The 72089-nt window shown below is 41.7% G+C and overlaps 2 protein-coding genes across 6 annotated transcripts in view; one reads left to right on the top strand and one right to left on the bottom strand.

Annotated features, from left to right (window-relative positions):
• Positions 1-14381: 14381 nt before the first annotated feature.
• Positions 14382-45632, top strand: LOC101766914. 3 transcript variants are annotated; one of them, XR_001163948.2, is made up of 15 exons: positions 14382-14552; positions 15515-15687; positions 15797-16055; positions 25567-25786; positions 26270-26424; positions 26514-26731; positions 26910-27299; positions 27897-27977; positions 28090-28166; positions 41858-41912; positions 42532-43041; positions 43144-43275; positions 43372-43514; positions 44753-44983; positions 45127-45632. XR_001163948.2 is itself a non-coding variant. In XM_004965078.4 (15 exons), exons 2-15 carry the CDS (start codon positions 15517-15519, stop codon positions 45242-45244), a joined length of 2598 nt encoding a protein of 865 aa, XP_004965135.1. In that variant the 5' UTR covers positions 14383-14552; positions 15515-15516; the 3' UTR covers positions 45245-45632. The 3 variants fall into 3 exon arrangements, 2 of the variants coding, with proteins under 2 accessions (XP_022681953.1, XP_004965135.1); XM_004965078.4 differs by having other exon boundaries at positions 14383-14552; positions 44915-44983; XM_022826218.1 differs by lacking the exon at positions 44753-44983.
• A 19396-nt stretch (positions 45633-65028) lies between these two features.
• Positions 65029-72089, bottom strand: part of LOC101765952 — a 13726-nt gene continuing 6665 nt past the window's right edge. The window contains exons 8-16 of one of the 3 annotated variants that reach the window (XM_004965076.3): positions 71423-71503; positions 71247-71314; positions 69342-69396; positions 67985-68500; positions 67747-67878; positions 67508-67650; positions 65854-65922; positions 65572-65697; positions 65029-65234 (exon numbers count right to left, since the gene is read on the bottom strand). In XM_004965076.3, the coding sequence (XP_004965133.1) occupies positions 65601-65697; positions 65854-65922; positions 67508-67650; positions 67747-67878; positions 67985-68500; positions 69342-69396; positions 71247-71314; positions 71423-71503 (1161 nt within the window). In that variant the 3' untranslated portion in view covers positions 65029-65234; positions 65572-65600. Of the gene's footprint in view, positions 65235-65418; positions 65698-65853; positions 65923-67507; positions 67651-67746; positions 67879-67984; positions 68501-69341; positions 69397-71246; positions 71315-71422; positions 71504-72089 lie in introns of those variants that run through there. The other 2 variants (XM_004965075.3, XM_004965077.4) reach the window with 2 other exon arrangements.

Here is a 72089-nt window from a genome sequence, read left to right as displayed (position 1 = left end):
ACGGCTGAGGGGAGGGGACAAAGAAACCCCGTCGTCGGTGCCCAGCCGTGGATGCGGTCCACGTGAACCACGTTTTGTGGTTCACGATTACCGAACACCCGAGCCGCGCCATGGACCGAGCCCAAATGGTAGCCACACCAGCGCCGCATGAGCTGCCACCTTAGCCTTGGCGCCTGCCTATAGCTGTGACAGCCTCGGACAAAAATCTCTCCAGTTAATCTTAATCCGCGTCCTTGATCTCTATCTCACCCTTCCCGAGTTTAAGTACTCAACCTCCAGTTCGGTCCTGACCCCTGAGACCCGACCCCTCTCCGCTGGCCTCCAGTTCCGACCCCGCCGACCCCAACTCACCGCCGGATCCTTCTAAGTCTTCCCCCAACACCTCCCTTCAATCTGACCGGTGGACCCACGAGATCTTTTCCCCCAGATCTTCCGCGACAGGCACACTCGAGTTGCATGCCCGCTTCAGAGTTCCCCCGCCGCGTGGCTCAACTCCTCCGACGCCCACCGCTCCGCCTCGTCTTCGGCCCGCGACCGAATGGATTCTCGCGCCCTCCTCCCCAATCGCAGCGGAAGCCCCTCTGCAACCTTTCTGCAGCACCTCGCCGCCCGCGCTCATCATCACATCGCCAGATCCCGGCCGCAGAGCCCGATGTCGCCCGTCTTTTCCGTCACCTCGCCACAGTCGTGCCGCTCGGTCTTCGCTACACGACGATTCCTCCTCCGTCAACCCCGACCACAGCAGCAACAGCTCCTTTTCCGCCCTGTCAAAAGCCGCCCGACAATCTGTTGCTCCGCGCTCGCCCGCGCGCCCGCAGCCGCCTGTCTTCTCACCTGTGCGCCCTCGATCCTAGCGCCGTTTTCCCGGTTACTTCCATCAGCTCCACCGCACGACGATGCCCGCCTCCGCCAAATCTCAACCACCGGCAAACCCGCGCCTGCGCCGCCCTAACACCGGTACCCAATGACCGCCGGCGTCATCCCCGAAGTTCTGCTCCACCGCCCTCGTCGCTCAATCGCCGCCCGGGCAGAGCACTCCATTGCTTCTTCCCCAGCCTTCGCGCCGCTCCCCTTCTCATTCCCGCGCCACTATAAAAGGGAATGCGCAAGCCCCGCCGGAGTTCCCCTTGCCCTAGCTGCCATCTCTCTTGCTCCCTGTTCGAGCTCACAGCGCCACCACACTAAGTCCCTGAGGAACTCTCCTCTCCGCTCCCCACCGCTTTCCCCAATCCACCCAGCCGCTTGCTCCTCCGTGCTGCGTAAGAGCTTACTTGTGATCCACAAGAAGCACCGCCGCCGCCGGAGCACCGCCGGACATCTCCGCCGCAAGTCTTAGTGTTCCAGTTCCTCCGCCCGAACATGCTCTTTCCCGACCCCAAGCTTTCCTTGTAAGATGAAGGTAAGCTGCTGACCCCTTGTCCGCCTCGTCCAACCCTTCTGTTCGTCCGACCCTTTGTCCGCCTCGTCCGACCCTTCTGTTCGTCCGACCCCTTTTCTGCCTCGTCCGACCCTTCTGTTCGTCCGACCCCATGTCCGCCTCGTCCGACCCCTTTTCCGCTTCGCCCGTCTCCTCTAATCCGCCCGACCCCGGTTCCGTCTCGCCCGACCCTGCCTATTCTGCCGACCCTTGTCCGCTTCGCCCGACCCCTCTTATCCGCCCGACCCCGGTTCCGTCTCGCCCGACCCTATCTGTTCGCCGACCCCTTTCTCCGCCTCGCCCGAGGGCTCGGCTATATCTTTTCCTTTGAACCGAGGGTGTATGTGTAAAACTTGGGGACCTTTCAGCGTTGAGTCTGAGGACCCCTAACACACCAAATCCTCTAGATGAAGGGTCAGATCATAAGTTCCCTTCCTCCGACCCTTACCTCTTGATCTTCACCAACTCCCTTGAACCTCCCCACCCTCCTGTAACTTGTCGCAAGTTTCTGGGCTCAGACTTGCAAGTGTTGCTATTGAAATAACCGTCTAAATGCTAACTCTTGCATTGCATTTCGTGTAGAGCTGCGTCTCGCCGACGGCTACTATGAGCTGCACCCGGTGCCAGAAGACGACGGTGTAGCCGAGCTCCTGCCCCCAGAAGCCGAAGCTGCCCCAGAAGTCGAGCAGTTCTCTTCCTCTTTGCTCGAAGGCAAGCCCCGGATGCATGAAACTCCTATGTTTTTCCAAACTTGCGCATGTCTTCTGCATCTTGTTTGTGCATTTACGTATAGGAGTTGTTTGCAACCCTAGATATATATAACTTAGATCCCTTGATCTGAACACTAGCTGTTGGACCGAGTAGCTGCTTTGCTTAAATAGGAAGCGGTAAAAGTCAAGTGATTTCCTGTCACTCGCGAGTTGTAGGAGTTGGTTGTCTTCCTCCTGTCACAACTGTAAGGACGATGGACGGGGCATGGTTTTGGGTAACTCTTTGGTGGTCGGTTGATAGCCCCGTCTGTCTATGAAACTTGCTAAGGCCCGACAGTGGTGGTGTTCGTGATCAAGTGTTTGAAAGTACTAACCTCATACTTAGTATGGGATGAGGAAGCCTCCGGATTGAACCTAGACGTGAGCGGTCGCCCCATTGGTCTTGGAATGGAGTTTCCCCTGCTAGCTATCGCACGTGGTGGCAAGCGTGGTCACAGAACGGCAGAGGCCGGGTCTGTGGAACCTTGCACCAAAGGAAATGGGCCCGACACGGGTTAGGGGATTGATGGGGAAGGCCAACACAGGAAGCGACCTCCGTGGTGCGCGGATGTCGTGAGGTTAGGTTCCCCATGCATGGTTAAAGAACTCGAATCGATTCGTCTGACTCTCACAGTTTGAGACTGTTTGATCGCTATGCTACCCTAAGTAAGAAAGAAATATGATGATGACATGGTCTTGATGATATATATACCTTTTGGTTGGTTCTATGTTTGCTTAGAGTAAGTTGCTAACTTAGACCGGATAATGAACTTAGAACCTGAGCTAAAACTTGAAAATAGGGATCTACATAGTGTTTTTGGCAAACAAACCCCCCAGCCAAAGAGCCTTGCATGTCTAGAAAAGGTGGAGTAGCTTTACTCCTGTTGGTTAAGTCTTGTTGAGCTTAGTAGCTCAGCCTTGTTGTGGCTTTCCTTTTTCAGGTGAAGTTGCTGCTCCCGAGTCTTCCCCTGTTGGCACTTGGCCGCCCCAACTCCCTCCGGGTTGGACGGTCGAGTGGGATCCCTCCTCGGACGGCGAGGAGAGGGATCTCTGACGTCTTGGCTAGCCTCACCAAGGACGTCCGACCCCTGCGTTTAGCTTCCGCTTGCTGTTTTACCTTATGTTGTTTTCTTTTGAACCTTGTAAAACTCTGATGTTTGTTTTATAACCAAACTAAATGGTTAAGTTGTTGAACTTGGTGCACTTGTTGTATTCGCTGGAACCGCTCACCTTCGTGTGGGTTTGCTAAATAGTCCTGTTCAAGTGGTTAAATCGGATGAAATCGGACGGCACTTCGTGTTTACTCGGGTTAGGCATGAGCATCACGTATCATGCGGCTGAACCATGTTTAATCAAGTAGATCCGAAGTGGATCCGCCACAATAGCCCCCCTTAAAGCCGCCTAAAGATCACATGTGGTTGCTGATTCAGCAGCCGCGTGGCTAACGCGTGTGCGCCACCTAGATGCTATAGCTAGCCAACCTATAGCTACCCTATAGCTACCAAGGTGCCACGTCAGCACGCGGAACCCACTGACCTGTGGGCCCGTTGACCAGTCAACATAGGCTGTTGACTTTGACCCGTTGACTATTGACCCGTTGACCAAGTCAGCGCTGACATCATCCGGGCCCACTGATGACATCAGCAAGACACGTGGCGCACTCTTGTGCTGCCACGTGTCACCCCTATGATTTTTCTTATTTTTGCGAAATATTTGAAAATTCAAAAACTGATTTAAACTTCAAAAATTCATATCTAATTCATCTTAACTCCAAAAATTATGAAATCAGTTTCATAATTTTTATAAAATCATGAAGCACATGATAGACTAGTCCTTGTTCTTATTTGGGTCTTCTATGGATCTATTTTGGATTTTCTTTGCAATAGACCCTAGGTAATTATGGTAATCGCGGAATTAGGACTTGCTGGAGACTCGGAGCTGAAACCAGAGCCAGAGCCGTTCGAGGACCACTTCAAGGAGGAAAGCAACTCCAGGTTCACACCTATTCGATTTGAGTACCCATTAGGCATTGCTAACTAGTATGCTAGCTTTATTTGTAGGTACGATGATGATGAATCATGCATAGCCTACTTTATGCCTTGAATCCTTGTTCGACCTACTACCATATTACTTATATATGATCTGTGTGATGCTTGCATGTGTATGGGATATTGTGATTAGGATTCTTGGCGTGTGTGGGGTTAAAACCGGCAGGAGAAGGTTTTTTGAGATACTTGACAAGGGTGAGCTTTACACAACCCAATCTTCGGATTGGGGGCTTGGGGTCCATTCTCGGACGTTCCCTATTTGGTACTTGTTGCGAGTACATGGTTAAGGAGCATAGGAGTTGGGGGTGATACCTGTTATCGGTACCGTTGCGGACCACGTTGTGGAGTCGCTTTTGGGAGTTAGGAGCTCACCCTAGTCTGAAACTGAGTGGGTCGCCATGCTTCACGGGAATATGTTAAACGTGCACGCCACTCGCCGAATTATGGGTCTAGGCCCTGGTCAAGACTGGCAAGTGCGGTACCATACCTGTCGTAGGATAGAGTATCAGTGTAGGGGGAGTGGTGTTGACCTTTTGCCCCATGATTTTCTCTTGCCCCCGATTGGCCCCGGTGGGAGTGCTTCATAGTTCCGTGGTGGTCCACTGCGGGGATCGCATCCGAGCTCGGATGCAGGATGGTATCATAACTCCCAGGTTCCTCGCTAGGTAGGGTAATGTTGAGTCGGCTAATCACCGGTTGTCTCACTTCGAGATTGGTCCAGGTGTACACACTCTGCAGAATTAAAACTATACGTATAGCCGCGTCCTTGGTCATGGACAACCCTGTGTCGCGAGGACTCTCCATTGTTTTGGGATATCTCTACCTCCCCCTTAGAGCTACTTGTGTGTGATGTGAGCCGTATCTGCAGTCGGGAAGAGGGGAAGTTGCTCCCTTTCTCTTTAGGATCCGACTGTAGTTGTTGAGAGGCAAAGGGAGGAAATCTTCGCCTCGATCCTAGTTTGGAGATAGGATGTTGGTGATAGGGACCCTGTCGAGGTAGGTGTACCCGATGTGTGGAGAGATTGGGATGGTGGATTTGGAGTTTTATTCTTTGTGCTTGCTGCTGCATAGGAAACCCGAGCCTATTCCTTAACTACTAGTTGAATACTAGTATTGGGCCACTTAAAACTTGTATCGGATGGTGACATGGACATGTTCCATTCCTTGGAGATAGTTTGTGAGTGTGCAAGTATGGACTTGGAGTGAAAGTCCGATCACGAAGAATTCATGAAGGAAGGGTCTCGTTGCTTCGCTCAAGGATGCCTGTGGTAAAGATCAAAGATGAAGTCTTGAAGGCCTAGCTACCGTTGCGTATGAGTTTTGCTTGTCGTTTAGCCCAAGGGGAATGTACAGTATTTGTATTCCGAGTTGATTCAGATGTAAATATTCAATATTATACTCTAATTTCGCTGTATGAAAATAATATTACACTGAAATGAGTTTTATACATGATCTATATATAAAGGTAGGAGTCGGATTCTCAGAAAATCCGGTTCGTTTCAACCAGCCCTTTGTAAAATCGTAGTAAGTATAAGTAATCTCATGTGCCTGAAGAAACCGCTGGCCTCCGAAAGCCTCTGTTTACTGTATTGTTTTACTGTGCACGCCAGGTGGCATGGGTGTCGTCCGTGCCTCAGAAGAAATCCACGCGTTTCTCTCCCAACGCGCCGCTTGCGTCTTCTCCCAATTCCGGCCACCATGGTCACACCAGTCTCCCGCGCAGCCGCACCATCGCTGCCTTTCCCTCCCTCTGTCGCTGCTGCCGTTGTCGGAAGTACGCACGGGCGCATCAGTAGCATCGGTGGAGCTCTTCTCCCTCCAGGCCTCCCCTCCCCTCTCTTCTTCAGTCCTCAGCATGGGCTCGCTGCGATAGTAGAGGCGACGAAACCCGGCGTGGCCACCGTCGGATCCATTGTGTCTCTGGCCGGATTTGGCGTCCTGTCGCGACCACATGCCCACAGGAGCTTGCAGTGGTCTGCTGTTGGCCGTGGGCACAGTGAGTGCACGGGCCGACGAACGCCCTTGCCTGACCCCGTCCGCTCCTCGCTTTCACTGCCCACCTCCCGTCCCCCATTGCTGCTTGCCCGATGGATTTCGCAGGTGCACCCACCTGCATACCGTGAGGTCACGCAAGGCACACCGACCTGAAGCTGAAGGAAATTCATGGTGTTTTGTAATAGCCCAAGAATGGCCAGTTTCGGCCTAGACTAGATGTAAACACCTTTGACGCAACTGTGATTCATACTCGAAGTACACCAGATCCTGCTTTAGTCTTCATGGTAACATGTTTCTCTGTCTTCCAGGCATCATCTGCATTAAGCAATAATGCTACTACATGTCCTAAGTCCTAACATGTATAGTAATGTTAATTTTACTTAGTTTCCATGGTGAACCTGCTATGACACCAATTGCAAATTCTCATCTAACTCTACAGTTTTTCTTTGAGGCAAAGTATAACTCTAGAGGTCATGGAATATCTAAATCATCAGGTTGATTCTTTTTGGAGACAGAGGGATGTCTACAGTTTCTCAGGACTCAGGCTACCTCTGTGTGCAATAAATTTCGAAGAAAACAATGTTGAGGTTAATTGCAGACTCATAGTTAGCCTGATTTTCTTTTACTCGTTAGCTAACAGAAAAGCTGCATATTCCTTCAGATTTTGTACATAATTTTGTTGGCTTCTCACCTTGAGGCAGAAGAAGATTAAAATTTCAATTTATGTTCCATGCCACATCCTGCTTGGATTTGGTTAGTTGCAGAACTATCTTTGCGTATTTCCTAATGACTGATTTGTTCATTGTAGCTGGGGCATATGATCACAAGGTTGGATTGCAGTATTTCAGATGACTTTAACTGGGGGCCTATTCAGAATATCTCACCAAAAGCCTCTCATTCTCTTGCAGATTTTGCTTCGTGGGCTGTGGACAGGTCGTATAGTTTCTGATTTGAGATAGTTTGTCGCAGTTTCTTTTAGGTTCAAATCGAACTACTGATGTACGGGAACGATAGGTATTTTATTTTGTCATATGTTAATATTTGAGTTTAATAATACTGTACCGCACCTGCTGTTTATGACAACAAAAGAAAATAAGTATCATTCCATGTTGAATACAACTCAAAGCTGTCTTTACTTCCAAAAAAAACAACCTAAAGCTGTTTATTGCTGCCTACTGTTCTTTTACTGTGTGCAACTTAGTACCCTTAGGGCAGTCCCAATGGGACATTGATGATAGTTTCTATCCCTCTTAATTGTCATGCCAACTAAGCAATTTGCTGATGTGGCAGTAGATTTATTATGGAGAGAGAGAAACCATTTCTTAGAGAGGAAACTAAGTCCTCACGCGCACCAATGAGCCAAGAAACCAGCGAATCTGCATTGGGGAGACCCAAGCAGTTTCTTCTTACTTATTGCCGGATCCTTTGCGCTTGCACCGCTGCTACCCATCACTCGAGCTCCTTTACATGATGCACAGAGGATCTGATACTAGAAGGGAGAATGATTGGTTGGATTTTTGTTTAGACTCTAGATAAAAAAGTTGCATTGTGAAGGATAATTTCTTGATACAATATCCTAGACTATGGAAGCTAGGTTGGTTTCTCCCATTGAGATTGCCCTTATGCGGGCGCGGCATAGCGCGCCTGCCATCTAGTCCCAAGTTCCCAACTACTCGGTAGTCGGGTCAATCAGTTCATCAACCGTACATACTATACATTATTGCTCCTTGGAGTTACTGGTGTCTGGTCCATTCACCTGGGCCTTGTTTAGTTGGCAAAATTTGGAGGTGCCAAATTACTGTTATAGTACTGTAGCACACTGTAGCATTTCGTTTGTATTTGTAAATTATTGTCCAAACATTGACTAATTAGGCTCAAAAGATTCGTCTCGCAAAGTACAACAAAACTGTGCAATTAGTTTTTAATTTCATATACAATATTTAGTACTCCATGCATGTACCGTAAGTTTGATGTGATGGGAAATCTTCTTTTTGCATAGTGCCAAAGTTGAAAGTTGGGAGTGAACTAAACAAGGGCCTGGTAGCCATGACCCATGGGTCCTCCCATATTCTCACTGTGTTCCCCCCTCCCAATCCTCCAAATAATGCCACGTTGACATTCAGTCCCCTGAGTATGCTTCTCCATGTGTAAGACATATTCCCGCATTTACTGCTCCACAAAGACAGGTAGGCCTACATACCCCTCATTTACTGTCTCCCGCTGAATCTGAAGTATTTGCATCACTTCCTCCCAGTTCAACTTGTATTCATACTGATTACTGAGCGTAATCGCGGACTTATCCTTATTTACCATTTGGCCAGAGCACTCATAAAGCTGTAGAATACTTTGTAGCTGTTGTGCATCCCCCGTCTGCAGGAAATTGGCAATACGCCTAGTACTTGAAAAATACTAATATAAAAATATCCGACAGTCAATATTAATTGTATAATATTGAAAACTTCACATGTGGTATGGGTAGTATATATGAGTAGCATAAGTAGTATAAGGATATCACGGTAAAAACACAAATTTCATCATTATAATATTTTTTTGACACTAGCATAAAGTTTAAAAGACTATTCTATTTGAAATATCATATTTTACAATGTAATAATTACTCCCTCCGCAAAGAGTGCACTTCTAGAATTTTTAAGACATATTAGTATCCACAATAAATGACATGGATACCCCTAATTAAAACATTAAATCAACATGAACCAAATCTTGGAAAGAGAAAAAAAGTTAGAAATTTAAACGTTCATGCACCTTGGAAAGGTAAAATGCGTCTTGGAAAACAAAAAAAAATTCAATTAAACGACGAATGCACCTTGGTAATAGAAAAATTTAGGCAATTAAATGTAGTTGTCCAAAAGCTACAAGACCACTCTCTCGTGGGACAAATTTTGAACACTAAAAGAGCACTCTTTGCGGATAGAGGGAGTACTAAATTATCCATAATAATAAACGGTTAAATCTTATATATAATATATACCACTAAATAGTAGTATTGTGTACCATAAAAGAACTCTTGCAAAAATTCCGCAAGTTCAAAGGAGGAGCTAGGAGCTAGAGCTATAGTAGAACTACCTATATAATTTAGAGGAAGAATCCAGGATTAGCTAATGGCTGACGGATTGCATGTAGTATGGGCGGGGCCACTGGCTAGCGATTGTTCATCGCTATCCACTTGCAGCGAACAAACGCCCCCGTATATTGTTCATCTTCCTCCTCTCGTCTTTCTTCTTCCTCCTGCAGCTAGAGTGTAACACCCTAATTTTCAACTTTTGCAATTTAATAAATTTTTTTAGAAATTAAATGCATGTGTCTAAGGATTTTAGGGTTGCATTTAATTTTCTTAGGCATTTAAATATTTTTCAACAAAATAAATTTGTGTTCAAAAAAATAAATTAATAAACTATAGGAGTTCATTGTTGCATTCATACCGGTGCATTATTTTTGGTTGCTTGAATTCAAATTTGTGTTTGAATTTATTTGTTTGAATCTTTTTGGACAATAGAAAAACCATCTTCTTTTCTCTCTCTCTTTTTTCTCTGTTCGGTCCACCTTCCTCTTTCAGCCCAACTCGGCCTAGCGCCCCGCTCCTCCTCCACCCGCTACAGCACGTCGCTTGCAGCAGCCCAGCTCCCATGCCGGCATGTTTCCGCCTCTGCCCAACGCTCCCTACCGGTCGCTCCCGCAACGCGCCCGCGCTCCTCCCTTCCACCGTTGATGACCGGGACCCGCCCATCATCCCCTACCTCCACCTTCTTCACGCTGGACTCGGACCCGAGTTCGAGCTGCAACCGTCGCCCTCCGCGTTGCTCCATTTGGCCCGCACACCAAGGGTGCCCCTCCCGAGCTATAAAAGCAGACGCCGCCGCACCCCAAAGACCCCACCAAACCCTAGCGCCCCACCTCAAGCTCCCAAATGCCGCCGCCACCCGAGCCGAGAGCAAGCGCCACTCGCCGTCTCCATTCCCTGCCGTTGTCTCCTTCCCGTCGATGATGACACCACCGAGCAACGCAACGAGGTGAGGAGGCCACCAGTGAAGTCCTCGTGCTCTTCCGCGTTTTCTTTCGCAAGAAGGAGCTCGCCGGAGTTGCGTCCCCGCCGCTGCGCCGTCTCACCAAGCTGCGCATCGTCGTCGCCGCACAATCCTCCATGACAACACCATAGATTGGTTTGCCATGCTCTTCTCTTTCTCCTGGTCCAATTCCCACCAAAAAACCGAGGCCGGACGCTCAAGATCGAGTCATTTCTAGCGAGTCGCTAACACTACAGCATGCTGCTGGGTTTAGTTCCAGATGACCGCAGCCCTTAGATCTAGATCTAACGGCTCGGATCGGATCTGACCCGGTCAATACCGATCAAGCCCCACGCTTTGTCGTGCTTTTTGCTAAAGAGTCCCTAGGTTTTCTAGTTTTTGCACCTGAGGCCTAGTGTAGTTCAAAAGTAATTAGATCTAGGTCCTTTTTCTTTTGTTTTAGCCCTTGAGCTTTTGCAAAATAGTGCCCGCCATCCTAGCCTTGCTCTTTTGCGCATTAAACCTTCGGTTTATACGCGTATTTATGTTTTAGCCCTCGGTTTCTTCAAGTTTAGCCTCTGGAAGTCTAGTTTTCTCGCAGATTTGCCCTTACACCTTGTTTAGTGCATATATTTAGCGTCTTAGGATCCGTTTTAAGTGTTTCTTGCATCTATGAGTTCATCTTAACGCTTAGATTAGTTTTATGACCTTGTTTTTCCTCTGTTGTTACTGTTTGATGTATTGTTTTCTTATTTTTATTCCTTTGCTTGCTTGTATGTGCTCGTGTCATGCGTTTAGAAGGACCGCAGCTCGAGGGATTCGAAGGTCAAGACTTTGAAGACTACGAGCAGCCGGAGCAAGTCTAATAAGGCAAGTCGTGCCCTTGGTCACAACTTGATCCTATGAAACTTTTACTTTGATGTTCAATAACACTTATGCTATGCATGTTAAGTTCCTAAGCATGATGGGTCCTAATTAATAAGTGACTAGTTTTATTCCTTATACCTTGATCAACTTGGGTTTACATAATGTTGGGTAGTACATGCTTAGTTGCTCAACTTGGTTATGGTGGTTATAATGAACTCAATGATTAATCTTGTTTTATTTATTCTATACCTTTCATTAATACAAGATCACCATGCTTAATTAGAACATGGAGCAACCACCTAGGAAAACAGTACAACTACAAGAACTATATGGCTCTGGTCTTGGATAATTAATTAGAGACTTAGTTTGGAGTAATCTTACCAAAAGGGTAAGAGGGGGACTGAGTCGTTATAACCTAGTCCTCTTGGGAAGTGAGTTTGCTGAGACACTATGCCCACTAGGGAGGTTTATGCGCGCCAGACACCGAAATCTTAGCGGGTTACTTGCTATCTTTTGAGATCCACCCTACAATATGGGGTCAAAAAGCCAAAAAAAAATATGTGATTCATTTTTAGCCCTTATAAAAAGAAAACGGATTCTTGAACCACTTATTAGGAAATCTTTATAAAAGTCTTGTAGCGTCCCTATGCAATCACACCTCGAAAGTGTGGTATTGTGCCTGACCCTCATAGCATGGTCGGGTCTAAAGTTCTTTTGAACTTTTACACGACTTGTGGGTAAAGATGTGCAACCTCTACAGAGTGTAAAATTGATCGATTAGCCGTGCTCACAGTCAAGAGCAGCCTGAACCCTCACATGATTAAATTATCGGAAAATTAAATTGTTGTTATTTATTTATGTTATCTTTATTTATGTTCATGTTTAACGTGGGTGGTATAAACTTATACTTAATAAATTAAATGCTAATAAAGCTTGACCAACCAATTAAAATGCTGAATTGCTACTAAACCTTAGCCTATCCTTGATTGGTGTTACACTACGCATTCCTCACTCTTGCTAAGTACCAACCATAAGTATACTCACCCTTGCTAAAATGCTACTTAGAACTGTTCAACTTTGAGGAGGTTCTTCAAGATTATGAGGAGTTCTAGGTGTACGTGTTCTTCCAGCCAACTGCCTGTGGAGTCACCGTTTTCGTTGAAGATCCACTGCGATAATAAATACTCTTTTCGGCTATTCGGTTTAAAAGACTATAAGTCATGTAATTATTATATACTCTCTATACGTCGTGACATTGTCTTTGTTATTCACTAAAGTCGTCGTATGTGTGTAATTTGATCATAGCACACATGTGATTCATGCATCTGGTTTTGCCTTTAAAACCGGGTGTGACACAGAGCTCCAACCTGACCTCCCACCACCACTGCCCCACGGACCGCCTCCCCTACGCCCGACGACACCACCACCGACGCCACGGTGGCCCACCTCGCTCCCGCCGGCTGCTTTCACCACCCGCGGCCGGTGGCGACCTCGCTGCTAACCGACCCAACCACCAACCACCCGCGCCACCACCTCCAGCCTGCCCTTCTGAACCACTCCAGCCTCCTTTGCCCCTGCCACCAACATAGGCCATCGGTTGTCTTTCCCCGCCCCGGCCGGCGCCACCCTCGCTGCCGGACAACCCACCACCACCGCCGGCTACTGCAGCCCCAGGCCCTCCCTCTAAGGTCGCCAGCCATGGATCCACCCAGCAACCCCCAACCCTAATCCTAACCCGACGGCGGTCCAATTTCAGCAATCTTCTGCAGCAAGGACGTCGTTCGCTGCTACCTGGTAGCTCCGCGCGCGTCATCTAAGGATTTTGTAGTATAGGCGTGTGATTGCTGAACCAATAATAAATTGGCCGGAGATACTTACCAAAGCATTTATGGTCGTTGAAAAATTTCCAGTACGTGGTCAACAGAACATTAAGGACGGAGTACCGCTGCTCTGAATTAGGTTATTGTATTCACGTTGTATTCGTTAATGGGTATGCATGCATTTTAAGATTTGACCATCAGCACAATGCCCCTGCGTAGCAGTAGTACTGTTCCTCACCGAGGTATTCTTAATTTAATTTACCACACCGGTTGGTTTTGAGGAGAGAAAGGAGAGGTGAAAGACAGAGATGAATAGAATTGTAAGAATTCATTACCGACCTTTACGGAAAGAAATGATAGGTGGTAGAGTGAAGTTTTTAAGTAAATAATATTATGTTGAACGGCAGTATAGATACTTTTTATAGAAATAAGGAGTGCCCTAATATTCAAGAGATTAAGGGGGTGTTTGGGAGGAGGGTCACATCAAATGTTTAGACACTAATTAGGAGTATTAAACCTAGACTAATTACAAAACTAATTACACAACCCCTAGGCTAAATCGCGAGACGAATCTATTAAGCTCAATTAGTCCATGATTTGATAATGTGGTGCTACAGTAACCATTCACTAATGATGGATTAATTAGGCTTAATAGATTCGTCTCGCGATTTAGCCTAGGGGTTCTGCAATTAGTTTTGTAATTAGCTTATATTTAGCCCTACTAATTAGTATCCGAACATCCGATGTGACAGGGCTAAAGTTTAGTCACCTCCTCCCAACGCGGTTCTGCCCTTGTTTAGGGCCTTGTTTAGTTGTCAAAATTGGGAGTGCCAAAATTACGGTTCCAGCACTGTAGCACACTGTAGCGTTTCGTTTGTATTTGTGAATTATTGTCCAAACATTGACTAATTAGGCTCAAAAGATTCGTCTCGCAAAGTACAACAAAACTGTGCAATTAGTTTTTAATTTCATCTACATTTAGTACTCCCAACTCCCAACTTTAGCACTATGCAAAAAGAAGATTCCCCATCACATCAAACTTGCGGTACATGCACACAGTACTAAATGTAGATGAAATTAAAAACTAATTGCACAGTTTTGTTGTACTTTGCGAGACGAATCTTTTGAGCCTAATTAGTCAATGTTTGGATAATAATTCATAAATACAAACGAAACGCTATAGTGTGCTACAGTGCTGCAACAGTAATTTGGCACCTCCAAACTTTGGCAACTAAACAAGCCTATATTGTTCGAAATTCGAGCTGGGCGCTCGAGTCTCGTGCCAACGTTTCCTTTTCCCTAGAAAGTGCTTCCCGCAAAGTTCCCTCTTCGTTTTCGGAAAATTCATCCTGGGCCCGCCCGCACTCATGCACCCTCGTAAAGGTAGGGAAAAAGTAATTGAATGTCATAAAAAATCGCTTGCCAGCGCACCTGCCTCACCCACCTCTAGCCGCTATACATTGACACAATACCTGCGCGTCTACTGTAACCTCTTCCCGAGCGGATCAGCTCGACCTCTCCAGTCGCGTCAACGCCCCTCCGAGCGCGAGCAGCGGAGCTCGTCCTCTCCGGATCCAGTCGGCAGTTGTATCAACGCCCCGCCCCCCGGCGATTCTGCTCCTAGCCAGCAGGTTCGACTCTCATCTTACAGACTTATTAGTACACTGTTGGGTTGGAGCACATCTCAGAGTTCCATTCCAGTCGAAGTCCGGACTACGCCGGAGGTGCGTGCTGGACGAGATTTATATAGCATCCCGGTTAGATTACGACCCATTTCAAAGATCAAACTCTCAGATGTTGGAGCTCCTACCCGAGCTCTCATCGGGTCGCTCCACAAACTGCCGCATCTCGCGCCCTGGTTCGGAAACATCCCAAGGCCAAACGCCCCGCCGACTGCCTCCCACAGAGCACAGCAGCAGAATGCCCCCATCTCCGGCCATACAATCAAGTAGAGAAAGGAAGAGAAGACACCGAACCACCAGATCCACGCTACCGTCGCCTTTTGCCGCTCGCCCGCGGCGTGGCTTGCTGCAGCCTGGGGTGGCGGCCGCGCGCTTCCGCCTGTAGGGTTCGCCCGCCCCAGCTGCTGCTTTGCTCCTACAGGGCCCCGCCCTGGCCTCCGTTGCCAGGCTTGTCGTCACTCGTCACTGCCTGCTTGCTAGAGTAGGAGACAGAGACACGAAGGAGGGAGGGAGAGGATACTGGGAGACGGGAATGAGAAGAGAGAAAGCGACTGAGCTGAGAGCTAGTGGCTTGCCGCTAGCTGCTGCTTTTTATTGTACATAAAATTTATTGATCATTTGCTTTTGTATTTTCTTATCAGTTTGGCATGTATTTTCTTTAAATCATATTCTTTTAATTTGTGTTGATTACTTATGAACAAGATGTGTAGACTGTCTTTGAAAATAACTAATTAAAATATGTGTTAAAGTAGCTATTAAAAGTAATTAATGCAACTATAGTCATTCCATAAATAGTAGTCACAAATATTACTATTTACATCTAAAATGGTTAATTTGTTAGTTACAAGACATTCAAAAAAAACAAGTGCGTACTTCCTTCTTTAAACAAAAGAAAGCTTCTATGTAAACAGGAATGCACAGTGGAGCTTCTACCTTTGATGACTACAGGAAGCAGCTACAGATTGTACTGCAGGATCCTAGTGAAGAACCCGTGCCTCTGTCACTGGATTATTTGAAAGCCATCACAGATGGTTTTTCTTCTGATCGACTAGTTGGCAGGGGTGGGTTTGGAGAGGTTTACAGGGTAAAGTCTTCTCTTTTTCTCCACCAGTTGTTTAAATTTTCTTCCAGGAATTTCAGTTTCAAATGTAAGCAGCAGGTAATAATGGAAGGCTCACGTACATGTTCTCCAGGGAGTTCTCGGGAGGGAGAAGTTTATTGCTATCAAGAAACTTTATGCTGAACATGTGGTTGATGACAGCAAATACAAAGCTGAGTTCAATTCTCTAATGAGGATACGGCACCCAAATATAGTGCAACTTATTGGTTACTGTGCCGAGACAAAGTTTGAAGCGATGCCGCGAAACGGGGAACATATTCTTGCAGAAGTACGTCAACGTTTGCTCTGTTTCGAGTACATAAGCAACGGAAGTCTTCGTGACTATGTTCTAGGTATGATTAGTAAATATAGTATATAGTTCCTGTTTATCTAGTATTCTTTACACAATCAACCAATTTATTTACTGTAATATCACTACCATAAAAACGTTTTTAGGAGCGGTTGAAACCGTATTGATAGAGGTGGCTCCCGCAATCGCCTCTAATTTTCGTAGCTAAAAATAAGCAATTTGCAGGGACAGTTGGCGAGCCGCTCCGTAAAGTCCATTTCTAGACGGGTGAGCTTAGAAACCGATTTTAAAAACAAAAAATAAGCAAAACAAAAAAAATACAAAGAAGCAATAAGAAAAGAAAAGAGAACATTCGTCCGCCAGCTGCACCTATCACGCCCCCAAGCCACCTGGCACATCATCCAACAATGCCCCTGAGCTGCACTGGTATGTATCCTGGACCACGGGACTGTACAGGAGCACCGGACCTTGTTGGAACCTCCCCTTTGTAGCGTGCAGTGGGTTGGGATCGGACCAAATTGGAAATGGTTAACACCTCTCAATTAGAGCAGTGTCCCAAGCTCATCTGTGATTCTCAGCTCATCGTGCAATACATCCATGAGGGATCTTCCACTATGAGAGCCCCCTCCTCCTCCTCCACGCCAGCCCCCCCTCCTCCCTCACCAGCGTCAACCTCATCCTGCACCATGCAAGCCCTTAGCTCCTGCTCCCCTTGCTGGTTCCAATCCCAGAGTAGGCCTTCAGCTTCAAGATTTGGGATATCTGTGGTGTCCCGGTTTGCTATGATGGTACTGGTTCTTCCTCGGTGTTCTTTCTGTTAGTTTCCTTTAACCGTTTCAGATTCAGGTTTTCACCGGAAGTAGTTGAATCCTGTCTTCGCTCTGTCTTGGGAGGTACCTCGAAAAACTTCTCTATGTTACAGTTGGATGATCAGGTTTTTCGGTTTGGAGTTTCGTGCAAACGTGTTGGGTTTGAGTTGAAAACCTTTTCCTGTAAATTTTTTAAATTGACTTTTCACCTTTGTAATGACTCGGGCTTTCAAGCTGCTCTTGATTTCTCCAAAGTGGATTCTGGTTGTTCTTTTGACTAGACTGAGGTGAATCATAAGAAGAAAAAGATCTCATATGCAGACGCAGTTCGATCTAATCGGACTCTATTATCTTGTGGCAATAGAACTTCCTTGGGTTCTTAGTAGGTCTCTCATTCGATTCATTCTGGCTTCTCTGGTTCTTGTTCAAATGGCAAAGTTCATAATCTGGATCATAATGCTTGGCACAAACGTCCAAGAATATCGATATTTAAAAGGATTTCATATCCCCGCCGTTCAGTTTTTGAGCGGCTAAATTTTCGAGCAAAGGTTCCTCCTTAAGAATTTCAAAATCTGAATGGTCAGCAGTCTGCTTTGAATCGTGGGTCAAAAGGCCCATACGTCTCGCAACCCAGTACTGTTGTTGCAGGTCTTAATAATGTCTGTAAAAGGTGTTTATCTCCCAACCACCCTAGGATCTCTTGTCAAAACCAGATCAAATGCTGGCATGGTAAAAAAGAGGGACATGTTTTGAAGACCCGCCATCTTTTTATCGGATCCCAAGATTCTGCAGTAAATTGTGGTCGAACTTTTGCTTGCCTATTTTCCTTGTCTATTAACTCGGCTGATTGGAAGGATAAAGAGGTCCAAAAGTGGTTCAAGCAGCCCACTACAATGACTAGTGGACCACAACGATGCAATTATCAGGGGTGCACTCTACCACTGAGCTAACAGCGCATCCTAATTCGCATGGGCTACCGGTTGTCGCTAGTTTCCAAGATTTTGCTTTTTCCGTTCTGGGCATTAAGGAGGGACACGTCCCTTTGACTTCCTCGGAGCCTCCACCACAGCAAGAAAACTCTAGTGTGGAGGAAGCACAATTGCCCTGTGTGCCAGAATCCCCTCCCCCTTCTGAAGCAGTCGGCAATCCCACCGCTAGCACCAATCCACCAAGAATGGCTTTCCTCGACGTCGACCCTAACCCCATGATGCTGCCAGGATTCTTAAGGATGATCATGCAAGGAAGGGAGCCGTACACATCCGTATGGTGACCTCGAGGGTAGTGCCAAGAAATGAAGACCTCACCATCATCACCGTCACCCTACTTCTTGATGATGAGGTACCTTTCGCTGAGACTAGGGATGTCATTTTGGGTCTTCTTGTGGAAGAGTATGGTTTGCAAGTAAGGGATGTCCAGAGGTGCCCTTTTCGTCGTGGTCAGGCCTATGTTCGTCTAGCGCGTATTTAGTTCGTTAATCACAATAGGGGTCCCAATGCTACAAGGGTTACCTTTAATAGAGAATGCTGGCTAATGTTGATTGGTTACCCTCTGGATTATAGCTCCAATGCAGAAATAGGGGATACTATAAAATCCTTTAGCAGGTTACTGTTCTGGCAAAGAGACAATGTTCTTGCTAGAATCATTATTAAGGCTAGTGTAACTGATTTGATAGATGTTCCATACTATATTATCATTTTCTAAGGGAGATGACTTTGAAAGAGTTTCCCTGACTGTCTTGTGTGAGATTCTCCAGCAAAATCTTCTTGGGGGCATGCCACAGGATGAGGATATTCCTCCTAGGGGGCTAATGGAAATTTTGTGTTCCCTGGATTGGGAATTTGTCAGCCTGGTCAGGATCAAGGACCCTACTGGCCCCAACCCCAGCATTTGGACCACAATTTGGAAGATAGTTAGAATGTCAATGTTGGCAATGATGATTCTCCAGAACAAAATCCTAACTTACTGCCTGTCCAGCAGCTAGTTGGACACCTTGACATTCCTATTGGACAAGCATAAGATAATCAGGATCAAGATCAGATTATGGAAGAAGCTCATCCTGCTGACCAAGTTAACATAGAGGACAATGCACAAATCAGTATCTCAGTTCAGTGAACTTCTTCTATTTACTCATCATCTGATGTCACAGGGCCAGAACTCCCTAACGTGAACCTTGATGCCCCAATTGATGACAGTGGTCAGTTCCTTGAGGAGCTTTTTTCAAAGGTTGTCATTGGTCTTCAAGCCTAGCATCCTAATTTTCTTGTCCCTGAGGTACTGATGAATGGACTGATGAATGATGAGGAATTGGAAAAAGCTGCTCCTATTGCACCTGCACTTCAGCCTATCATGAACTTTCAAGCAGCAAATGCCCAGCCTGCTTCCACCATCAATTTGAATTTAAATCTAAATGTGGGCCTCGCCAGATTGGTCGACAGACCGCTTGTGGATCCTAGGCTGGCAAATATCTTTGGGAGAATGACCAAGCCCAGCAAACCTAGCCCTGATCTCTTTAGACTATGGTCCAAGATCTTCTCTCCTGTTGGCAATCCAAAGTTGGTGGTGCAGATCCCTAAAGATTAGGCCCCTTTGTTCTTAATCATCCTGATGTCACCTAACAGCTTTGACTGGGCTAGATCCTTCCTGTCCTCCTAGACTTGGAAGGTGTTGCTTGACTGTTGCCAGAATGGAGATATAATGCCTTTTGCCCTACCCCTACATGTCCTGATCATGACAAGATCACTTGTGTAAACTCTTCTGCTGATAATGGAATTGGTCAATCCTACAAGTTGGAATTCACTGCAACCAATGCAGCTTCAAGGGGCCAAGCTGAGCAGAACTCCCAGCCACATTCCGAAGCTGCTTCCCCTCTAGTTGAAAATGCATTCAGAAGAAGTCCTAGAATCAGAGGACGCAATGATGGTTTTAAGCAAGGCAGCTGTGCAAGTAAAGGGTGTCTTGCCTGCTCTACAAACCCACTAGCTATTCCTTTAAGCATTATTAAGAAAATTGGTGAATCAGCATGTATGATCCCTCCTGAAAAGTTGACTGATAAAGCTCTAAAACGTAAACCTAAGTCCTTTAAATTCATTGGTGAAAAGAGGCCTGCATCCAAGGCACCATGCAAGACTTCTTCAGGCAAGCTGGAAAAGGGCAAGAAGAAGAAGGTAAACCAAAACAAGGATGATGATGATGAGGAGGAACCACAGAAGAAGACCAAGAACAGAGAGGGATCTTATCCCTCTCTACCTTCCCAGCCAATGGAGGTGGCTGCAGATTTTGTGCCTATTGGTTGATGGTTTATTTCAGCTTTTTCAGCTTATTTTGTTGATTAAAAACTCTATGTCAAATTCTTTAATGGTCCTGTGTGGTTGGCTCATCTTCTGTTTAATTACTGGTTTAATATTGGACGCTCTCGGTTATGTTAGAGACTGGTCTCATTCTCTTAGTTATGGCTTTGGATGCTATCCATGCAAAGGATTTATTTCTCTTACTGAGTTTTCCAAATGAATTGCCCTAATAACAAATAAGCATGGTGCATTCTAAGTTGGAACACACGGGGTATTAATTCAGAAGGCAAATAGGATGCCATCAAAAGCAAAATTGTTGAATCCAAATGTGATATTATATGCTTACAAGAAATCAAAAGAGAATTCTTTGATGCTCAATATATCAAGAAATTCTGCCCCCCCTTTTCCGGATAGTTTTGAGTTCCCTTCCCTCAGTGGGATTGTCTAGTGGTAGTATTATAATATGGAATGGATCCAAGTTCATTGGCTCTCTTGCTTTTCAAAATGATTATACACAATCTGTTGAGTTATTTGTCGTCTCACTGGAGAACACTGGATCCGAACCAACATTTATGCTTCGTGTATGCCAGAAGGAAAAGTGAATTTCCTCAATTGATTCAGAAACATTGACATGCCTAAGGAGGTCTATTGGCTAATCATAGGAGATTTCAATTTAATTCGATCACCAGAAAGTAAATTTAAGCTAGGAGGGAACATTCAGGAGATGTTTGCCTTCAATGAAGCCATTAGTAGACTTAGACTAGTAGAAATTCCCCTTAAAGGTTGTAGATACACTTGGACAAATAAACAATAAAATCCCCTTCCGAAACATTTGGATTTGTTTTTCTCCTCAAATTCCTGGACGACTCTCCTCCCAAACACATGAGCCTCTGCCTTGTCCAGGGACCCATCTAATCACACACCTTGCCTTATATCTACATGCACAAATGTGTCAAGACCCCATGTGTTCAAATTTGAAAATTATTGGCTGGAACATAATCATTTTGGAGATATTCGACATCATGGTTGGAGTCTACCCACCATGCAAACTGACAAGGCAAAGGTTGTAGGTGCTAAATTCAAAAACCTAAGGAGAGTATTGAAAGCTTGGAAGAACCAGCTCCCAAATCTGGCAAAAACCATTCAAAACTGTAAGGATGTTGTCATCCTCCTTCTTGACACCCTTGAAGAATCTAGGGATATCACTCTAGAAGAATGGAACTTTAGAGCTACTGTTATTGACCAGCTAAAATCACTTCTCAGCCAACAGCGAATTTATTAGAAGCAAAGAGGTACAATCAAGTAGGTCAAATTTGGAGATGAGTGCACTGAGTTTTTCCATGCAAATGCCTCCATCAAGCATAATAAAAATACCATCACCATGCTAAGGGATGATTTAGGGAGGGAATTGTTTGAGCATGAGGCAAAAGCACAGCTTATCTGGTTGGCATTTAAGGAAAGGTTGGGCATCTCAGAATTCTCTAGTATAAACATAGACCTGGCTTCTCTTTTACATCCAGCTCAGAATCTTGAGAGGCTACAAGGGGAATTCACAAGGGAATAAATTAATAAGGTTATAATGGATTTGCCAAATCACAAGTCTCTAGGTCCGGATGGCTTCAGTGGAGAGTTTCTCAAGAAATGTTAGCCTATTATTGCCCAAGACTTCTATGATCTCTGTGATGGACTTTTTGAAGGAACATTCTGCTTGAAAAGTATTAATGCCTCCTATATTACTTTGGTACCTAAAAAGGATTGTCCCTTATTTATTGGATACTTCATACCTATTTCCCTCCTTAACTCTTCCATAAAGCTTCTAACCAACCTTTTGGCAGAAAGGCTTTGGCAGATCATTCTCACCCTAGTACATGCTAACCAATATGGGTTCATCAGATCCAGGACTATTCACAATTGTCTAGCATGGGCTTTTGAATACATCCACCTGTGTAAATCTACCAAGGAGGTGGTCATTCTGAAATTGAATTTTGAAAAGACGTTTGACAAAATAGAATATCAAGCTATACTAGAAATCCTCCAAAATAAGGGCTTTGGTCCTGGATGGCTGGGTGGGATCAAAGACATCCTAGGGTCTGGCACTTCCTCAGTGCTCCTAAATGGTGTCACTGGTAAGGTTTTCTGTTGCAAAAGAGGCGTCAGGCAAGGTGACCCTCTATCTCCACTACTATTTGTCCTAGCAGCAGATCTTCTACAGTCCATGGTCAATCAAGCAAAGTCCCAAGGCTTAATTAATCTCCCCATCCCTGAGAGAGTAGGTTCAGACTTCCCAATTGTACAATATGCAGATGATACCCTTCTAATAATGGAAGCTTGTCCCAGACAATTGTTAGTCCTAAAAGATCTCCTAATCTCCTTTGCAGCAACAACTGGCCTAAAAGTGAATTACAACAAGTTAGTGATGGTGCCAATAAACATCTCTGAAGAAAGGCTGCCATCACTCTCCAACACCTTCAACTGCCAAAAGGGTAGCCTGCCTTTTACGTACTTGGGTCTTCCATTGGGTACAACCAAGCCAAATATTTAGTACTTCTTGCCCTTAGTTCAGAGAATTGAGAGAAGACTGACTTGCACATCTGCATTCCTCACCCAAGGTGGCAAACTTCAAATAGTCAACTCTGTTCTCTCCTCTTCAGTAGTATTCTACTGTTGCAGTCTGAAGTTGCACAAGGGGGTTATTAAGCAATTAGACAAATACAGAAAATATTGCCTCTGGAAGGGATCTGATCTCAATGCTAAGCAACCACCAAAAGCAGCATGGCCAATGGTGTATCTGCCCAAGAAAGGAGGATTGGGTGTTATCAACCTGTCTGCTCACAATGACTATCTACTGATGAAATTCCTACACAAATTCTATTCAAAAGCTGATATTCCTTGGGTGCATCTAGTACGGGATAACTATTACTCAAATGGTCACTTACATGGCCAACAAAACAAGGGCTCCTTCTGTGGAGAGACATAGTCAAGCTCGTGGTCCCTTATACAGGAATTGCTTCAGCATCTTTGCATGGTGGTTCCTTAGTTCTACTATGGCAGGATATGTGGAATGGTCACATCTTACAGTAATACCCTGAACTTTTCTCCTTTGCTAAGAACCCCAATGTCACTTAAAGAAATGCAGTGAGTAGTGCCCACTTTTCATGTAACTTCCATCTACCTCTTTCAATCCAAGCTCACCAACAGTTCTTGGAACTGCAAGCTTTTTTGACAACTCACAGTAACTGTCTGGATCTGACTAATGGAACTACATATGGGGGAATGCAATTTTCTCAACATCAAAATTTTATAAATCACTGATTGGTTATAGAACCACACACCCAGCTTTCTGTTGGATATGAGGTCTAAATGTCAGATGAAACATAAAGTCTTCTTTGATTACTACTCAAACATCATGTGAGCACAAGGGACCTCTTGAGGTGCAAAAGGATGGCCCTAAAATCTTATACTTATGACATGTGCATCTTGCAAAGACCTGAAACTAGTGCCCATCTCTTCTTGCGATGTAATTTCACTAAAGCATGCTGGGCATCAATTGGCATCTCGGTGGTAACTACAATATCGGTATTACAAATCTTCTCTCGTATAAAGCAGCAGCCGGGAGTTCCCTTCTTCATGGAGATCATCATCCTAATGGCTTGGAGCATTTGGACAACAGGAAGTGATGTGATATTCAATGATATTGACCCCTCTATGAATGCTTGTAAAAGGAAATTTGTCTCTAAATTTTCCCTTGTTCTCCTAAGCACTAAACCTAGTCTAGTTCCTGCCATGGAGTCCTGGCTTAACTCCCTGTAATTTTCTATCTTTGTTGAACTTATTTGTATCTTAGTTCCCTTATTTTAAATATATAAATCAGTAGGGGCTCTGCCCCTCCTGTTCCTTCTAAAAAATTTGAGCAGGGTCCACCAAGATGCTATTCTGCACCCACCTATGCCCACTTAGTTGGTAAGCGAAGGATAATACTACCTTTCCCCACATGCACGTGAGGCGGGGAGGGGGGAGTGCCACCCTAGACGGTGCCCGTGCATCCACGGTGAAAAACGAGCCCAATGCTATCCACGGTGGCTGCCACAAGTAGATCTGCCCCAGCCAATGGAGAGGGCAATGATGTCGTGGGGTGGCAGGGGAGGAAGATATGTCGGGTGGTGCTGGTGTGATGGAACATCAGCTGGTGTTGGTGGAGTCAAAGTTGCAGACATCGAGGGTGCCAGCGAACACGGAGGTGAAGACATCCTGCAGTGGAGGCAGAGGTAGGGACGTCGACCGGTGGCTTTGGTGGAGGGGATGTTTGGCGGTGGTGGTGTGGGCCGAGGCAACCTCGCCTGGGGCAGGGGCAGTGACGAAACATAATTGATTGATAATGTTTGGTGGGATGGGAACAGGATAGGAGATGGATGCCATACTTGGATTTGGGCTACCTTAACCGGTCTCTTTGTCTAACGGTAGGTCCATTGTTCTACCGCGTTTTCCTTTTTCTTTACAGTGCGCGCGCGCACGTGTGACACCGCGAAGAAGACACCTTAGAAACGTCTAGGCTCACCTAAACTCTAGGAGAATCCTTTATAAAAAAACTCTAGGAGAAGGATTACCGTCTAGAGAGCACCTATTGCCTTTTTGTAACCTTGAATTGGAGTTGCTCGTTGGTTGGAGGGGGTGGGTCCAAGCTATTTTTGGTGGTGTCCTATTGATCCTAGGTTAAAGTAGAGTCAGTGTATTTTTCAATATGAATCCAGTGGCCTTAGTTTTTATGTTATGACAAGGAAAAAGTTCAAATTACTCTCCTCAAGTATAAGCAAAGTCTGAATAAGCCTCCAAATTATTTTGTGGTCCAGCTTACCCCCAAAACTACGCCATTTGGTCCAATTTACCCCTTAACACAATTATCTTTTGTGTTTTTCCATGCACATGTGGAGTCTTAAAGTTAAAATTTTGCAGTGTGATAACATACATCATAACAAATGTTAGAAAAATACATCAAATTTTTCACCATTATTTTGATAAGATATGATATTTAATAATAAAATAATTTTTAGGATACAAAATAATATAAAAAATAATGATGAAAAATTCATAACATATTTTATTTGACATACATTGTGATGCCTGTTACCACCCTGCAAATTTTAAATTGAAATTCAACTTGTGCATAGAGAAATAAAAAAAAGATAAATCGTTCTAAGCATTTTGCATTGGGTAAATTAAACTAAATAGCATAATTGAACCAATAAATAGTTCAGGGGTTATGCAGACTTCGGCTGTATAAGAACATATATTAATATAAAATAATTATTTGTCGAAGGTTTGGCTTACCAAAATAAAATACGCCTACTAATTTTGGAGACAATATATCATTCTTTCACCCATCCACGCACACATGTTGGTCCCAATATGCCACAAAGTGTGACCATTAGAACCTTTTCTGTTTATCTATATTTTTCCACAGATCTGGATCTTGGCTGGGATAAGAGATATGCAATAATGGAAGGAATTTGCAAAGGTTTAGATTTCCTTCATGAGGAATGCAATATTACCCATATGGATCTTAAACCTGAAAATATACTGCTGGATGACGATATGGTTCCAAAAATTACGGATTTTGGTTTGTCGAGGCTCAGGGATGTAGGAAAATCTCAAATTTTTACTCATAACCTTACGGGAACACTGTAAGCTACTCTCTCCATTTTAAATTGTAGGTAATTTTACCTTTCTATATACATATTTCTTACTGTGTATCTAAATATAATATAGACATAGATACATAGAAAAAGAAACACTACAAGAATCTGCAGTTTATCTGAGAGTTCTGATCGGAGTAGCCGACGGGGCTTCTTTCTTTATTAGTTTTCTGCTCCCATGGCCGACGGTGTTTAGTGTAGCACATCAATTTACCGAGCGTAAATGATGATTTTCCTACTAGTTATCACCGACCAACATTTCCAGACAACAGAGGACAAAAAGAACATGTAACCGTTGGCCACTTCACATAAATCTGTCAGCACCTTTAACTCGTGTAGCGAAAAGACCAAATGATCACAATTTAGGATGGAGACGGAGGGAGTAAGCCTCATGCAACAATACCAATGTTTCTGCTATCTTCATTGTCAGATTATCCTTGAACTATTTAATAACTTTAAAGTTTGCTGCAGTGGATACATGCCACCAGAATACCTACTCGAGGGCAAAATATCTCATAAGACAGATATATACAGTTTGGGTGTTATAATGTGTGAGATAATCACAGGCGAAAAGGTGCCCATTGGCGGGAGTAGTAACAGCTCCATGAGTATGGAATTCACACGGAGTAAGAGCGAGACTAAGCAAAAGCCATTGCATACCAACCGTCATTTATTATTAGGAATAGGCTCTATTCTCACCTATGCAAATGTGCAGGAGCTTGCGGAAGATGGATGAAAATATTTGAGAAGTCACTGAATGATGCGTCACTAAAGGAAATATATATCAAACAAGTAAAACAGCTGCTCGACATAGCCCTAAAATGTGTGGACCATGACAGGACGAAAAGGCCTGGTTCATCGGAAATACTTAAAGTTTTTTACCCTAATCCAGCGGAAAGAAGCTCGTGTGAATTAAACAGCAACTATGGACAGGTATAACTAACCTCTCTCGTTATCATGCTGCGAGCTCTCGTCAAACATTATTTCATAGTAGAAGCATGCGGAAGAACATGCCTGAATAATTGCGTCCACTTTCATCCAAGTAGTGCACAAATACCTTATGAATTTTGTTATCAACTGACTTGATGGCCCTCTTCATATATAATTGCAGGTCATCGAACTCCTCAGTGTGCATCCGCTGCAGCTTGATTTCTCTTTGCCTGAGCCCAAAAAGTTACATCACAGCTCATGCTCGCTGCACCTAACCAACAACATAGATGCACCTGTGGTCTTCAGGCTCTTGCCATCAGAGACTCTATCAGCACATTTCTTGCCGCAATCTGGTGTGGTGCCGGCGAAGTGCCAGTACACACTCGCTGTCGTAATGCTTCACCAGCAAAATCCACGGTTCGGCAACGACGACTTTTTCACTCTCGAAAGCACCAAAGAGAGGTATCAGGGCCTACGGATCGTCGACCCAGGAGCATTGATTACGAAAGCCAGAGAAAGGGGTCTTAAGGTGCACGAGGTGAAAATAGCTGCTGTCTGTGCACATACTGATGTGAGTTCATTCTGCTTCTCCCCGAATGAAAATATACAGAATGCCTCCCCATAAACAAAAATAAATGTTGTTTTGAACATTCGGACAGTTCAATCTTCAAAACATCAACTACAAATTTATGTAATATAATAGATTATAAAATACAAATCATACACACACATACATATGTATAGTATAGGCAAGGAAATTAAAGTGCAGATGGAAGTGGATGACTAGCCTCCTCAAGACCTTTTGAAGCTAGTCATCTTTATTAGATCCAGAAATTATTGGAGTTAGAGCTGTAGGCACATTGAAGATGTTTGGTCGAGTAATTTTGTTACATTGTTTAAGATTTGAACATATATTTAAAAAAATCTTGTTTTATTTTACAAACTCAAAGCCTCTATGGACCTCAAGAGCTGGACATTGGATTCCATGCCTCCCCACATAATAACTAGCATTGAGGCCACCTATAGAAAGTCGCTACACCAAATTCCTATTTCACCACCAATTCCATGAGCACTGCCTGAACTAGTTTGAAGATATATTTAGTTGAGATATTTAAAAAACGTATACTACAGTAGTTATGTTAGTAAGGTATTATTTTTTATTTTACAGCCGCCAATAGGTCCTAATTTAAAACCAGAGTTGGCCCGACCAGTTTCCTGGGACCGACAAGACGTAACGCCTGAACTCATGGTGCGTGATTTTCATCAGATTGTCCCCAATTAAGTTTGTCATATACTAGTTCCATTTCAGAAATATATGTTAGTTTATTGGTCTACTCTGGTTTGTTTCTTCATTTTATCAGATAATGCCCGTGGAAAGGTATCCTCATAGTTTTGGGGAGGAACCGGTAGCCATATGTGTGCATCCAACAGAGCCATGGTGAGTGGAGTGTTTTACTTTTGGCAGAAGCTAAATTTCAAGCATTTTTTTAACGAAAGGGCACGAGAGTGTGCCTATTTCATTGATAAAGAGGGGTACAGCTGGGTAACCGGACAAAAAGAGAAAAAGAAGCGAAGAAAACAAGATATAAAGGTAAAATTATGTATACGCAAGAAGGCCCGCCAGGTCTCTCGCACCCGCTGCTACATATCATGCGAGCGTGTAGACCTTCAATCATTGTTTTAGCTAGGTAAAATTTCAAGCATTGTTTTAGCTTGCTCACAACACAGTCGGCCTTCAATCAGTTTAATCGTGTCATGCATGCACATATCATGCGAGCGTGTGTGAGGTGCGGTTGTGGTGCATGTGTCTGAGTGCACGTATATCTTCGCTTGCCCCTCACCGTTGGTCCTATACGGAAAGCAGAAAGCATACATGCAGCTTGCGGTGGTAATAGATCATGATCCTTATGTCTTTTTGCAATCCAACATGGTACTACTTAATATTAGTTCCAAAACACATAGAATTTTATCTTGACCTTTATTGAGTCCGATCCTTGAAATTGTTAGGTTAAATTATTAGGTTCTTTACCACTACTACCTCACTAGTGGATGATCGACTATTAATACTGGTCGGGAAACCTCCTTTAGTACCGTTTTCCGACCGGTACCGCTACATTGGTATTAAAAGTGGCATTCTTTAGTATTGGGTACAATATCTAGTACTAAACGTACCTATTAGTACCCATTAGTAACACCAACTAGTACTAAATTGCATTTTTTTCTTTTCTGTTTATTTGTTTTATTTTGTATTAGTATTTGTATCCCTTTGCATATACTAGTGTTATACATCAATATATATTGCTCTAGCATATTAAATACTGCATATTATATATATACAATCTATATGCATTTCAAATATTATATATAGGTTAAAATATTACATATATATATTTAGTGTTCTGCTATAACGCACCTGGAATGCACCCACCCTATTTGCAACTGTTTTAGTCATGCTGTTGCAGCTGGCTCGATCCGAGTTGCAACCGGCTCGGTCCGAGTTGCAACTGATTTGTGTCCAGTTGCAACCAGCTCGATCTAACTTGTAACTAGTTCGGTTCAGTTGCAATTAGTTTCATCGAGTTGCAATGTTGGAAAAAGCCAACATTCATCAGAAGCCAAAAACACAGAATACAATGTTGGAAAATAATTATACCTAATCAAGAGATTGGCTTTAGCCAAAGATGGATTAGACTGGATTAAGTGGCTGTTGCTGCTATGCGTGTCAGTTATGCCAAGTAACATAGAGGTAGAACAAATTGTGAGTAGCATGTGCCATGCTGATTAATCAACCAGTGAGAACAATCTGATGTCACTGGATTTCACCTGTCTAGGAAAATTTAGTGTGATAACTTGCTTGTAATCCAGTTGACCAGTGCAACAGAAGTATTCGAGGGGGATTAATTTTACCAATTAGACGTCAGATTAAGTGAATAGTTGAATTTCTACAAGTATCCTAGTAATTATCAATTATTTCTAGCAATTTCTATTTTTTCTATAAAAAATTCTGAAGTCTCTAAATGATTGAAAATAAAAACAATTATTCTAAAAATTATTAGGAATTAATGAATTAACAGGCATCATCAACGTTTTAACAAGTTTTCTATATTTTCTAGCTATTTTTCTATATTTCCTAACAATTCTTCAACCCACTAACAATTTTACAATTTTCCTCTCTTTCCTATTGCTAACGTCAGCGGTCTCATGGCTTACATCATTTGTCTCACCTGGTACTAATTGTTAACCTTTAGTACTATCACACCCAGTTTTAAGGACAAAACCGAGTGCTTTGAATACATGTGTGTCAGGATCAAGTTACACACATGTATGATATAAGTGAATAACAAAGACAGTTTCATAATAAATAAAGAGAGTAATTAACCATTATTACATGACCGAAAGTCTCAATCGAACACAAGCCTAACTTATTACGCAGCGGACTCCGAAGACGATGACTACACCACAAGTAGTTGACTGAAGAACCGTACGCCTAGAACTCCTCAAAGTCGTCAATATATTCCACTAGATTATCTTGGTCTAAACAGCGGTTTTGCAAGGGTGAATACACTTATGGTTAGTACTCAACAAGTCGTGGGGAACAGTGTATGTAAGGCAAATCAAGGTATGGCTAAGGCTTAATCAGGATCAGCTTTTAATTAGGTTGGTCAAATTTTATTAGCAATTAACTAAGTATAAGTTTATACCATCCAAAATTAAATAAGAACATAAATAAAGTAAACAACATATGCATGAATAAAATAACAACGATTTAAGTCCATCTTTTGATAGTATTATCATGTGAGGGTCCAGGCTGCTCTTAATCGTGAGCACGGCTGATCGATCAGTTTTACACTCTGCAGAGGTCGCACATCTTTACCCACAAGTCGCGTAAAAGTTCAAAAGAACTTTGGACCCAACCATGCGGTGTTTGCAAGGCACCATACCACACTTCCGAGGTGTGATTGCATAGGGATGCTACAAGGCCTTTACAAAGATTCGCTACTAAGTGATAACCCGCTAAGGTGTCAGGTCAAAGCAGAGCATAACAGTCCCCTAGTGGGTACAGTGTCTTAGCAAAGTCCACATCCCAAGAGAGCGAGTGCTATACCCCATAAATGCCTCCCCTCTTGCCCTTTTGGTAAGGTTACCCTAGACTAGAGTTTCTAATTATTTAGCAAAGACCAGAGTCATTTAGTCCTGTGGTACCACTGTTTTCCTGGGTGGTTCTCCATGTTCCGATTAAACATTTATGATATGAAAGGTATAACAAAAGTAAAGCAAGATTAATCATTGAATTCAGTTAAACCACCATATCCCAGGTAAGCAATAAGCATGAGCTACCCAACATAAAAGTAAACCCAGTTGGTCAAGGCTAAGGTGAATAAAATCTAGACGAACCTTAATTGGGACCCATCAAGATTACAACTATTATGTGCATAGCAATCTTGTATTGAACATGAAAGTAAAGGTGAATAGTACTGAAAGAAGTCATCAAGGACACAACTTGCCTTCTTAGCCTTACTCTTGCTGTTCGTACTCCTCGAAAGCTTGATCTTCAAATCCCTCGAACTGCGGACCGTTTACACGTGTCACACGAGCACATACAAGCAAACAAAGGCATAATAAGAAAAACAGTACACCAATCATAACAAACATAGGAAACAAGCTTAGAAAACAAATCTACGCTTTAAAACGATTAAAGAACGCGAAAACAGAGTTAAGATGCAAAAGATATGATTAAAACAAGTTTCAGGGGCTTTTCTGCGAGAAAAAGAAAACTTCCACGGCTAAACTATGAAAAATCGAGGACTTTTACGTAATTACACATATAAACCGAAGGTTTAACGTGCAAAAACACGAAACAGGACAGCGAATTAATTTTATAAAAACTTAGGGGTTGAAACGAAAGAAAATAGGACCAAAATGCAATTACTTTTGAACTAGATTGGATTGCGGGTTGATTTATGGAAAAGGCGAGGGCTTAAATGCAAAAGAAGCAACGCGCAGCTGAATTCGAACCGTTACGGGTTGATTTATGGATCTGCTCAGGACAGGCGAGATCGCGCGGCTGGGCTTGAGTCGAGCCAGAGAAGTGTCTCGGCTCGGCTCACGGCTTCAAGCCGAAGGAAACGAATCTAGCCGTCGAAACGAGATCGGGCGGGCAACAAAGCCCGTGCTGACGCCAGCAGCGGCGAGCGGTGGCAATGGCGGAACAGCGGCGACACTCTGCCGGAGTCCAGCGAAAACGCGCGTCCGGCCACGACTAGGCGCGCGGAGACAAGCAAAAGAGAGCGGCGGGTGCGGCGATCTCGTCTTGGTTGTTGACAGAGGCCAAGGGCGATGGCTCACCTTGTGGCGGCGGCGAGCTCGCGAAGAAAGGAAGGTGGAAGGAGGGGCTAACCGGCAGGCCCTACCTGTCGGCGACTGAGGGAAAAGGGACGTGCGGCGCTAGCTGGGCCAGTGGAAAGAAAATGGGCCGGAGGGAGGTGGGCGGTGCTGGGCTGCGCAAGGAGAAAAAGGAGCGGGCCGAAAGGGAGCTGGCGGTTGGGCTGAAGGAGAGGGGAAAAGGATGCAGCCCAAAAGAAGAGAAGAAAGAAAGAATAAGAAGAAGCAGAAGAAAAGATTTTAAACTAAAATTTGAATTTGAAAATTTTAAACTTGATTCAAACACAAGCAACCAAATTTTTTGCACCACCATGAATGCACAATAAACTCCTATGGTGAATTAATTTAATTTGAGAAAATGCAAATTTAAATGCCTAGAAATTTAAATAAACCTTAATTGAGCAATTTTAAGTGAATTTGAATTCTTTTAAATTTTAGGTGTTACAAGTACCAGGTAAAACCACCCCTCCTGTTATTAAGGGGGATGGCGGGAGGGGAAACTGCCCCCTTAGTACGAGTGCCCAATTGTTTCGTTCCCAGCATATTACATTTTTTTCTTAGTTTCAAAATTTATATTATTTTAATTATTGCGTAATAAATCAAATAACATTCATAAAATTGCAAAAAGGTTGATTAGCTTAAGTGTTGATTATATCTACACTATAAATATATTAGATATAGTTAAATATTAAATATAGTAAAATTTATAGCTTTTACTTAGTAATAGGATATAAATCATCATAATGCTTATGTTAATAAAAAAATAGAAAAAAATAAATGTTTTAACCATGAAAAAATTTAGAAAAATAGTAACTATTAGTTTAATTATTATTTTTATCATGCTTCTAACATGTAGTTGTTTAATGAGCTAATTTACTCAGTGCTATCAAAATTGACTTCCCTCGGTACCATAGAATTCTACGAAACTTTTTTCAGTACCATTGAATTTAAGATTTATCCCCTCAATGTCATTTCATCCATATTCCATTCATGCGCTGTTAAGTATGGTTGGAAAAAACAATTTTGCCCCTCATAAGTCATGACCCCACCTGTAAGTACTCTCTGTTTTCTGTCTCTCGGGCCCATGCTTTCTAGCACAAAGGGAGTGCAGCAGCTACGAAGGACAGAGGGCCTTAGCGGCGGGCGCCGAGCAGGCGTTGCCCCGGGAGGTCCGCAGGCCGCAGCCACCAAGAACCGGGCTCATGGGCCGCCGTGGCATGAAAGGAAGTGCCGACCGCTGCTGCAGACGTCGAGGGCGTGCCCAGCGAAGATGACGTCGACGGAGTAGTCCGGGAACGGGAGTCCTGAGCTTTTTGTGATAACGAAATTCGCATCCGATCTTTACCAATTGTCAGAACAATGCAACAAGCAGCAGAAGCTAAAGAACAAACTGAATTCCAAGATTGGTAAAGATTCTCTTGAGTGCTCTATTTACAAACCATGAGAAAAAACAATAAATCAGTAACAGGCCGGTGTAGACATGTACAGCAACAGGACCAGGGTTAACATTTTTGACGAAATTTCGTCGGAATTTCCAGAATTTCGTGTTTTTCGATGATGGGTGGAAAAAATAATTTCGGTCAAAATATTTCGGAAATTTTGAATTACGTTCTTGTTATATGGCATACAAGAACCTGGTGGTGCAGTGGAAGAGCTCTTCCCCTCACCACAAGAGGAGATTTGAAAAATTCTATGGCATACAAGGATTGTGTCTAAATTAAATTTTTTAATACCTATGATGCTTCAAAAATTGAAATGTTTAATATTTTAATGATGCAAAAATTGAGCTCAATATTAGATGCAGTTAAATTAACATTTTCAACATACAATAAATTGGTGCTTGTTTAATATGGTCCAAACTATATGAATACTATCGTTAATCCAAAGAAATGACAACTTCGTCATTTAGAAATCGAATAAAATATAAAATACATTACATATCACCACAATACATTACTTTGTCACTTGATCATAAACTACAATAGAATTGTTCTAATACATTGCACATCATCATCATTTAATAGAACATTAATAACCTTCTTATGAAGGAATGTCCCTTGGTTATGATCGTGAAGTAAGTAGGGAGCAACATCTTTGGCTAATAGGATGCTTGGGTCAACCTCGACTCAAAACAAAGAAAGGTCATCAAATTAATCATAATCCTTTGACTTGTTAGTCTTGTCCACAATTCCATGATTTTTCTTTCCCCTACAAGAAATATATGGTGCTTTGGCTCATCGTGTAACTTAGCACCGTTCTATGACATGTCTTACACATAGAAAAGTCAAGTCACGTTATTGGCTAGGACGAATGGTTCGTCTCTATATCTAATCTTGTTGAGGTCCACTATTGTCATCCCATAACGGTCTATTGTTACGCCTCCTCTAGTAAGCTTCACCCATTGGTACTAAAAGAGAGGGACCTTTAAAGGTACATAGTTGAGTTCCCATATCTACTCTATGACATCATAGTATCTATCTTTTTTCCATTATTATCTATTGCAACTATATGGACACCACTATTTTGATTGGTGCTCTTTTGGTCTTGGCTCTTATGTAAAATGTGTACCCATTTATCTCGTGCCCTTGAAATATCAAGATTGAGACAGATGGTCCCGTAGCCAACCATGATAGTTGTTCATCAATCATGTCATTACCTAGGAATCATTGTCGCAACCAAGAGGCGGAAGTATCTATGTAATAACATGTAATCCACGCTTCATACTTTCCTAGGTACGTGGACCGTCCAAAGTTCTTGTGCTCCTCCACATACGTATGGAGCCACTAATGGTGATTGTTGCAGAACCGTGAAGTGTGCTTTACGGAATGAAGTGTCATCGATGTTCATATTAGTTTTCTTCTCTAGTGTGCTCTTTCCCTTAAGTCTCCCCTCATAGCGTGATACAAGGACCTCAATCGGATTAAGTTCATCAATGTAGTAAATACAAAACTTAATGGCCTCTTCTATTCTATATCCCTTGGCGATGCTTCATTCGGACGGGCATGATTACGAACGTACTTATTTAGGACTGCCATGAACCTCTCGAAAGGGAACATATTATGTAGGAATATAGGACCGAGAACAAAAATCTCTTCAACAAGGTGAACTAGGAGGTGGGTCATAGTATTAAAGAAGGAAGGTGGAAAGACCATCTCAAAACTGACAAGACACTAGACCATGTCATTATGTACCTTTATTAGATTGTTCGGATGGACTGCCTTCTACGAACTTGTACTAAGGACTGCACATGGCTTGATGATCGTCGACCTCACATTCTCTAGTAGAATACCCCTTAGTGCAACGGGCAGCAATTGTTTCATCAATACATGGCAGACATGGGACTTTAGATTTTGTGAATTTGTTCTCTTTCATATTTATTATTCCCTATATATTTGAGTAGTACTCGATTGGGACCTTGATACTATCCAAACAAGCAAACATGCTTTTCCTCTCTTCGTTGTTGAGAGTGTAGCTAGTAGGACATAAGTAATGTTGTCATTTCTCTCTTTCCTAGGTGTAGGCCATCGCATTGTTTCATACATTTTAGGTCCTGCCGTGCTTTCGATGTATCTTTTATCTTCCCATATGTACTTAGGAAGCCTAGCAGGTTCATGCAAAGATTCTTCATCAGGTGCATCACGTCGATTGAGTTGCGAATATCTAGAACTTCCCACTAAGGTAGCTCCCCAACTGGAGTGTGTTGGGGAGGTTGCGGCCTTTCCTATTACCTTTGTACATTTTATACGATGTCCTTCCTTAATGAAATGACACGCAGTTGTCCTATGTTGTTCAAGAAAAAAAATGGTAGCCCCCAAAATATAGACTTCTTCTTCCACATTGGTGCATGTCCATTATCATCATTCAGAACAGGTTGGTTACTAGGGCCCTTTCCAAATACTACCATCACTTCCTTTATCATATAAAATACATGTTTCCCATTACGGTACAAAGGCTTAGTATGATGGTTTGGCTCCCCTTTAAAATGGATGCCTTTTCTTCTCCACGGGTGGTTGGCAGGAAGAAATCGACGATGGTCCCATATACAAGACCTTGTTGTAGTGCTCCAAATACATTCTGTCAATAGCATCTAAACAGTGGGTGCATGCCCAATATCCCTTGTTTTGCTTGTCCTAGCAGGTTACTAAGTGCAAGCCAGTCATTCATGGTTACGAATAGCAATGCTCGTGGGTCAAAACTCTCATGTTTGTCTTTATCCCACACACGTACACCTTCCTTCCATAGGAGTAAAAGTTCCTCAACCAACAGTCTTAGGTACACATCAATGTTATTACCAAGTTGTTTTGGTTCTTGGATAAACACCAACATCATAATAAACTTCCACGTCATGCACAACCAAGGAGGAAGGTTGAAGATACATAGGGTCACAAGCCAAGTGTTATGACCACTACTTATCTCATCGAATAGATTCATTCCATTCGTGCTTAGAGGCTTCTTAGTTGCTAGCCTTTGGGAGCTAGACCACGTACGCCTCCGCCAAGGATGTGCTGCCAAAAATCAATGCCACAAGTGTGGTGCCAAATACACTTGCAAAAAGCTGTGGTAGCTAAGACATATAAACAACCAAGCAGGGGCCTCAACTAGTGTGGCTGCCAAACTTGTGGTGTGGCAAATTGTGGCTGGCAACTAAGCAATCCCTTAAACCAAACCTTATGTTCCTTGCATCCTTTTCAAAGTCTGAGAATTCTCTATCAAATTTTCTCTACTGGGATCCATCAGCAGGGTGTCTCAGCATCTCATCTTGCTTACATTCTTCTTTGTGCCATCATATCAACTTAGCATGCACATTGTTTTTGAACAAATGCTTCAAACTTGGTATTATAAAGAAATAAACACATCACCTTTGTGGGAACTCTCTTCTCGGGATGCTACCCTCAACATCACAAGGGTCATCTCACCTGATCTTATAATGCAGCGCGCCACACATAGGACAAGTATCCAATTTCTTATATTCCTCTAAGTGATAGAGGATACAATCATTAGGACATGCATAGATCTTCCATACCTCCAATCCCAGAGGGCAAACAACATGTTTCTACTTTGTACATTGTGACGCTAATTCATTACCTTAGAGAATCATGTTCTTTATGATTTTCAATAACTCCTCAAATCCTTTATTGGACACTCAATTTGTTGCCTTCCATTGCAGCAATTCAAGTGTGCTACCAAACTTTTTGTGCACCTATTTGCAATCTGGGCGCAACAATGTTTTGTGATCCTCTAACATACGCTCGAACTTCTTTGCCTTCTTCACACTTTCGCAGTCTTTCTGTGCATCTCGCAATGCCTGACCTAGATCATCTATAGGGCCTTCTTCTGCAACCTCTTCTTCGTACTCACCCATTGCAGTATCTGCAAAGGCATTGCCTTGAGTCCAGTCCGAAATGTTGTTATCATCATCATCCTCCATAATAACTCCTCTTTCCCTATGGTTGTCCAAACAAAATAGTTAGGCATGAAACCAAAACTATATATGTGAGCGTGAAGTCTTTTTGGAAGAGTAATCCTTCTTCTTTTTGCAAATTTTTCATGCACAACAAATGAAACATCACGGCGGCTTGTTGGTCTATGCCACTTTGAAAAAACCATGTAGGCCATAAATGTACTCCATCGAGTGTTTGTTTGCGTTGTACATCCATTGCTAGTCCATTTGCATTGTATGCACAAAAATATTATTTAATACATGTAAATTGTGCCACTTATATAATAAATTCATTATTTTTTGTTCATAGAAATATATTTATTTATCATCTACACTATTATGCTACAACAAATACATTTCTCATCCTCATTCCCTTTAAAAAAACCCAATTCCTCTCAATTTCCAAAATGCAACTAAAGTAAGTAATTCATTATTTTTTCATATAAATATATATATTATTACCTAAATAATTATAATAACAAAATATCCCCCATTCCCTTCCTAAAGGCACAAGAGTAAAAGCTACAAAAATCAATACTTCAACTACCACAAGAATTAGAGCTCCTAAAAAATCCTTAGCAAAGACTCTCCATTTGAAACAACCACAAATTTATCAATTTCTAAAGCAAGAAATGCACCATATATATATGAAACATAAAAGATTGGAGGGTCAAGTTGATAACCTTTGGAGTCTTTTAGATGAGCAAATCTCCACAAAATTTGTGGGGAATTTCGGTAGCACCTTCCCTAGGGCCAAGTAGCCATGAACAGGGAGCTCATCTCTGTTCATGGCTCGAGCCCGGAAGGAAGAAAGACTTTTCATAGTTTGCAGTTTAGTACCGGTTGAAGCTCCAACTAGTACTAATGGGTGTTATTTAATACCGTGTGGAGCCTCTAGCCGGTACTAGTGTGCCTAATCACCATTAGTACCGGTTGGGGCTCCAACTTGTACTAAATGTGACCCATTAGTACCGGTTAGAGCCTCCAACCGGTATGAATAGCCACATGAGAGACTAGCCGTTAGGTCCGGTACTAATAGTTACATTAGTACTACCGGGTCTGTTCTCGCCCAGTACTAACACGCTGGATGAATGCTCGATTTTTTACTAGTGCCTGCAACTTCTAATGGACAAGGTGGCTGCCAGCATGCCAAATGGAAATCTCCATTGATGAACAAAGCTGGCCGTCTCACCACGGTCAAAAAAGACCATGAACTGCAAGTGCATTCGCACCATAAGGTCATCTAGCTCTGATTTGGACAGACCGGTGGATGGGAGCAACTAACCTCACCATGCATGATCGCTCCTGATCTGATATGTGAAAGTTAGTTCGGCCGCTAAATGTGCAGGTCGTTAGTCCGTACCTGGAGCTTTGGCATGTTGCTCAAACTATGCAACTTCAGCTGATAGTGGAGGATGTCTGATCATCGTGTCTTTTTAAAACCTAGTACTCCCTCCGTTTTAAATTGTAGGTTGTTTTGACTTTTCTAATCTAGAAAAGTCAAAACGACCTACAATTTGAAATGGAGGGAGTAGACCATATTATCTTAATTATTGTAGCTCACCAACCTCCTATTACGAATCGTCCTTCAATATTTTCAGAACTCATCCATATATATATGCAGCCTAGCAGCCAATGTGTTAGATGGGTGCGACTGGGTGTCGCTTCAGGCAACAAATTCTTCATTTGTCACCCAAAGCCGATCACTCTATCAGCACAAAAGGAGAACACCTCACGCATAGACGTCTCGCGCACATGCATCAGTCGATGCACTTGAGAGAGGAGTAATATAAAAAGCAGGCTTGCTCACATCATCCGCGCATGCAAATGTGTTTCAAGACATAAAATCTATCAATTTCAAACCGATCATCTAAATCAATTTCCGATTGCATCATAATATTTTTTTACAATAATTTCTTTAAAACAATACCATAATTGACTATATTTGAATGACTTTTTCTAAAGTTAGAACATATCTTATTACTGCAAACAAATACTTGGATAATAAGAAGAACAAATGAATATTTTCCATAAATAAATAATTTAACATTCTGAAAAAATAGTCAATAAAGTGAACAAATGACTCCACATGTGGATAAAATCATTCTACATTAAAAATAAATACATCCAAAATCACGAACAAAGTTATCGTACAGAAGAACTTATCACCATCCCATGAGCCAGAACCCAACAGGCCAATTCCACCGAAGCCCACAACCAATCAAATCCTTGAGCCTAATTCGACACAAACGATTAGCCTAATGGGGGTTTAGGCCTGTCCCGTTATATGTTTTGATCTCTCACAATCAATTTTCAACGTAGGAGTACATCTAAAATTGTGGTCGGTTATAGCTGGGATTCAATGCAAAGATTTAAAATAAAAGATGCAGCCTGCAAAGAGAATACAAAAACAAACAGAAGTGCATTGCAGTGCATAGTAACCATAATAGACGCACAGAGTACATTCGAGTAGTACAACAGCTCTGGTTCGAGGACAAGCATATGAGCACTTTAACTATGATTACAGTTTACGCATAATTTGATTAGTGGTGGCGCGAAAAGACTCTAATACCCTCATTTGTTAGCCACATGTAGTAAGTTTTAGCATGCAAATCAGATCTGATCACTTAATTAGGTATGTAGTTAGATCTATTTTCTAGGAGTGCACTTTTTTATGGGATTTTTTTTCAAAAGTTAGGATTATACTTTTCATGAGATGGAGGGAGTAACTTGTTTAGAAGCAGCTTCTGCTTCTGGAGCTTGTGCTCCCTCTTCTTCTGCACCAGCACCAGAACCACCGGCTCCACCTCCTAGTCCTGCATTGTTCAGGGGAACAGCTAAAGTGCTCAACAAGTTATGCATGTCAAGTGTGAGCACCCAGCAAATAGACTAGATGATCGATATAGATAACCAATAATAGAATTGAATAGCTAATGCAAGTGCAGGAGAATCATTGACAAGTTTGCAAGTTGATATATCTTTGATATTCACACATGGGCCATACTGATCTCTGGTTTGGCAAAGGGGAACAGATCAGTAATGATGATATTTTGTAAAGCAAGTACCTTCTTCTGGCTAAAATTGCAGCACGGCAACTATTGGGGTGTTTGGATCCCCAGGCTAAACTAGTCTCTGTCACATCGAATGTTTGGACACTAATTAGAAGTATTAAATATAGGCTAATTATAAAACTAATTTCACAACCCCTAGGCTAAATCACGAGATGAATCTATTAAGCCTAATTAGTCCATGATTTGACAATATGATGCTACAGTAAACATTCACTAATGATGGATTAATTAGGCTTAATAGATTAGTCTCGCGATTTAGCCTAGGAGTTCTACAATTAGTTTTGTAATTAGTTCATGTTTAGTCCTCCTAATTAGCATCCAAATATCCGATGTGACACGGATTAAATTTTAGCTCCAGGATCCTACATTCTTCTGACTAAAGCTGCAGCAATACAGTTACCTTATCTGCTAGACATGATTGGCAAAGAAGCTAAGCAGAGCTGAGCTCTTTATGACCACGAGTTCTGGATGTTAACCAACAGACTTCCATTATTTACATGGTATAAGGCTGTAGATCAGACGTTGATCTTGCATTGGACCACCAGTAATCATATTCTTTCCATGTTTCTTGCACTGCTATGAATCCTTGCTTTGCGAACCAAGTTCTACATGCTACAACTGGTCCAGATTTTTTAGATAGTTCTACAGTTTAATTCATATAATTTACCTCATCAGCATGGATACAAAGGAACAATGGTTAAAAGGAGAAGTAAAAATAGAACTATTGCGAGGAAGCATTGAAAGAATTTACAAGTGTGTATTAGAATACTGCAAGTATACATCTTGAGTCATGGTCAACACAAGGGGACGAAGAGGACGGAATGATTATCGCCGAGAAGGTGGACAGATGATATGGATGCCGCAAGAGAAAGTGCTGAGTCGCCGTCGGCTCCAAGTCCCGCCACCTCAGCAGCACCTTGCAGCGCCGCCACCCCATTTTGTGTCACCTGTGCTCGCCTGTTCCACGCCTTGGGAGGATTCGAGGGTCAGTTCCCGAGCCGGGGTGAATGGAAAAGGCAGGTCTTAAAATTTGGGATTGGGGGGGGGGGGTTGTGGGGTGGCGTTGTACCCCCTAGATTCACCCCTTCTGTAACACTATGTGTGTACGTGCATTTGATTGACCTACATTGTAATACATACCTTTCATGCGTATTCTAAAAACATATCTAAAAAAGAATGTGGAGCTAGATTTGTGTCTACTTAGTTTGTGACAAATTTATACTTGTCGTGATGCAGGATCCTGAGGGCATGCTTTTTGGATGCATTCGAGGTATGGGACTACCATAGGATGGTAAGTGACTGCTCGCAGCTAACGTCGTTTTTGCGAAAAGGGAACTTTATTGATTACTTATGATCGATTCCTAAGGTTTTAATTCGTCAGCTGTAGCTGTTGATATAGCCTGGAATATCCGTTTAATGCAAAATACAGCAATTTTTGCTCGTGTGCAATATAGCCACTATAGTCTTATTTAGATCTGCTGTTAGCTGTTTTATAGTTCTGTCGCTAAACCCTTTAGTCGGAGATTTAAAACACTGATTGCCCACACAATGAGGAACCTGAGTCAGCTATCGCGTGCTTCCATCTAACCGTACATCCACGCTGGAGGGCGACAAGCAACCCCGCACGTTGTTCCTCACCTTCGGCAATGACAGCCATGTAAAATGCTCATTTTAGGAACAAACCCCCCCCCCCCCCCCTATTATGTTATGGGCAACAGTGTCATAATATATCAATGCCACCCGTGGCAATGAAAATATGGAGCTTACTTTGAAAAGTAGGACAAGCATTTTTGTGGTAATAATGATTAAAGTTTTTCCGTACCGGATGCTATGCTTGTTACCAAATTGAAAAATTCTTTCATGTGTACTATTTGGGCTCGGAAAGCTACATGGTATAAATCTGCGCGCAGGAAAAGATGCACTTCTGTTTTGCCCAACCGCAAAAAGTCAACTGGATTCCCAGTGAAGAGGCCGATATATATGGTGATGCTGATGGGCAACTATACCTACCAACAGGGATACCGAAGTTGGTTTCACGAAAGAGATGGATTTTGGTTGGGTCTAGCACTCAATATAGCAGACGAGATGTTGGTTACATATATGTGTACAGTTATATGGCAGTGAAAAATTTCAAGGGATCCAAAACATATATATTATCAAAAATAAAGAGTTTTAAGGCCCATGAAAGAGGTAGTGTGTTATTGGAAGTCCATCCATCTCGACCGTATGTGCTGTCATCATTAGTTCCTGTTAATGGATCCAGTAGGAATGTACCAATGCACGTCATTAAGCTGTGGGACTGGGAGAGTGGCTGGGATTGTGTTCAGACATTTAACATGGAAGACTGTGCACGACAACTTAAATTTAGCCCAAAGGACCAAGATACTTTTGTTACAATTTCCCAACAGAAAGATGTAAAGGTACATGAATTTTATGTTTTCTTCCATCATGAATGTTTGATAAACATGATTGCAGGCTGTCCGTGTTAACATATGCGGAATGTTCTTGTGTTCGAAATATAGGTATGGGATATTGATTCTCGAAAATGTAAATCTACATTGCCCGTGACAGACGAGGTTTCGTGTTTTGATTTCTTTACTCAAGGTGGAAAGCAATACTTGATCATTGTTCATCGCAATGAATTTAAGTCCACGGTACGTAAGGCATCTTTATTTAGGAATGAACTGGTTGTTTATCGAATCACTGTCTACACGAAATATTGACGCAATGACTTTTTTTCCCTGAGTCAGATATGGGACTACGATACAGGGACTCTTGTTGAAACTCTGAAAGAGAAGAATATATCTACTGCTTGTTCCCATCCTGAACTTCCGGTACTAATTACAGGCTCCAAAGACGGAAGAGTCTCCCTATGGAGCTCCAGTACGTTCAAGTATGCATTCTAGTTTTCCTCACATGCTTTAATTGTGCCCGTAGTTTACAACCATAACCGTACCCTGTCGTTGTTGATCTTAGAGTTTTATTGCATAGTAGACTATGAAAAATACTTCCTCTGTGATAGAGGTATAACAATGAAATTTTTGAAAAGTCACTATTCTAGAAACTATTCTTTATCCATGCACTGGCCCATGATGATGGCACCACAATATATATAATCACAGTTCAATCCGTATCATATGATCCACTTTCATTATTACTGATATATACCAATAATTATTTAGGCATGATATATACGATGTAGTGTTGAGTTCGCAACTCCTTGATATATTTTTTTAGATATGAACGGGCCTGTTGTGGTCTTTGAGGTACATATAAATCCAGTGCAACTATATTTTCTTCCTGAAAAAGAACGTAGAATGAATTTAGTAATTTACAGAATTGTCAAAAGTACAAAACCAGCAGATAAATCGGTAAAAGAGAAATAATTTTACCTCCTTGAAATCTGTTTCCATTCAGGTCAACACCAATGAGCCTAATCACGCAAATATATGAAATATGGAGGTGATCAGATGTAAACTCAATACATATTGTCGACTCATTGTAAACGGAAGGCAAATGTCAAGAGAAAAAAAAACATATATTTCGGATAAAAAATACTGATACATTTGGAATTGAAATGCAGAGGGCAAGAGTATAGACATGAGAATAAAAGGTTCTTTTTTTCTTTTGGCCAACACCTTTCGTTGGCTGAATAATAAACATATTCTGAGAACAGGTAGCTGTCCTTGTTTTGCACCAATCATGAACAACTGGCAGTGCATGCAACAATACTTTTAAGTACCACGGATCATTAATTGGATGAAAGAATGTTCATGTATCTATATAATAAGCTTGTGCCAACATGAGGAACTGATACCTTATTGAACTACTCCCTAAATACCAGACTATAAATCATTCTAGTTTTGTTTTAAGTCAAACTTCTCTTACTTTGACCAAAGTTATAGAAAGATATACAAATATCTACAACATCAAGCTACTTTCATTAGATACGTCATGTTAATATTGATTGTCCATTTATTTGATATTGTAGATTTTAATATTTTTTTAGTAAATTTGTCAAAGTTAGATAATAAGTTTTGACTTAGGATAAAACTAAAGTGACTTATAATTTAAGACATAGGGAGTATTTATTAGAATTATATACACCTAAGAGTTACTTTACTGTGACAGTGGGAACAGTATATTTTAGCTAGTCTGCTGTGACAGTGTGTGAATTCCTAGATGGAATTGTCAATCACTTCTACATAGAGACATCAATGTGGTGTTCGATGTTCTTCGCTTACATTCTTATGAAGACATTTTCATTGCAATTTGTGCTCCATACTCTTTCAGTCTTGTGGGCGTACTGAACTGTTATCTTGGAAAGGTAATTACTGTATCCGGCGTGAAGGGAACAGAAAGGTTCGTGTCTAAAAGTATAAGTGTGTTAAGTGTGTAAGTGTGTGTGTGAGAGAGAGAGAGAGAGCAGCATGTATTTGTTCACCTTTTCCTTAATTTCCTCCATTGTCAAACATTTGTAATGTAGAATATGTTAAATGTTGCAGGATTGTAATAGAACATGAACATGGAATTGCAGTTGTTGGAATTGGCCATATGCTAGAAAGTGAAAGACCAGATGGGTCAGAGGGAGAAGCGAGCTTGGGGATAGATAAAGATACATAAAGGAGGAGGCTAGCTGGTACTCCCTTCTTTTCAAACTGTAAATCGTTTTGACTTTTCTAGATATATATATTTTGCTATGTATCTGGATATAATCTATATCTAGGTGCATAGTAAAAATAATGTATCTAGAAAAACTAAAACGATCTCAATTTAAAATGAAGGGAGTGTTAGTTTTCTATTTGTTATAATTGCATAATTCGGCGCATCGATCACCAATACTCCGTTGTCTCACGTTGGTTGATTAAGATTTGAATGAAACTAAATATTCTGTTGGTAAGTTGAGTACGCGTCAGAGGTGACATAATAATATATGTATGCTGTTATTGATGTTCTGGAACTCAGACGGTACTTAATGAAGGGTTGTAATCTCATATATAGTTACGCATCAGTGTTCTACAATATCTCTTCATGCATGCGTCCGTAAGCACTAGTCAGCCTGATCAAGCAACTGCCGAACGCACACGCAGGGAAATACACCAATGATCAAATCATCACTTCTACCGCATTGCATAAGTTTGATCAAATGCGCAGCAGCATTTCTATCCGAAAAGCTAGTACCGTGAAATTTTCAAATCTGACAACGCAGTGTTAAAACATTCGATAATGTTACTCCTTTTCACCACATTCAGCAAAATCCTAATCAAGGAAGTATGCACTTGTAAACTGCTGCAAGTGTGGTCTTGGAAAATATATAATTCATTTAGAAACTAATAAGTTTACTTAGCAGTATAGTGACATGTGAAGTTAGTGCTCTTTGAACATTCTTTTCAATCCTTGCAACATCCTCGCAGGTGCATAAGTGCATTCGGATACTGTGGATCGATCGGAGGCGTCGTCGACATTTCACATTTGTATCTCGTCATGACCCACGTAACATGCAACAACATGCATGGGTCCTAGAAACTTACCGCACGACCACTGTCCTCAATATATGCATGGATAGTCCATGGTCCATGCAACTCTCATCGTCGTTTACAAGAAGATCAGTTCGATCAAAGAACCTACTCGAGCTGTGCTGAACGAGATCGCGATAGGGTTGTTTCGCAGCTCAAATATGGCAATAACGAGAGTGAATATTGCTGCCATGCCAGTTATACTCCTGCTCATCTTGGCGCTCTGGGCCGTGTCAGGTGCGGCAAAGCCGTTGAGCAGCGAAGTATGGTTGCCGGCAGGCGAGGCCGTCTCCGGCGACGAAGGTGTTGTGCAGTTCCTCCATCAAATATACCTGCAACAGCTGGGGGCGGGGCCCTCGTGCGGCACCAACAGCTCAAATCTATGAAAGATTCTGGCTTACAGAATAGTGGAGGAGAGCCCATAAAACAACCTGCTTTTGAGCTTGACATCGTTCGTGACCGTTGCTTTCATAGAGGAGAGGGTAATGTTAATTGGATGCGTGGCCGCAGTGGTGCTGATATTCTTTATAGTTTGTTCTTTCAACTTACTTTTGGGTTGCGTTGTGTGTTGGTTTGATTCGTTGCCTTCAGTTTGGGTTTATATTCATTCTTTTGTTCAGTTTTGTGACCAAGAACTACTCATTTAAGTTTTTTTAATAAAAAGATCTGTTTATATTTAATGTTTTCGTATTTTTTCCTTCAATTTTAAGATTAAACACATGTGTGTTTCCGTCTGTACTATATGAAGGATTACGCAAATGCAACTCTGGAACTGCATACTTGCTTGAGTTTAGTAAAGCTCATACCAATACATTTTAATCTCTCCAGTAGGCCATAAGATTAGGGCGTGAACGTGAGTGATGATGATGATGGTTATTTTCAAACCAAATGTTCAATACCAAACTATTTTCACCGTGGACCATATATTTAACGGTGTCATATATAGTGAGGGTCTCAACTCTCAATGCATGTTTACCATTGCATTGCATATTATGGGGTTCCTTTTGTTGCCTCTTTCAATTCACGTTGATAAATTTTGGACAGTTTGGAATTAAAGCGTTTGCAAAAATATTAGTGATGTATATGTACTTATAAACAAATTGAGCACCCGGTCTGATGAATAATATAAATGCTTTCTAGATTAATTATTATTGGTGAAAATAAAATGATGAAATCTTGAAATGCATTTTACGCTATAAAAATTAAATAAAGACATTATAACAACTTTTAATAGATCGACCTTCGCTTAAGTACTAGAAATTGTTAAACGACCCTATGATTCTTTAATAAGTAGGCCTACACAAAGTTAGTATTTCTGATCGGTTTAATTTGGTTCAGCAACCAGGAAGAATATGTAGTGGAAACCACCTGGTAGGTGGGAACCTGGAAACTCCCATCATAAACCGTCAGATCGGAGATGTCTGGTGCATCGTGATGCAATAACCAGTCATGTGATCCATTTTGTATTTTAACGCATGCACGACTAAACACTTTTTCCTATTAGACCCTCCTCACTTCCAAATGTACTGATAGCCCATTCAAATTTACAACTCATGATCGTAGTATGTGCCGTACAATATTTGCAACTCGGAGTGTAGATTGATTGCAACTCGAATGATTTGTTGATTGCAACAATAGTTGCAACCACGGGGTTTGTATTTATTGAACTAAGTTAGGAATAGCCCAATTTAATGCGACCAGGAGTAGGTGGTCTACAGTATTTGCAACTCGAATCATTAGCGAGTTGCAACGGCAAGGTCGAATTTAGTGCACTGAGATAGTATTGTTAGGAAGTAGGTGGCGTACAGTATAACTCAAGGGTTATATGAAAAATGGTCTGTACCTAGCTGCTTGCACCGTACATGTCCGATCTGATGGTCCATGGTGGGAGTTTCCAGATTTCTACTTACCAGGTGATTTCCACTACATATTTACCCCAGCAACCACACCGCATGCAATCCTTGGGCATTATCTAATCCAGGCTAGTTCCTCTAAAAAATTAAGCTAGTCATCGAGCTAATAGCTATAACTGCAAAGGAAAATTTTGAAAGGATAAGAGTACTAGTCAACATAGTCAGCCTTAGCTAATTCCTCCAGGTTAACTGAAAAAAGACTGGGTCAACATTTGTATGTCGTGGAGTCCAAAAGAAAGGTCCAACTGCATAATGTCAGATATATGCAAGCCATATATCATATATGAATGTTCAAGTGCTGATCGCCAATTTAAACATGCCAGTTTACCAAACGAAGACCAATGTCAGAAAAACAAGGCCGGATGCATATCCCAAATCAACAAAGCGAATGTCATGGTATCTGACCACAAAGCTGTGTACGTGCGCCGGTTGAATCTGAAGTCAAAGAAAACCATCGACACGCGTGTGCCGTAGGTGCTGCATGCCGAATTAATGGCCGACCATTTTGTATTATCACATTTCTAATTTCTTGTCCCCTTCTTTGTTAACTACTACCGTAACTTATCTATATATGCTAGCTCTGTGATTTGGACGTCCGCTACCTAGCTATGATTAGTTTTGTAACCAACGACTATTAGTCTGAAGCAAATGTTATATGGTGACTGATGAGTGAGAGAACAGATCTCTGGCTCCATTAAAAGTCTAATTTGTGACTCCGGCCCCGTTGGCCATCACAAGCTCTTCGTCTCTTGGAGGCGAAGCCATTGGCGACGTAGAGGAAGATGGCTGACGCAGGTGCCACTACCGAGCAAGGATACTCTATCCTATCTCGAGAGTGCATGCCGGCAAGGTAATTCGTCAAGGATCTTTCTGGTGCCCTTTAGCTCAAGGCGCAGATCATGTTTTTGAAAGAGCTAGCTTCTTTGATCTATGTCTCCATTTCTGTCGACCCTCCTCTTCAAAAGTCCACAACATCCAAAGTTGTCCTTTCTCCAACCTTCCAACGCCCATGACCGTTGCGGGCAATCTTTCTGATTCAGCCTCTCTTTGCTGCCAAGTCACGTGTTCTTGGCTTCTTGAGGGGCGTTGCTTGCCCTTTGGTTTTGGTTCTTCTTTCATCTGCCTGGCTCTTTCCGGATGGATTCCTCCAAGTTTAATTTCGACATTGGGATTGCCTTCGAGCAATGGATTCAGGATTGTCTTAACTCGAAGGTAACTCTGGAGGGGAAACTAGCAGGAAAAGGCTTTCACCTGCTAGTATCTTTTAGTCAAAACAGATTTCGTCTCACCTCAGACTCTGTGAATCTATGCTTGCAATCCGTTTTGGGGGGTCACTATAAGCTCTTTCAGGCTGAAGAACTGGATGATCAGATCTTCAAATTCACAGTGAGTTCAAGAGAAGTGGGTTTTCACGTCATTGATAGAGGTCTTCTGTCTTCGGATTTCTTCAAGCTATCATTTTTTCTTTTGAATGATAACGGGTTCAATCAAGCTTTACGATTTGCAAAGAAGGATTCTGGACCCTCGTACCATTGGCAGACTGTGAATCACAAAAAAGGCTCAACTTTGAAGCAGGTAATTCCAGCACGCCTTTCTTCTGGGCCTTTCCCTCCTGATCAGAATAGCTCTCCTTCTTATGCCTCGGTGGTTAGACATAATATTCCCCTAACAGGGGCTAATTCTATCCCTATTAGCAATAAGAGAACCGGCTTTAGGCCTGTAAGTAATTCGGGGAGCCATCTTAACAATCCTAAAGGTTTAGGTTTTGTCTTCCCTGAGTCAGAACCCTCTCTGCCTCACCTCTCGGTCTTCCAAAGAATCCAATACCCAGAGAGAAGATCAGTTTTTGAAAGATTACAGGAACCAATGCAACAATTACCGAGGTTCAGCTACAATTCAAGAAAGAGCTATGCCAGTCAAAAGGCTTCTGATACAAGATCCTGGAAGGGGATTCTATCAAACTCTGCTACTGTTCACAGTGACCAAGGACAACGAGCAACCTCCAACTACCCGCTTAAGGTCACCACAAGAAAGCCTACTTGCTGGCATTGTAAGCAGCCGGGGCATAGATTCCAAAGTTGCCTTAATTGGCTAGATTTACAGAGGTTTAAAGCTTCTTTCACTGCAGCGCCATCGAGTAACTTTTCACCGGTCTCTGCCTTAAGTAAATAGCCTAAAGGCATTGGGCTTAACTGGTTCAAAGGCCGTCTCGAGACACACACTGGGCCTATTTACTCAAGCCCCCCAGTTTGCTCCTCCTTGGCTGAGTTGGGGCAGGTAGCGCGCGGAAATCGAGGAAACATCCCTTCGACTACTTCACTTCCCACTACCGATCGGCAACCAGTCATCCCTCGCCAAGAACAATCCACTTCCCTCATCACAGACTCCAGCGAAAGACTGTCTCAACCACCAGAGATGGCCTTCTTCAATGTCGATCCAGAACCTTTGATGTTCCCCGGCTTCAACCGTGTTCTGGTGCAGGGAAGACCGAAGTTTACCAGGGTGGTGACTCCAAGATCGCCACCGGGGAATGAAGACCTAGCAATCGTCACCGTCAACAACTTTCCCCACGGTGAGATTCCGTTTGCTGATGTTCAAAATGCTGTAGTCGGTCTGATTGAGGATGAGTTGGAACTCCACATCCAAGAAATTCAGCGCTGCCCCTTTCATAGAACTCAAGCTTTTGTCAGATTAAATAGAGCAACAGATAGAGATGCCTTGGTTCATCACAGCCCATTCAATCGGAATGGACTGTCCTTTTCCTTTGTGAATCACAATAGAGGCCCCAATGCTAGGCGAGTAATCTTCAACAGGGAATGCTGGCTGCTTTTGATAGGGTTTCCTTTGGATTCTCGAAACATTGATGACATTAGAGATGCTATTAAATCATTTGGGAGGTTGATATGCTGGCAGAAAGATAACATCATGGCCAGGGTGGTGGTGAAGGCTAGAGTGACTGATTTGGAGGATGTGCCACATTACTTGATTTTCTCAGAAGGAGATGATTTTGAAGGTGTTTCAACAACCGTACAGGTAGAGATAATGCAACAGAATCCACTAGGGGGATTCTTGCAGGATGAAGACATTCCCCCTCCAGGATTTGAGGACAATTTCATCTTCCCCGGTTTCCACAATCAGCCACAACAACATAACCAACAATTGCAAGAACACCAACAACAGCATGAGCAGCAATTTCTGGAACAAGCACAGAACAACCAACAAATTGAACAACTCCCAGATCTCAATGAAGATCCCGATGAAGAGGATCATATACAGGAGCAGATGCAAATGCTGCTTGATGATCTTCAGAACCAAGCACCTGAGCAAGGAGATATTCAACAGGAAGAAGGATAGATAGAGCTGGATTTACAGTTGAGCCTGTCTGCTCCTCTAAATTCATCTTCGTCTAAAGAAGGCAGTGGCAATCAAGCAAAGATGTTAAGTGACAACACTCAAGAACATGAGGAACAAGAGGAAGAAGTTCAAGGACAGGAGATTGTTTTGGCCATTCCCGCCATACAAGAAATTCAAGGGCATCAACCTGGGCAGGCCGATAACAAATACATGATGCAGCCCCAGGAGCCAGTTATGGAGGCCCAGAACATGCAACTGGACAACTACCTGCCGGAATTCCTTAGCCCAATTCAACCAGCTCAAGCGGCAGGCCCAGGTAACATGTTAAACAATGAGCTCAACTTCAACATGCTCAGGGTAGAACCTCTTCCCAACACTGCAGCCGATCCTGGATGGGCCGCCTGGCTGAGGGAGGGGAAAAAGGCAAGAAGCCCCAGTCCAGACCTGCAACAGCTATGGGACAGATTCTTCACAGTGGATGGTTCCCCAGAAAAGGTGATCTCTCTCCCCAACGAATGGGCACCTTTCTTTACAGTCAATCTTTTAAACTCCAATAAGTTCGAATGGGCATGCTCTTTTTTATCCTCAAAGGCAAGTCAACTGCTTTTAACTGGTGCCAGTAACAGTAAATCTATGACTATTTCAATCCCAAGAACTTGTCCTAAACAAGCCAATATTATTTGCTCTTCTAGTTCTGACCAAGACAAAGTTGAGAATGGATTTAACACTGATTCTAATCCTCGTGGCCAGAAAAAAGCAAAGGTTTCAGCACCCTTGGTGGAAACAGAAGCCAGGAGGAGTCCAAGGATCAGGACCAGGAATGCGGGGTTCAGGCACTCCAGCTGCACTTCCCGAAACTGTCTTGCATGTGCAGCAGTCCCACCGAGCCTCCCCACAAAAACATTGGTAGCCCTGGGAGAATACTTTTGCAAAGTCAGCAAAGGAACATTATCGGTTGAAAATCTCAGGACAAAAGCAGTTAAAACCAATGTGATAGGAGACAAAGGAGGAACAAGATCCAAGAAAAACAAGAACAATGAAATGTCTCAGGAGCTGGAAGAAGGTGAATGCTCGGGCACAGGCTCAGGACCTGAAACCCCATTGGTCCTTCTAGAATATCGTCTTTTCTTTGTCTTATTCATGTCATCGAACAATGTTTGGATTTCTGTTGAGAGGTTAACACCTCATCCAACTATGTATTTTGTTATGGGTGGTCGTCTTGAAAACAATGTGATGCATGTGATTGTCTGGAAGTTTTATCAGCAACACAGCTGGAATATCAGCCTACTGGCTGCAATTTCGTTTCTAGTTTTACAGAATATGAGCAAGGATTTGACAGATGTTAATCATAGTAGGACTTGCTCTCACGAATTCGCAACACCCATCCAATACTTCCTATGAATTACACACAAAGAGATAGAGCTTGGGTCATTTTATCTTGGAATATCAGGGGGTTAAACTCTACAGGGAAGTGGGAAGCTATCAACAGCAAGATTAAAGAATCTAGTTGTGACATCCTGTGCTTACAAGAAACAAAAAGAGAGGATATTGACTCAGGATACATTAAAAATTTCTGTCCCCCCCAAATGGATGCTTTCGTCTTTCTACCCTCGATAGGAAACTCAGGAGGTTCCCTCATTGTCTGGAACAGTTCAAAATTTAGTGCAAGTCTTGAATTTCAGAATGATTATGCTCAGACAGTACTAATCAATTGCTTATTATCTGGATATTCATGGTACCTTACCAATATATATGCTCCATGTACCTCGGAAGGGAAAGCAACATTTATCAGATGGTTTAAAGAAATTGACATTGCAGATGAGGATAAGTGGCTGATAGTTGGAGACTTCAATCTCCTAAGACGACCGGAGGACCGGAATAAGCCAGGGGCCAACTGTCAAGAAATGCTAGCTTTTAACAATGCCATTAGCAAATTAAGACTCATTGAATTGCCCCTGAAGGGATGCCGCTATACTTGGACAAACAAATAGAGAAATCCACTTCTAGAGAGACTGGATTGGTTTTTCACTTCGATAGCATGGACCACTTACTTCCCTAACTCAACGGTAATGGCTCTCTCTAGAGACACATCTGATCACACCCCATGTGTCATAACCGTGCAAACGAAGGTGCCCAGGCCGGCCACCTTCCGTTTTGAGAATTACTGGTTACAACATGAACACTTCACTCCCATATTATAGCATGCTTGGAATTTGCCATTGGATCATTTGGACCAGGCTAAAAGAGTAACAGCTAAATTCAAAAACCTCCGTCGAGTCTTGAAAGGATGGAAAGCCCAGTTACCAAATTTAGCCACCACTATTCAAAACAACAAAACCATTTTACAGTTTATGGACATAATTGAGGAATCTAGAGATCTGACTATTGAAGAATGGAACTTCAGGAAAGAAATACAACAGCATCTGAAAAATCTATTACACCAACAAAAAATCTACTGGAAGCAAAGGGGGAAAGTCAGGTGGATTAAGTCAGGAGATGAGTGTACCAGATTCTTCCATGCACAAGCATCAGTTCGAAACCGAAAGAATTCTATCACACATCTATACTCTGATGATGGAACACAAATCACAAAGCATGAAGAAAAAGCTGAATTATTATGGAAATCGTTCAAAGACAGAATGGGTACATCAGAATACACCCACATGTACCTCGATTTACAGCAGTTACTACAAAGAGAGACAAACCTTCAGTGTCTAGAGGAATCATTCTCAAAAGAAGAAATTGACAATGTTATAGCACAGCTGCCAAATGATAAGTCACCAGGACCAGATGGTTTTAATGGAGAGTTCCTTAAAAGAACATGGAATATTATCAAGCAGGACTTCTATAAATTAGTTCAATGCTTCTTTCATGGGGACTTATGCTTACAGAGTATCAATTCCTCCTTCATAGCCTTATTGCCGAAAAAGGAAAGTCCTCTATATGTTGGAGACTTTAGACCAATATCCTTGCTCAACTCAACCATTAAACTAATAACAAAGCTCCTAGCACAGAGACTGCAACAAGTCATAAGATCTCTTATTCATAAAAATCAATATGGTTTCATCAAAACAAGGAATATCCAAGATTGTCTAGCATGGGCCTTTGAATTCCTACATATATGCAAAAAGTCGAAGAAACAAATAGTGGTTCTCAAGCTAGATTTTGAAAAAGCATTCGACAAGATCGAGCACAAAGCCATCATAGAAATCCTAAAGCACAAAGGATTTGGCACCAGATGGGTTCAGTGGATCCAACAAATTCTTTGTTCTGGGACATCATCAGTACTTTTGAATGGAGTGCCGGGAAAATTCTTTCACTGCAAAAGAGGAGTCAGGCAGGTAGATCCCCTATCACCTCTTCTGTTTGTACTCACAGCAGATTTATTACAGTCTATTCTTAACCATGAGAAAGAATTAGGGAACCTAAAGCTACCTATCCAGGAAGGGGCAGGAACGGATTTTCCAATAGTTCAATATGCCGATGATACTCTTCTCTTCATGGAAGCCTGCCCTAATCAGTTGAGGGTTCTGAAACAAGTTTTACATATCTTTGCTCTGTCAACCAGCCTCAAAGTTAATTACGCTAAGTCAGTGATGATACCTATCAATATTTCAGAAGAAAGACTTCAATTTCTAGCACAAACCTTTGAATGTCAGCAAGGATCTCTCCCATTCACCTATCTGGGTCTGCCACTTGGGTCAGTCAAACCAAAAATCGAGCATTTCATGCCACTCATTCAAAGAATGGAAAAAAGATTGAATTCGATGTCTATGTTTCTCAGCCAAGGTGGGAAGCTTGAGATGGTTAACTCGGTTTTCTCCTCGTCAGCGGTATTCTTTTGTTCGACTATTAAATTACACAAGGGTGTCATATCACAGATAGACAAATTCAGAAAACATTGCCTTTGGAGGGGGTCCGATCCAAATTCTACAAAACCATCAAAGGCAGCCTGGCATATGGTTTGTCACTCTAAGGAAAATGGAGGACTAGGTGTGATAAACATAGTTGCGCATAATGAAGCCATGTTATTGAAATTTCTACACAAATTCTACTCCAAAGAAGATACACCGTGGGTAACGTTACTATGGAACAAGTATTATCCAAATGGAAAGCTTCCAGGAGGGCAAAGTAGATGTTCCTTTTGGTGGAAGGACATAATTAAATTACAAGATAAGTATAAAGGAATTGCTTCAGCTACAATAGCAAATGGCTCAACTGTGTTATTTTGGAATGATATGTGGCAAGGAGCAATTCCGGCACAACTCTTTCCAGAACTGCTATCCTTTGCAAAGGATACAAATGCAACCTTCAAGTCAGTCAAAGAAAAACAAAATTTCATAGAAAATTTCAACACTCCATTATCAACAGAGGCACATGATCAGTTTATGATTTTGCAACAACGGACCACTAAAATTCAATTGGAGCTACAAAATGATACCTGGTCCTATATCTGGGGATCACCTACATTTTCTACCAAGAGGGCATACCAATCAATCATGGGTTCTAGGAATGTACATCAAGCATTCAAATGGCTATGGAAATCGAAATGTCAAAGGAAACACAAAATTTTCTTCTGGTTACTGCTCGTGGACAGACTAAACACGAGAGATCTCCTAAGAAGAAGACAGATGGTCCTTGAGTCTTACAACTGCGAGCTCTGCATCAGACAAAAAAGAGAGACGGCATATCACTTATTTTTCCGCTGCAACTTTGCAAAGGCTTGCTGGAGAAGTATTGGGATTACTTATGTGCATACAAGGCCGATTTTGAACATATTAGAGCAACTAAAAAGGAAATTGGGAACATCGTTTTTTATGGAGATTATAATCTTGATGGAGTGGAGCATCTGGACAACAAGAAATAACTGGATGTTCAATAATATTGATCCTCTCAGCTTGGCTTGCAAGCGGAAATTCGTCTCTGAACTCAAGGACCTCTTGATCCGGATCAAATCAAGTCATCGTTCTCGGCTCGAAGAATGGATTCAATCCCTTTAAGTTTTTCTGCTTGTACCTGTTCGGCCTCTCTCCGTTTACTTCTTTTTCTTCTTTTCTTTTTTTCCGTTTTATTTCTCCCTTGCCTCTTCGATGTATTACTTTTGTTCAACTTTATCTATTTATATATATAATTAATCAGTAGGGGTTCTGAACCCCTCCTGTTCTTTCAAAAAAAATAGTCTGAAGCAGGAAGAACCGGAATGTGGAATCGCAAGTTACTTGCTGTCACAGCTTGTAGCATGCTCCCTGCTTTTCATTTTAGTAAGGCGTATTTTGGTACATCAGGATAAGACTTTGAATAATGGTCCTTCAACTAATATATTATATATGTAATACAGAACCAAATTCATAAGTAATAAATACTTTTCAATACAAATCTAATAACATCAATTTTGCATCATATATAAAACTACTTACTAATGGAGTAATTGATAGTCAAAGGGTTTTCTTAACGAACAAATTAAAATACACCCTATATTTTGAAATGAAGGGAGTACTCTCTTTTTTTTTGTTTGGGTGAACGCAGGCAGTCCATGCACTTTCATGCATCTTACTGCCTAGCTAGGGCATGCACTCGATCCAAATGAAACCATTCTTAACAAAAAGCTAACCTTGTGATCACTAGTCAAATATTGCCTATTAACTCTGCAATACATTTTTTAAAAGAGGAGCTATAGCAGTCCGATCAAGTACGTGCATATACATATTGACTAATTGCTGGCCTAAATGTGCATGTTGCTGATGGATCGGAGCGGGTACATTATTATTGGGCAATTCCACAGGAAAAGCGACTCATTCGTAATAAATTGACAACACCATCAATTTGGTTAGCAAGCATGTGAAGTTAGTGTTTGATTAAGAAACCTACCGATCGAACATCCCATGCCCATTATACATGGACGGTCCGTGCAACTCTGATCATCTCACCGTGCCATAGTCCAACAGAACACACGAAATTAAACCGCTCATCAGATCGATCGAATTAGCAAGAAGCTACTTGAACTGTGTTGATTGAGATCGTGAAGTCGTTATCGGTGATAATTTGCACAATATATATAAGGCGATGGTGAGTGGGATTTCTGCTGTGCCGGTGATACTCCTGGTCATCATGATGCTATCGGTCGTCCCAGAGGCGGTGTGGCCGTTGGGTGGCGATGTGTGGGCGCCGGCTAGGGAGACCGTCCCCGGCGATAGTTTCCTGCAATTCCTCCGGCAAATGTACTGCAGGAGTTGCGGGCGGGGCCCTCGTGTGGTACCAACAGCTCTAACAGTGGCTGCCCACACCTCCCATGATCTTCCAATTACTACCATCAAGAATCTTCCAACTGAGCATGTAACAGCTAAATAGATGGTATATCCAATTATGTTAGGATCAAGAGTCCAAAGGCTCATGTACCGAAATATCATCATAGATTTACTATCATCATTTTATTTTTCATCTTTACCATCGTTCTTCTTTCTGTTACAGCTATGTAGTGATATAAGTGAATATACAATGGTGTTCTTTGGATCGTCTAATTAATTATACCGACTTGCCATTATAGTTCATTTCTCTTAGTTCAATTTATCGTGTGGCAATGACATTGTAGTTTATTTTATCAAATTTTGGGTTCTAACACCACCCATCTGATGAGCTTTATCTTGCTTGGCACCTATTAACACTGTCATCACGAGCTAAGGGGCAAGCTCGAGGCTTTAAGTCCATTTAGTAGTCCATTACGCTACCATTTGTTGATGAATGAAACAATGTCCCTAATACACAATTTCATGTCACAGTTTCAAAGGCTAGCACCGGATTGGATGAAACTAGATGAAATAAAACTGTGCAGTTCTCAAGGGCAGTTTCACTAGTATTGAAAACAATGTATGCCCATTTGCATCCGGATGAAATCCATCTTTTCTCTCTCCTCTCAAATATTTTGTGACACATCATATAATAAGAATGAAACTACCACTAAGAAAGGTCGTACCCTTTTTTCACTCATGTGGCTTGGTTTGCAGACTAAGGGCTTTGTCTTTTGTTTCTTGTTAATGCAAGAGGTTGCCCTTGCACCACATCTTGCTCTGCTTCTTGGATGACGTTGTGACTTTGAGCTGTAAGGTCCAGGCTCTGTGCACAAGCACATGTATCCTCCCCTGTCGACACTTCTTTGATGTCATTATTGGTCATCATGCAGATCACTAGGCTTCTCTTTTCTAGTTCATGTCTTCTTCCATCGGATATACCATTCGCAATCCACTTTAACACTATTACACTTTAGGGGCATCCTTGTTCCTTAGTGTAAAACCGGGAGCAAAGCTAAAAATGGAATAGACCCCGGCCCACCAGCTCAGTGTCGTCCTTATGTCGTGTCAGATGTATATTTGCATTATTTTTTTATTTGTTTGAGTGTATGCTTGTTTTTGGGTACATGACAGTCTATACAATTCCAAAATGCATATAAGGGAATGTGTGTATGCCGATATGCGATACATATGTCATGAAATTAAAATGTACCAAAATATGCCAAAATTTCTAACAATCCAAAAATCCTATAATGTTGATAGGCTTTCGGTAGCTAGTTTTGATGCATCAATCAACCAAGTGTGTTAGATGGTTCAAACTCAAGCGTTGGCGTGAGAAAGTTAGTTCTGGTTGACAATGTTCAACATTATGTATGTCGTGGATAGGGGAAGCCCGAAGAGGTCTCACAAGAGGTGTTCGAGGCAGTCGATAACCTGTTTCGAAGCGCCATCATAGATGTTCTTCCTGAAAACCTTGTGGACACGTATCTCTCGCTGTCAACTGGCAAAGAACTATGGGAAACTTGTAGGATCAAGGAGACCGACGGGGGATGAATAGTCGGTTCTAAAAAATCTAGCAAGACTTAACCGATAAAGATGCGGAATTAAAATGATCGGCTAAAATATGACTACACCCCCTAAATTCAATGTTTCAACTATGTGCAACAACACCCTGTGTCTAGATCAAGGTTTGCAATCCTAGGTGACAAGCAGCATTCAAGTTCATCTAGTAAGGTAAATTGCTTGAAAGTAATTGCACAAAGTAAATAAGCTCAAGTAGACAAATCACAATGGAGACATCAAATTTTTTTCCCGTGGTCTTGGTGACTTGCCGGTCACCCCTACTCCACGTTGAGGTGGATTCAATGTTCCAACTGCTCCTATATCACAAGATGTGGACACATCAACCTTAGATGGTATGTCTCTGTTCACTTTGGAATTTTTGGATACATTGACAACAAGAGAATCATAAGCTTTTTTAAGCTTCTCATGAGTTTCACTAAGATTATCATGAGACAACTTTAGCTTCTCATGAGATTTCTCAAGCTCCTCATGAGACCGCTTTAGCTCCTCACATAATTCCATTAAAAAAGAAATTTGCTTCTTCAAAGTTGTCATTTTAGATTCACTTTTATCAACATATTTATGCATTCCTTCTAAAGTTTCTACAAGCTCATCATATGTATACTCATGATCATCACTATCATCATCACTATCATCGAAGTTTACCTTTGTGTTACCTTTTGCCATGTGGCAATGTGGTGATGAATATAAACCTAAAAATTTATCAACATGAGTATGAGAGAATGAATTATCAACTTCATCATGTGAGCTTGAGATAGAACAATGATCCACATTACTTGAGCTTCAAGTAGAGCAATCATCCAAAATTACTGAATCATCAATGCAATCCTCATTTGTTATATTGGATCCTTCATATTTTTCTTTTAGTTCAATCCACATATCATGAGCGCTCGTTAAATTGCATACCTTGTAGAAACACATCTACACTCAAAGCACTAAATAAAGTATTAGTAGCTTGAGCATCGAGATGCAGGCATTTCTCTTGCCCTTTTGTTGGAACATCGTCATCATCCAAAGCATGAGAAAAACCCACATCTACGATCCACCATATTTTTGGACTCATGGCACAAAAATAGCTAGACATGCGAATTTTCCAAAGAGCATAATTTGTGCCATCAAAAATAGGTGTATCACCGATGTGCTCTATACAACTAGTGGCCATCCTTATACTCTCGGGATGATTAAGTCCACCAAAATGAGAGACCAAGCTCTGATACCACTTGTAGAATCAAGGAGGCTGACCAGAGGGAGGCTGAATAGTTGGTTCTAAAAAATTTAGCAAGACTTAACCGATAAAGATGCGGAATTAAAATGATTAGCTAAAATATGACTACACCCCCTAAATTTAGTCTTAACTATGTGCAACAACACCCTGTGTCTAGATCAAGGTTTGCAATCCTAGGATGACAAGCAAGAAATTCAAGTTCATCTAGTAAGGTAAGTTACTTGAAAGTAATTGCACAAAAGTGAATAAGCTCAAGTAGACAAAGCACAATGGAGATACCGAATTTTTTCCCATGGTCACAGTGACTTGCCAGTCACCCCTAATCCATGTTGACGTGGATTCAATGTTCCAACCACTCCTATATCAAGGCTCCACTTGATCTCGAGTCGGCTTGGATCAAAGCACCGCTCCACACCTCAAGTCTACTAGAGTTGCTCTTCACCACTCTGGTTAGGCGATCACAATGCCTCTCACAAGCACACTGGGCCTTCTCACAAGCTTCTCTTGAGAAGATCACCGAATCACAGCACCACCACTCTGTCAAGGTGTCGGCAAACACCAATAGTAATAAGCTAAGACACACTTGACCCTCCACCAAGTGCCTAAAGCTCAATCTCTTTTTGCAAATGCACTTGAATCTTGTCTCTCACCCTCTCTTATGTGCAACACATGCACAAACTCATGGGGAGGATTTGCACAAGCTCAAGAATGCTCAAATGGATGCCTAGCACTTGCCAAACTCGTAGAAAACTAGGTATATATAGACAACCCCTCCAAAACTAGCCGTTGCATTCAAACAGTCTGAAATGCTCTATTTCTTCAGACTGTTCGCCTTTATAGGACCGCACAGTCCGCCGTTCAAACCCAACGGCTATATTGTCAATAAATGCATCTCGGAGTCGACCATTGCAGAGTTGGCAGACCGTCCACCCTTATAGGGCGGACCATCCATAGTTCATCAAGCCAAAACACTCAGACCAACCATAGACATGTCTAGGCTCTATGCAACCCCCAAAGCTATACCAGTGGACCGTCCGCCATATAAATGTCGGATTATCCGCAGGTCATTTCTATGATGAACACAGGACCAAAATGTTTCTGTCGAGCCTCAAAATTGATACTGGCGGACCATCCGCCCCTCCATGGCAGACCGTCCGCGAGTCCATTTCAGCACAACCGAGGTTTGGTAAAACGGCTATAACTTTTAGTTCCGATGTTCAAAATTAGGTGATCTTGAACTCTATGAAAATCACGTTTAGAGGAGTACACAGCCCAACTGAATGTTTGACCCAAAACACATTGGATCAAAGCAGAATTACAATCTAAGATCTACCACAAGCCATTACCATCAACCATTTACTAAGTGAGTTATGCAAATGACCAGTTCCATACAAAGGCTAGTATTCATATGCAAGATTGAGCTTTTCAATACCTAGTAATGACTCAAAGAATCATCAAGACCCCTCTTAATATTACGGCATTCTATTATATCAATCCATTCTTTTCTACACTAAACACCAAGACCGACAAAATGAAATGCCCTACATATCATACCTTTGCCTTGCGCAAATCCACTTGGGTCTAGCTTGATGATCATATACATACTATGTCCATCACCATCATTTCTTCAGGGCACTTGATGTTCATCAACATATAGACTCCGTCCATTTCATCTTATCAATACACTTGATGTCGGTCAATCACATGATTTCCATCTTCTAACTCCTCACCACATCATTTTACTCTCATCAACACATGATGGTCATTGATTTTCATTTCTTCAAGCCACATGATATATTTCACCATGTGAAGTATATCCTTTGATTTTACTCCATATCTTTTTGCATTCTTCATATAAATTATGCGGATCACTCATAGCTTCTTATGGCCTCTTATGGTCCATCGGCCCCAAGCCTTTACTCACCCTTTACCACTACCTTGGTCCATCGGCGCCAAGCCTCTTGCATGCCCTTCACCGTTGCATGGCCCATCGTAGCCGAGTCTTTCTTTCCCTTCACCATCTTGCCACATCAAACCACTTTGTATCCCACATCTTCAATGTATTCAATTTCTCATTCACTTCATTCAATACCATATACTTGTTGATCACAAAATCATCATGCCATGCTTTTGATCTCCATCAACTCATGATGTTCATATTTCTTCCCACCTTATCAACAAGTATCCATTAACACATAATGTCTTGTTGTCATCAATCATGACCTCAACTTGTTGCTCCTCAACCAATGAGCTATCAACCATTATCTTGATGTCAGAACTCAACCTAACACAGCAACTCATGGAAATAGCTAGTCCCGCACATCCAGTTGTCATCAATCACCAAAACTCACTATAGCACAATGCTTAGGGGTCTAGATCCTTCAAAACTCTTGATGCTAAGTTTGGGGTTGCTGATGCTGGCAGTGAGTTGTATGTCATGGAACAGTTCTATGACTATAGGATGGTTGAAGATCGTTTTGTAGTATAATAGGCTCATGAGATCATACATGCGCTGGCAAAAGACGTTGAGAACTATAGCAAAGAGGTTCCATGTGTGTTACCTGACAAGTTTGTGGTAGGAGGTATTATCTCAAAAATGCCACCTTCTCGGAAGGACTTTTCTACTTCTCTAAAGCATAAGAGATAGGAGTTCAGTGTAGCTAGTCTCATTGGAACTCTTTATGTTGTAGAGAAGGCGAGAGCAAAAGACACACGTGGATAAGGAATTGTTGGATCATCTAGTGCCAACTTGGTGCAAAAGAACAATTTCTCCCACAAGAAGAAGTCAAGACACCACAGAACCCGACAAAGACTAACAAACAACCACATTTAAGAAGAAGAAAATGGGAGTTTGGTATGTGTGCGAGAGTTCGGACCACTTTGATACTAAGTGTTCGAAATGCAAGGGTAAGCAATCTGCCAATATGGTTATTAGTGAGGCTGGAGGAACATCGAGGTATGGTAATTTATTACCTATAGTTCTTTCAGTCTGTTAATCACCTAAATGGTGGGTAGATACGGTGGCTAATATTCATGTATGTGTTGATGTTTCCTAATTTTTTTCTTATCAGGTAGGAAGGCCTTGCTCCTTACTGATGGGGAATGGCTCACATGCGCGTGTTCTTGGTGTTGGTACGTCGACTTGAAGTTTACTTCGGAAAAAATCATGTAGTTGAAGAACATGCAACATTTGATAACCATTCACAGGAATCTAGTTAGCGACTCTCTACTGTGTAGAGATGGTTTTAAGTTAGTCTTTGAGTCCAATAAATGTCCAATGTCCAAATTTGGTACTTTTATTGGAAAAGGTTGTGATTGTGAAGGTTTATTTCGTTTGTCTTTGTTGGATGAATGTAATAATGTAGTGAACAATGTGGTTAATGTTGATAACTCAAATGTTTAGCATTTGAGGCTTTGTCACATTAATTTTGGTTGTATGATGTGGCTTGCTACTTTTGCACTCCGTGAATGTATTCACATAAATGATACTACCTCCGTATCAAAATATTTATTGCTGTGGACTTTCGATCACAATGTTTGACTATTCATCTTATTCAAAAAATTATGTAAATATCATCTATTTTGTCTTTTTAGTTACTTTCCCGTTATAGGTACTTTAAGCATGACTTATCTTTTCGTATGTTTGCAATAATCTTTTGAATAAGATGAATGATCAAACGTGTCATGAAAAGTCAACAGCGATAAATATTTTGATACGAAGGGAGTATCAAATAAGCAAACAAGATTTATTTAAAATGATAATTTAAGCTGAGAATTATTTAACCTCTTCATTTAGATTCAGACGATGATTGGGGACATAAGGTCTAAATTATATATGTCATCGACAAAATAATGAGAATGGATTAGGTGAGCATGGTTGGGTTAAGCATGCATATAGATACTGATTTAGTGAGTACATAAGTAATCTACATGATGGGACGCATGCAACAGCACCATAAACATTTCACCACTGAATTATGGAGTTTGCAGTCCATCCACTCTCATCACAACCATTTAAAATGCTTTGCATTCCAAAGTTGATATGGATAGATATATATACCTTACTTTGGTTTACACATAAACTAGTTATGTTGATATTGAATTGCACATATCTTTCCCTATTTACTAACTACTACCATTTCTTTAAGATTTATAAAGTCTCTCTCAAAAGGGTCATTGAAGCAGAACCTTAGCATTTTTAGTACGTACAGTATATCTGGTTTAATCTCATGCATCAATGTTCTCTACAACAACATACTAATCAATCTTCATTCATGCAGATAAGCACTAACCAGCATGATCAAGCAACTGCCGAACGCACTCGCAGGGAAATACACCAATGACCAAATCATCATTCCTACCGCATTGTATAAGTTCCACCAAATGAATCGCAGCAGCATTTCCATTCAAAAACCTTGTATCGTGAAATTCTCGAATCCGGCAACAAGGTGTAAATATTCGATCATGACATCATGTTATATATGCATTTTCGCCGCATTCTGCAAGATCTTTGATCATCAAGGAAGCAGCATCGCTTAAAAAGGTGAGTGCGCACTTGTAAACTGCTGCTAATGTGGTCTTGCAAAATAATCCATTGAGAAATAAACTAAGTTTATTTACAGTGTAAGGACATGTGAAGTGCTCTTTGAACATTCTTGTCAATCCTTGCAACATCCTCGCAGGTGCATCCTGATACCATGGATCGGAGGTGTCTTCGACATTATTTCACATTTGTGTCTGGTCATGACACAAGTAACATGAACATCAGTTCTAGAAACTTACAGCACGACCATTGCCCTCACATGCAACTCTCTCACCTTGTACCAGCTATGCAGATGATGGCAATGCACAGCTACTTATTAACTACTCATGCATAATAACTTCTATAAATTAAAAAAACAAAATGATATACAATTTGGAATGGAGAGAGGAGCTAAGTAACATTTTCTTAAAAGACTCAATATGATACTTTGTTAAGTACAGTCTCAGTTATAGTCTCAGTTATGTTCCAGAACATCAATAACAACATTAGCATATTACTATGTTACATCTGACACATACGTACTCAACTTACCAACAGAATATATATATATATAGTTTCATTCAAATCTCACTTCCCTCTGACTCATGTGGTCTTTCACTTTCTAGCATATGGCCGATTTCAACAACTGCAATTCCATGTGCATGTCCTATTATAATCCTGCAACATTTAACATGTTCTACATTACACATGTTTGACATGGAGAAAATGAAAAGGTAAACAAATACATGCGTGAGAGCATGCGCTCATACACCACACACCACACACACGCACGCACACACGCACACACACTCACTTATACTTTTAGACACGTACCTTTCTGATCCCTTCACACCGAATACATTATATACTGTTCCAAGATCACAGTTCAATACGCCCACAAGACTGAAAGAATGTGGAGCAAAAATTGCAATGAAAATATATTCATCATAATGTAAGAGAAGAACATCGAACATCGCATTAATGTCTCTATGTAGAAGTGATTGGCAAATTCATATAGGAATTCACCCACTCATCTCGTCACACTCTTTTCACCAATTCATTCTATGTTCTTTTTCACCCACTCATCTCAGTAAAAGAAAAAGAAATTGACTTACAGAATTGTCAGATAAGTTACTAAATTCATTGAGTAAATTGCACCGACCATACAACAACTTGGCAGGTGGGTGCAAATTTATCCAATAACTTGTAAAATACTCAATCTAGTACAATAACTTGATAGGTGGGTTGGTTGATCGAAGAGCTTGTAAAATGTTCAAATTAGTGCAATAACTTGGTGAATTATTAGCAGTCTAAATGTTACAATGAGCAACATATTTGCTAATGTCAGGTCAGGACATATTCACGTCAGAATAAATTATTGAGCATTATCTATTGACCATTGATATTCGCATCGCGATGGCAATGTATGGCTAAGACTAGAACCTTCAGTGTTTAGGAAGTGTTTAGGAAATTAATGTTATGTATTCATAATAATTAATTTTTATAAAATGATTTAGTTTTGGTTAGGAATATTAATTTCATACTGTTTTTAAATGTTTGATTATATGCATTGTTCAGCTATACAAAATAACATGTTAATACATATATATTAACACAATACATTTTAGGAGTTTGGGAGTTTGGCATAAATATTTTTTAAAGTCACATAATCTCTCTTAAGGACTTTATGTTTTGATAATACCAAAGGCGTAATTCTAAAAATTTATTTAATTTTAACTAATGCACAAAATAAGTTATGTAGATAGTTGAGAAGCAACATCCTGGTCACGATCAATAACTTTTATTGACAAAAATTAAGAATTATTAATTGGAAGAAAACTCACATATCCATCTACTTTGCTTAATACGCTGTTATTGTAACGTTTGGACGGTAGGTGCAATAATTTGCCAAGTAATTACAATAAATTGAGTATATTACAAGTTGTTGGACCAATCTGCACCCACCTGTTAAGTTATTGTACTAAATTAAGCATTTTACAAATTTTTGGACCAATTTGCATCCACCAGCCAAGTTGCTGTACGGTGGTTGCTCTTTTTCAGCAACAAAATATAGTTGCACAGAAGTTTTGAACCACAAAGACCATAACAGGCCCGTTCAGATCTAAATAAAATGTATCAAGGAGTTGCGAACTCAACACTACATCATATCGTACCTAAATAATTATTTGTATCAGTAATAATGAAAGTGAATCATGGCACGGATTGAATTGTGATTGTACATGCTGTCGTGTGCCATCATGCATGGATCTAGAATTAATAGTTTCTATATGATATAAGAATATTGACTTCTCAAAAATTTCATTGTTATTCCTGCATCACAAAGGAAATATTTTTTGATAGATACGTGCGTGCTGCACGTACAAGTCTACTAGTGCACTAATAAAACTCTAAGACAACGTCATCAGGGTTAAGGTTGTAAACTACGGCACAATTAAAGCATGTAGAGTGAGGAAACTAGAATGCATACTTGAACGTACTGGAGCTCCATAGGGAGACTCTTCCGTTCATGGAGCCTGTAATTAGTACCGGAAGTTCAGGATGGGAACAAGCTGTAGATATATTCTTCTCTTTCAGAGTTTCAACAAGAGTCCCTGTATCGTAGTCCCATATCTGACTCAGGGGCAAAAAGTCATTGCGTCAATATTTCGTGTAGACAGTGATTCGATAAACAACAAGTTCATTCCTAAATAGAGATGCCTCACGTACCGTGAACTTATCTTGATTGCGACGAACAATGATCAAGTATTGCTTTCCACCTTGAATAAAGAAATCAAGACACGATACGGCGGATGTCCCGGGCAACTTAGATTTACATTTTGGAGAATCAATATCCCATACCTATACTTCGAACACAAGAACATTCAACATATGTTAACACGGACAGCCTGCAATTATGTTCATCAAAACATTCATGATGAAAAATAAAAACATAAAATTCATGTACCTCTGCACCTTTCGTTTCGAAAAATGTAACAAAAGTATCTTGGTCATTTGGGTTAAATTTAAGTTGTCGTGGAAAGTCTTCCGTGTTAAATGTCTGAACACAATCCCAGCCCCTCTCCCAGTCCCACAGCTTAATGCTGCACACTACTCGTGCATTCCCATGGGGTAAATTAGCATGAGCTAATGATGACAGCACATACGGTCGAGATGGATGGACTTCCAATAACACACTACCTCTTTCATGGGCCTTAAAACTCTTTATTTTTGATAATATATATGTTTTGGATCCCTTGAAATTTTTCACTGCCATATAACTGTACACATATATGTAACCAACATCTCGTCTGCTATATTGAGTGCTAGACCCAACCAAAATCCATCTCTTTCGTGAAACCAACTTCGGTATCCCTGTTGGTAGGCTTAGCTGCCCATCAGCATCACCATATATATCGTCGGCCTCTTCACTGGGAATCCAGTCAACTCTTTGTGGTTGAGCAAAACAGAAGTGCACCTTTTCCTGCGCGAAGATGTATATATACCATGCATGTAGCTTTCTGAGCCCAAATACACATGAAAGAATTTTTCAATTTGGTAACAAGCATAGCATCCGGTGGAAAACTTTTATCATTATTTTCACAGAAATGCATGCTCTACTTTTCTAAGTCAGTCCCATATTTTAAAAAGACTAGGAAATACGTCTGAGCATTGCCACGGGTAAAGGCCATATTGATATATTATGACACTGTTGTCCATAACATAATAATTAAGAGAACAAGCATTGTCTAAAATGAGCATTTAAATGTGATAAATGAGCATTTAAATGTGATAAATGAGCATTTTATAAGGCGGTCATTCCCCATTGCCGAGGGTGAGGAACAAGTTGCCGGTTTGCGAGTGGGAACGGATGGACAGACTGAATGTCGTAGGACAGCAGCGATCAGCACTCTACTTTTTGCTAGAAGTGATTAAGGATCTTGGTGATCAGTTGCCGGATTTTGAAATCTAAGCCGTGAAGGGAGAACGAATTGTGTATCGCATGAGTACAGAGTAATTGGCGAAAACGCATTACTCAAATTATTGTGTGGTGTGCTCAGGTTCCTCATTGTGTGGAGCAATTAGTGTTTTAAATATCCGAATAAGGGGTTTAGCAACAGAACTATGAAACAACAAATAGCAGAGCTAAATAAGACTATAATAGCTATATTGTACATGAGTATAAACATCTGTATTTTATATTAAACCGTTATAACAGGATATATCAACAGCTATAGCCGAAGATTTAAAACATTAAGAATCGATCATAAGTACAATAAAGTTCCCTTTTTGCAAAAAGAAATTTGCTGCGAGTGGTCACTTACCATCCTATCGTAGTCCCATACCTCGAGTAAACGAGACAAGGTTGGCCACAGGATCCTGCATCACGATAAGTATAATTTTTCACAAATTAAGTAGATAGAAACATGCAATTTATCCTACACAGTAACAAGAATCCAGCTCCATTTTCTTTTTTAAGGCTTTTATAAATACGCAGGAGAGCTGTGTATCTTTGTTTATTAAGAAAAAAGATATGAGTTTACAATGTAGGTCAGATGCACATGCACACAACGTTACGAAGAAAGGTGCTTATATGCAGGGGCGAATCATGCATGGTGAGGTGCTCCTATCCACCGGTCTGTACAAAACAGAGGTAGATGACTGTTGACGATCAAAAGTAGCATTACAGGAGTATGTTGTCTAGGCAAACCGGTCTATAAACCGGTCAAACCGGTTTTGCAAATATTGTCAAATCTCTTAACCATTGCGCAGATCTCGCTACTGGGGATTTCGCTTTTAGTACCGATTGTACAACCGGTATTACTATGTTGGTACTAAAGGCCTAATAGGTACTAAAAGATCCATTTAGTACCGGTTGGTAACACCAACCGGTACTAACTTGTTTTGGGCCAAAAAACAAAGTCTCGCATCGTGCACGGTTCGTGGGATTCGAACCCACAACCTTAAGCCTCGTGCGGCCATCCCACCTACGCAGCGCATGTGATGGAGGTAGATATGCTTTTCTTTTGAAGTAACCCGTGGAGAGCCTTTAGTACCGGGTGGTGTTACGACTCGGTACTAAAAGGCCTCTGGAGGGTCCCAAATTTGGACCCGGTACTAATGCTAACATTAGTACCGGGTCAAAATATGACTGGTACTAAGGGAGTGGATGAAAGGTCGCTTTTCTAGTAGTGTCTAGTCAAGACGATCGAAATGCATATGTGGAACGTCCAATTTGGAGTCCGGATGAGAGAGTTATGGCTCTAATAAGATTCAGCCCTATGCTGACCTGTCAGACTAGTTTGGATAGGCGATCTGACCAGTTCGACCAGCCTGATCCTAGTTAGGAGTTGTATTTTGATATGGGATTTGAATAACCTTCGAGTCCTACTGGGTCAAGACCTTCCCACCCCATAAATATAAAGAGCTACGGGTGATTTAAGGGAACCCAATGGAATCAATCTACTATGCATTTATTTTTTATCTCCTAAACTCCTTCTCCAACCTTCATGCTGGTCGTCTACTGATGTCCACAACCAGAGATGGCGTCCTAGGCTTGCTGGTCGACGTAGAGCACGCTGGCGATATCCATGCCCTGACGGGGTCCCTCCCGGGCGATAGCTTCGACGGCCTTTGCTAGTTTGCTCATAAACTAGTCGTTCTCCACCATGTAAGTGCATTGGTTATCCCTTTGCTGATTTGCTCGTAAACCTAGCTATCTTTCATTACGTAAGTATGGTAGTTATCCCCTCGAACGATCGATCTAGGCTAAACCCTAGGAGTCGGTCCAACTGGGTTGCTCAACCAGTTTGACTGGTCTACGCAGCCACATTGCCATTCGGTCCGTTCACGACCCGCACGCTCTAGTGCTTTCGTGTGTTGGTCCCGAATTTGCGCCAACAATGACCTTATATATGGTGCGAATGCACTTGCAGTTCACGGCCTTTTTTACCGTAGTGAGACGGCCAGCTTTGTTCATCAATGGAGCTTTCCATTTTGCATGCTGGCAGCCACCTTGTTCATTAGAGGTTGCAGGAATGCTTTCCGCATAGGACCGACGGTGAGGGGCAAGCCAAGATATACGTGCACTCAGACACATGCACCACAACCGCAGCACACACACGGCCGCATGATATGTGCAGGACACGATAGATTAAACTGATTGAAGGCCTGCTGTGATGCGAGCAAGCTTGAAATTTAGCTCTGCCAAAAGAAAATACTCCACTCACCACGACTCTGTTGGATGCACACACATTACCTGTGCGCTCCAATAATCATGGTATCTCGCGGGCATTATCTGATAAAATGAAAAAACAAGCCAGAAAAGACCAATAAACTAACATATATTTCTGAAATGGAACCAGTATACGACAAATTTGGGTACAATCTAAAGAAAATCATTCACCTTGAGTTCAGGCTTTACGTCTTGTCTGTCCCAGGAAACTCGTCGAGCCAACTCTGGTTTTAAATTAGGACGTATTGGCGGCTGTGAAATAAAAATAATAATAATACTTAACTAACGTAATTGTAGTATACTTTTCTTAAAATATCACCACTAAATATATCCTAAAAATAGTTCAGCGGTCCTCGAGTCATGGAATTGGTGGTGAAATAGGAATATGCTGCATCACCTTTCTATCGGTGGCCTCAATGAGTCCGCTTAGTTCATTTAAAAAAATGCTAGTTATTATTTTAAATTTACATATATATTCGTATCCCTTTTCTATATATGCTACACCTGCATGGAATCCAAGGTCCAGCTCTTGAGATCCGTACAGGATTTGGAGTTTGTAAAATAAAAAAGATTGTTTTAATATTATGTTCTAATCTAAAACAATAACAAAATTACTCAACAAAACATCTTCAATGTGCCTATAGCTCTAACTCCAATAATTTCTGGAGCTAGTAATAATAAGGGCCTGTTTGGCATGGCTCCACTCTAGAACTCCAGCAACTCCACCAAAAATTCTAGCCAAACACCTCAACTCCAAAACTCCATGGAGGAGCCAACTCCATGGAGCTGTAATGCAAATGGAGGTGGAGTTTTGGAGCACCTCTTTTGCTGCTCCAAA

The sequence above is a fragment of the Setaria italica genome, chromosome IV, assembly GCF_000263155.2.
Source record: "Setaria italica strain Yugu1 chromosome IV, Setaria_italica_v2.0, whole genome shotgun sequence".
Classification (NCBI taxonomy): domain Eukaryota; kingdom Viridiplantae; phylum Streptophyta; class Magnoliopsida; order Poales; family Poaceae; genus Setaria; species Setaria italica.
The sequence above is the reverse complement of the archived record's forward strand: the minus strand, read 5'-3'. Positions and strand labels throughout refer to the sequence as shown.

Coding starts and splice junctions, on each gene's coding strand:
- LOC101766914 (XM_004965078.4), top strand. CDS start 15,517: ATGCACAGTGGAGCTTCTACCTTTGATGACTACAGGAAGCAGCTACAG. Junction 43,276..43,371: donor GCAATGAATTTAAGTCCACG/GTACGTAAGGCA, acceptor TCCCTGAGTCAG/ATATGGGACTACGATACAGG. Junction 43,515..44,914: donor TGGAGCTCCAGTACGTTCAA/GTATGCATTCTA, acceptor ATACTCTTTCAG/TCTTGTGGGCGTACTGAACT.